This window comes from Anser brachyrhynchus, assembly GCF_964034855.1.
Source record: "Anser brachyrhynchus genome assembly, chromosome: 7".
Classification (NCBI taxonomy): domain Eukaryota; kingdom Metazoa; phylum Chordata; class Aves; order Anseriformes; family Anatidae; genus Anser; species Anser brachyrhynchus.
Genome location: NC_137701.1, coordinates 33954131 through 34026219, shown reverse-complemented (window position 1 = coordinate 34026219; position 72089 = coordinate 33954131). Strand labels below are relative to the sequence as shown.

General features: G+C 38.3%; 3 protein-coding genes and 1 long non-coding RNA gene across 6 annotated transcripts in view; 1 reads left to right on the top strand and 3 right to left on the bottom strand.

Moving 5' to 3' along the window:
• Positions 1-21201, bottom strand: part of GPR39 (G protein-coupled receptor 39) — a gene marked incomplete at its 3' end in the record, with an annotated part of 91969 nt that extends 70768 nt beyond the window's left edge. Inside the window, exons 1-3 of one of the 2 annotated variants that reach the window (XM_080599396.1) lie at positions 21078-21201; positions 16669-17964; positions 1609-3247 (exon numbers count right to left, since the gene is read on the bottom strand). In XM_080599396.1, the coding sequence (XP_080455522.1) occupies positions 1609-2476 (868 nt within the window). In that variant the 5' untranslated portion in view covers positions 2477-3247; positions 16669-17964; positions 21078-21201. Of the gene's footprint in view, positions 1-1608; positions 3248-16668; positions 17965-21077 lie in introns of those variants that run through there. The other variant, XM_080599397.1, reaches the window with a different exon arrangement.
• Positions 21202-35202: 14001 nt separating this feature from the next.
• SLC35F5 (solute carrier family 35 member F5) lies at positions 35203-64133 on the bottom strand. Of its 2 annotated transcripts, none has more exons than XM_080599394.1 (17): positions 63543-64133; positions 60993-61063; positions 58783-58859; positions 54831-54972; positions 53535-53678; positions 51309-51371; positions 49677-49758; positions 48163-48353; positions 46655-46736; positions 45794-45881; positions 45453-45517; positions 45014-45118; positions 44442-44601; positions 41898-41988; positions 37384-37538; positions 36846-36934; positions 35203-36148 (listed from the first exon to the last, which is right to left on the bottom strand). In XM_080599394.1, exons 4-16 carry the CDS (start codon positions 54963-54965, stop codon positions 36853-36855), a joined length of 1443 nt encoding a protein of 480 aa, XP_080455520.1. In that variant the 5' UTR covers positions 54966-54972; positions 58783-58859; positions 60993-61063; positions 63543-64133; the 3' UTR covers positions 35203-36148; positions 36846-36852. The 2 variants fall into 2 exon arrangements, with proteins under 2 accessions (XP_080455520.1, XP_080455521.1); XM_080599395.1 differs by having other exon boundaries at positions 53535-53643.
• Positions 39298-41891, bottom strand: LOC308197974. Its single transcript, XR_013953486.1, has 2 exons — positions 40573-41891; positions 39298-39795 (listed from the first exon to the last, which is right to left on the bottom strand). It is a non-coding gene; the product is annotated as an uncharacterized lncRNA (long non-coding RNA).
• LOC308197746 (uncharacterized protein) lies at positions 62016-64496 on the top strand (the record flags this gene model as incomplete). The annotated part of the gene is made up of 3 exons (XM_080598737.1): positions 62016-62023; positions 62845-63538; positions 64125-64496. 3 exons carry the CDS (start codon positions 62016-62018, stop codon positions 64494-64496), a joined length of 1074 nt encoding a protein of 357 aa, XP_080454863.1.
• Positions 64497-72089: the final 7593 nt, after the last annotated feature.

The following is a 72089-nucleotide window of genomic DNA, read 5'->3' as shown; positions in this document are numbered from 1 at the left end:
AATCAAGGAGGGGAAGAAAAGCCGCAGTAATTTACCTTCACCTCTCAACCTGACTAGAACTTGCTACAGGATTTGGATCTTAAACTGGACTTTAATGTAGCTGTGGGTGATAATTTACAAGGAGAGCGAGATCCACAGACATTTAAGGATCCCACAGTAGCACTTAACTTAAAGAGCAAAGCCTTATCCCTTTTTCAGCTCTGTGCAACATGCTGCATTTAGCTTCAGCTGTTAAGCTTCCAGCCCAAAAGTCAGTACTTTTGGTGGACTCAGGTATCAAGAGCCCTTTTAATCATCCTGATACGGGGGCTCTCGTCCCTGACTAATAGATGCCTTGTGTGAGGAGATGATTTCTTCTTCAGATGTGCACCCTGGGCATGCGGAAGAGCCGTGCGCAGCCTGCAGCGTCACGTCTCCCATCTGGAGGGTGACGGCAGGCACAGCTCACGGCTCCAGCCTGTCCCCACGCCTGAGTCACAGGCCTCGTCTGACAGGTTGCCACCACGCCTGCAGCAGAAAAGGTGCCGGTTGCACCCTGGACTCTTTGCCCTGCACCCTTCCCAGCCCCAGACCAGGGCAGAAGCAGGACTAGCTGAGGAAGCAAGGGATTCTCAAGTCATCACCATCTACATAAAGCTCTAGAAGTGGGCAGATCCACGAGTTTCAGCTCCCTCTCTGCAATATCAAGCAGAGCATCAAAAATCAACACAGGAATCCTAGGTCTGCTGTTCATTCCTACACAAGATGGTTCATTTATTATACCCAGTATCGTATTAAGCAACCCAACAAAACAAGAACTAGCTGTAATTCAGCCAGGACATGATTAAGGGTACCTCTAAGAGCATCAACAAATGTGGAGACTGCATGGATCACTGCCTGGAAAGAGTCCAAGTTGGTAAAATGACAGCTTGATTAGTTTTTGTCTGACAAATGTGGCGAGAGAGATCAGAATCAAACATAATTCCAAGGTTATAGGCCTTCAAATAAAACCAGGAAAAAAATCAAAAAGGGCAACAGCAATTTGCAAGACCAGATCAGCTGCCCAGCCCAGCTTCCTTAATGCTCGGATGCAACACAGCCACGGCAAAGCTAAATCAGTGCACTTCAGGGAGCATCCCGAGTTAACAGGGACATGCCTTCAGAGCGGGACAAGCTTTAGATCTTGCAAGACAGTCTGCCCTCTTATTAAGTGCCTTACTAAATATGCACGTATTTAATGGGAAGACATGCAAGTAGAGCTACTTTATATCCAGGCAGCTGTGGCTATTGCTACCACAAAGGTCAAGCAGTAACATCCTGTTACCACTATTGCTGCATGTAGACATGCAGTATAATCAGGCAACATAAATATTAGACAGTAAATGGATTTTTTCTTCTCTCTTCCCTCCCACCTGTTCTAACAACAAAAATAGTCAGAAACATGCAGAGAAATCAGGTTTCTTAAATATGTCATTGCAACCAGAAGTATGCCTCTCCATCTCAGACCAGTTTCAAACCACACATCCCCCATTCGGGGGAACTTGGTGAGGCAAGACGCAGGCCTCTGGTTTTCCTACCTTTGTGGGAAGGGGGCAGGGGAGGAGAGGCAGAGTAGAACAGGGCTCTTACCCAGGAATAGAGTGATCTGTCTCCTGGAGCTCTTGCCCTCTGAGCTCTCACTTTTCCTTAGGTACTGCTCCTGGTGTCCTAGTTCACCCTTCACCGCCACAGTTCCTTTCTTGTGGATCTTCAGGGTCTTCATCATGCTGCGGCACATGAAGGTGACAGACCCCAGCACTATGATGTACACAGCAAAGGCAGTGAAGATGCTGGCCTGAAAAACAGGCCACTTGGAGGAGAGGCTGGTACAGATGGTCATGTTGTCCTTCACATGCGGTAATAGGTGCCTGGGAGTCGGCTTCACGCAGCCCATCCTACTTTGGTAGCCCTCGATGATTTCCAGGGGATATTCTGTGCCCATGGCAAAGAGCAGGGGCAGAGCCACGATGACAGATGTCACCCAGACAAAGGCGATGAGCAGCTTCACTGTGCGGGGTCCGGAGAGTGCCTTGAACTTGAAGGGGTGGCAGATAGCCACATACCTCTCAAAGCTAAGGGTGGCCACATGCAGCACGGTGGCATAACTGCAGGCTTCAAAAAGAAAACAGTAGAGCTTGCAAGCCACATTGCCATTTGGGGTGGCAAAAGGGCTCCAGATGGCGCTGAAGAACTCCACGGGCATGCCAAGCAGGATGACCAGCAGGTCTGAGCAGGCCAAGCTCACCATGTGGTTCGTGACCTCCTTCTGCAGGTAGCCTTTCTTCTGCAGGATCTTGGTGGCCTTGATAGTGATGCTGTTGCCCAAGATGCCTGCTACAAAGATGCAGATGTCGAGAGAGGCCAAAGTGATCTTGATCCAATGAGACACCTCAAACTCTGGGATATGAGTGTGGTTAATGAGATGAAAACAGTCTGAAGAGGATGTCTGTCCTTCCATGAGCAGCCCCTGGGAGGAGGAAGAGGGAAGAAGAGCCTCCCTGATGTCCAAAATCACAGAAAATAGATCCTTTCTCGCTTTGCCCCCTTCACCAAGACGCAGAGGTCAGAGCAGTCAGGTACAATGAAAGTGGCTGAACTAGACACACCTGTGGGTTTTGTAAGCAGCAGCAGCTGAGTCAGTAATCTGAGTGGGAGAGAAAGTCTTAGCTCTTACCAATCTGTAGCAAAGCTGCCGTACTCCAGCCCTTTGTGCTGTGAACTGCACTCCTTTCAGCTCTTGCCTCTTCTGTGAGTGAAGGCAGTTTTCTGTCCTGACCACAGCAGGAGGAAGTCAGAGTTTCTATGTGGTTATCACTGGTCTGTTAACCATTAACCTAAATCTTGGTTATCCCTATGTACTGATAGCAAAGCACGTTTAGAGAGAAAAGAAAAAAGAAACTCCCAAGTCTGAAACACTTCCTGTAATAAGAGCTCCTTCTCAGGGACAAAAAGAGGTGTTTCCCCGAGACCTGTTAGGTTGGTGGGGTGAGGCTGAGTGTGTGCACAGGCGCTGAAGAGAAAGTATCTGCTCATGAGTTTAACATTAACCAGGGTTCATACTTTACTTCTCTATGTGGTGACACCAACATGCTTCACCACTTTACATTTCCTTTAGTGAAGATCTCAGCGTCTGGTGCAGCGGTGTTTGTTGTGCAGCTTCCGTGGCCATGGACCCATTTACGTCAACAGGAGGTTCTGGTTTTTCATGAATCTCTTCAGAAGTGATAAGCTGAACAAGATATAAACATATTGATTGTCTCCCTTTAGATTTCCATCTTCTCATGTTAGATAACAAAAATAGTGAAGTTAGCAGTCCCAATCATGCTCGTGCTTTCTAATAATCAGGAGTAGCAGGGGATGAAAATGTACTTCCCTCTCCTGTGTCTCACCCCAGGGAGAATGAATTTAATGCACTCTTTAGTTTTAGTTTCAAACCATAGCACTGAAGGCTCCCAAGGTAACCCCTGGAAACATTTAATTAGAGGGTGTGTATATGGATTAGGAAACCTTTAAATTACAATGCAAAACGGCAGAACAGCTTTTGCAGCTATAATCAAGAGAGAGACCCAATACAGTGATCTGTTCTAATACCAAATCTAAGAACAGTGGGTTCACAAAGTGATTTTTATTAACTAGACAAGCTCATGTGACACTTTCAGCTTGTGATAAAAGAGAAACATTAGAAAGCTGTTATTAAGCAGTCTGCTCACATTCACTGGTTATCACTGTACCTCAGCAGCCCAAGAACATAATGAACAAAAGATGCCCAAAACAGGATAATCAGCACCTGTTCCTATGCATTATTTATGCAGTCCTATTTCAGCAAAACCACCTCAAACCTTGCACAACTTCAAGCCTTGTAGTCCCAGTCATCTTTCCTTATGTTTGATAATTCACATTTGTTCTGCTCAGACAAGCTTTCTATTATTACCCAATTTCTTTCACTTAATTTTACTTTATAAAAGTGTGAACAAAGATTACATATGCATGACTGAATTGTGGAAATGAAGCTAATTAAAATTTGCTGCTTACCATCAAAGGGGAAAAAGGGAGAGAGAGCAAAAGAGAGCAAAGAAGACCCAATTGGATTAGATCTCCCCCTTTTTTCCACACCAATTATAAAATGCAGAACACAGTTTTGCAGTTTTCAATATTATCTTTAGAACATACACAAAGTTTATTAACTTTCTAATAAAAAGCTTGTGCCACAAAGGGGATAGGAAGGAAAGAGATGATTGTGGTTATTCATAAAGGGAGGCCATTACAAAAAAAAAAAAATCTTACTTAAGTTAGTGGAGTAGATAAACTAGTGGTGAGTATTCTAGAGATGGGTATAAAATCCCTATCATGGGTTATTATAAAATATATATCTTCCTTGAGGGAGACATTTCTACCCAACTAAATGTGCCTAATGTCTCTTTGTGGCACAGAGGTTGAGAGCTCATAGTCTTTATCCTGGTAGATATGATGCCAGGTTATAATCTTATGATTTGTGCAATGGCCTAATTTTAGGGATTTTTTTTAAGTTTTCCTTGATATCTCGTAGTCCTGAGTACCCACAAGCTCATTTTTTGTGGTGTTGTCTTTCCCTTAGCAGCTCTGAAAGTGCCCGTGGCCTGTGGAGCTGTACCTGAGCGAAGGCCCCGCGGTGCCCCTCCTGACCTGATCCGCCATGACTGGACACCAGGGCCTCAGCCCCTGCACCTGAGAAGTCAGGAGTACTGCGGACAGACATCACCATCAGTCTTTCTAAAATCAGCTCACATGGCTGCTGCACACTGCAGGGAGCGACTTGTCAGCCCCTGGATAAGCAAACGGTGTCCTAAAGATTTAGAGTATGTGGGCACGGGGCAGCAAGCGGCTCTGCCCTGTGCTCGCCCACATGCCTGCAGCAACATGGTTGCTGGTATGAGATGAAGAGCAGTGGGAGCCAGAGGAATGCAGAGAGGGAGCACAGATCGTTGTCACTATAGTATATAAGGTGATTTTTCACTTTCAGAGATAATAAAGCTGCTGTGATCAGCCACCCCGGTCTGTTTTCCAGCAGAGCCTATGAGGTTTCCTGAAGGCCTGTTTGCTTTCTTGCCTGCTTGTTGGATAACACCCCAATGATGGGGCAAAAACAAGCAGGGTTTTATGGCCCGCCCCTTAGGCCACTGTGCAAAGCTCACCTACACCTCGTACCCTGTGCCTGGCTGAGCTGAGGGATGGAGGACACTCAGGAGGACACTCAGGGCTCGGACACCTGCCACCTCATTAAAAGCCACGTCCCCCAGACTCCTGGTGAGGTTGGGCCCCCAAAAGTGGCAGCTAGCACAAGTTGTAGCTGGAAATAATCTTAGAAGAGCCAACTCATTTGACCGATGCCATTGCATTTTATGCAAATGGAGTGTAGATTAACCTTTTCCAGCGTGCAGGGGTATCGTACAGCGACTGCCTTGCAAATGCACTTTCTTCCCCAGCCGCGCAGTGCCAGCATGTGGATTGGCGCGGGGTGCCCAATCTGCAGGATCGCTCCATGGTTATTTCTCAATTACCATACAGCACGGGAGCCAGGGTGCTCTGATTGGCAGACAGGCGCTGCCACGCTTGCATTATCTCTGCAGAATTATTTCTCGATAGCCGTGTTGTGAATATGCAAATCCACCCTAATTGGCTACGCTAATCACAGTGCTCTGACTGGTTTCTGTTCTCAAACTGTTCGAGCTACTTGACAGCAACAAAGAAAATACCTCGGCTTCTTGCTTCCTTTGGATGAAAAACTCTAAAACTTAAATGAAAAAGGAGAGCTATCTCAAAAGCAAAGAAAATGAGGCTGCGCAAAGGATTAACTTTTTTTTTCAGATAAAAACACATTGACTTTTTTTCCTTGCCAGTCTTTACTGTTCTCCATCTCAACAAACCTCTTGTCCTTAGAATAGCTGCGATACCTTTGTCTTGCAAGTATTTGTTTAGAGGAGGTGAATCCTGGGCTTGTTCAATTCTCTTGGAAACACAAGGTAAACAAAATGAGATTGCTGTTCTGCAGAAGACAGCTACTCTGATCTGCACAGACAGAGGGGAAAGTGTTGCAGGAATAAAAGGAAGAAATAACACAGACAAAAGTGAGGAGCCCAAATGATATTAAATGTTTTAAAAAATCAATTTGCCAGAGACAGGTCATGTTGGCTTTTTAAATTATATTTCATTAAAAATATAAATAATTAAAGACTGCATTCAACTAACTCAAGGTTTCTTGCTGTTTTCTCAATATCTAACAAACCTCTCCTTTACTGTTAAGATCCCTTTGTATGCTTCTGGTAAGTTATTCTTGAATGCTATTCTCCTTCTTTGGAAGTCTATGGTGTACTTACTAATATAAGTAAGTACAAGTCATTTGTGAAATGCATTACTTTTTAATTTCCTTAAGAGTTCATTCTTGGGCAACACGGTCTTAACAATTGCCATGCTGTTAACTGCTCGGCTCCTTTTCTTCTGACAACTTTAGAGACTGGGTTATGCAATCAGGGCAATGGATGCGCTGTGTAACCTGCATATCCATAATTAATTCTAGTCTAATTAGATTACCTCTAGAAAGGTGACATATGGAAAGCTGCCATCTTTTATTTAGCTATGTACAGAGTTATCTGCTGCAGTGCCATCCTCTTGGAAGATCATATTGTGAGTGTTTGCTCATCTGGAGGAGAGAATGGGTTTGCAAATATGCTTCCAGGATACACTGTAAAAGTGATCTCTGCTCCAAATCACTCTATATAAATAAATAGATCAAAGCACTTCACTTCTTATGGTGTATTTTACAAATTGGCAAGCAACAAGAAAAGAAAGTGGTGACAGTGAGACTGAATGGTTTATGCAAGACACAGAAAATCTGTGCAATGCCTGAGCCTCCTCACCGATACCTGGATTTCAGCTAAATTTCTCACCTGACCTGCAGCTAACAGTCTACAAAGCAATAAATGTATTTACACAGCTGTTAACTAGTTGCCCTAATGGTTTTAACTGATGTTAATTCAAAATAATTAAAATACATTTACAGCACCAAAACACGTAATTATTGTACTTAGTCATATCTGAAATTGTTGAACAATACACCACCTGCTTTCCGATCACCTTGGTAAATCAAAGACATTCAAGATGTTCAAAGCCTTCCCTCAAATATGTCACTGTCTGAAGTAAACAAAATGCACTAGGATGTCTGTGGATTGCTGTGATTAGGTGGAAGTGCATTTCTCTGGCAAGAAAGTGAAAGGGTTAATTTTTCACTTTTGGAGTAAGGTAAGAGGTGTGCTCCTCTCCCTCCCTTGACACTGCTGTAGCTGTTAGAAGGAAAAAAAAAAAAAAAAAAAAAGGCCAGCAGCTGTGGCCCCATATGGAGAGAAGCTGATTAGAAGGGCTGGGAAAAGCAAGTCTCCTACTGCAGTTAGATGGTCCTTTTTGCATCCTTTGGGAATGAGGCACCGGAGGAACTGAGTTTATTTATATCCCAGCATTGACAAAAGAGCTGTAACTTAACAATAAACTACACGTATAGACTAAGCCCAGGTCTCAACAATCATGAATCGACCATATTGAACACATTTCCTGAAATAACCCATTCGGACTCCCCTTTGTCTGCAGCACAGTGGCACCACAACACAACATCTGGTTCAAGAAATTACCACTGTGAGCCTTGGGGCACAATCCCCAGCATGCTGAATGAAATCTCATTTTTCTCTGTGTAACTTCTGAAATGCCTTGTCCAAATAGGTCGCAATGACTTCCAAATACATGTCAAAGTTCCTTTTTAAGAGCGTACTTAGTTCCTCATGCCATATTTTTAAGCTGACAAATAAAAATTCTTATGCACAGTGCATTCTTCCAACCCATCTTTTAATAGAGGTTCATCCTTTTGGATCTTGTGCCATTGCACTAGAAAAAACTTCAGACCTCTCTCTGAATGTAGCTTGTTGCCTAAATGTACCAGATAGAAAGGACTTCTGCAGAAATGCACCTTCTGATAACCTGAATTCACCATAACTTTTGTTGTGAATCTGCAAGGTCAATAATCTATGGAGATGGCCATCACATGCAAATAAAAAACCTCTGCAACTCAGAGTACACTCTCTTCTTTGTTTGCTAACAAACCAACTAGGAATCTTCTAAAAAATGTTGATGGTTCACTCTTGGTCTCCTGAAAATTCTCTTTATAACCATATTAAGCTTTATTATTGCAAGGAGAAGCAAAAGAAATGGTTTCTTTCTCCCTTCTTGTGCTTGCCACCTTGTCATCATCAGCACTTGCACTCCTATGCCCAGCCGAGCTATTACAGAACCATTTTGCCTCTCTTCAAAACTCAGCTGATGGGGTTTAGCCTGAAGCAAGCTAATGACGGCTTTTTGACCTGCATCTAAAGAATCCTAGCAGCATGTCACCACGGCAAGAGTACTTCTGTCACCTTGTTCTTTCTCATTAACAACACATACGTGATGCCAAAGCTCAAAATAACCAACACCTCGCTTTAAGGAAATTGTGTTTTATCATTATATAGCTCCTTCTCTTGCAGGAATTTCAACCAAATCAATTTTAAATAGCTTGTAAGAAAAAGTGGACTGCTTCACCTATTGCTGAAATGATGCAGCTACCTCTGGGTAGAGCAGGCAATTAACATTACATAGCAGTTTATAGGTTTAGGGGATGCCACATCTGGGCTTCTAAGTAAAACACGCAGAATCCATCAGAGCTGCAATTTGGCCAGAACATGGGCTTCAGTTTTTGTTCTCAGAGAAAGCACTAAGTGAATTTCAGGAGTTTTAGCTCCCTGACTCACTGCAGAGTCTGTGAAGCACTGAGCCCCCATTTATCCAGCTGAAATGCCAGACTCCAGTTGCTTCTGCTCTCATCTGTGCCCTCCGCGTGCTGCTGTGTATCACCGGGGCTTCCTGGGGCAGGAGATCTGTGCTGCTGCATGCCGGGCTGCTCCTCCGCCGGGCTCACAGCAGCCAGGAAAATGTGAGAAAGCTTTGGAGGACAGCATGTGCTTGAATGTGGAGGCACTGGCCCAGGAGCAACAGGCAGTGAAGGCTCATCGAGGCTCACCGCCTCGTGTCGGGGCTGTGGGCACAGTGCCCTGCTTCCCGTTGGTCCCCAGCAGCTCAGCGCTGCTGCCACCCTCCACCAGCACTGAGCAGTGTCCCACATTAGCTCCGTGGCAGCGACACACTTCCACACCCGCCCGGTATTGACTCATGGGAGGATTGCACTTTTTCTTCACTGTGCTTTAGCTGTCATTGAGATGCAGAAGCAAATATAAACAGTGTAACGGGACTGTTTGGCAATTTAGCACTATATTGGTAGCTCTAAGTCAAGCAAAGATCTAAAACAAACAAATGTGAAAGTGAGCTGTTCTAAATTTAGAGCACAGACTTTACATAGGAGTAGGCATTTGTGTTGCTTGCCATGCTTATTTACTGTATCCCTGCACGGTGGCTGTGAGGGGTGTTCCTCACTTGCTTTGGACATGTTGGCAGTGTTATTTCATCTGTGTAACCTCCTTGACTTCTGAAATTCTTCTACTAAAGACTGACACTGGAAGTGGCTGGTCACTGTCCTACAGACCTAAATCCTGAAACTGAGCATGGAAATAAATAGGAAACGGGATCCCAAAGTGTTTTTTTTTAATGGTGTTTTCACCTGTGTTTATGTGGTACCATATTCTGTCCAAGTGATTGTCCAGGTACAACCAGAACTACCTCGCAGTACAAATATATGATCAATAAATTGTGGTGACTTCCCATACTGGGTAAGCAGAGCTCTTCTATTTTGGAAAAATACAGAAACTCCTTTGTCTGGAGCAAACCAAGTGCTATTATGCAGTTTTTGAAGCATGAATTATATAAAGTTAATGTGAAAATATTTTAGTTATCACTTTTTTCTCTTTGCTTTCTGGATCTGTAATTCTCTCCCCCTCATTTCCTCCCCTCTCGACAATATATTTTATTCTTGTTCTTTGGTGTACTATTCCTACTAGGGAAATACGTGCTTCCAACAGCTGTAAATGCCAACCTGCTGCCACAAGGCCCACTCTGACATCCAACACTGTCACCCCAGGATTGCCTCGTTTCAATGAAGATCTTCCTCAGAGGAACCACAACCTGATTAATGCCATCCTTAGGAAGATGTGCAAAATATTCCTGCAGCCCTACGAGTACCTATTTCCCTCTGTCAACAAAAGGGCTCCCTGTGAGTCCCTGCCCATGGCAGGGGGTTGGGACTACGTGACCTTTAAGGTCCCTTCCAACCAAAACCATTCTGTGATGCTACAACACAAATAACAGCTGCAATATCCAGAGCCCTCTGTAGAGAGAGCGTGTGAAGGGAAGTGAGACAAATACTATCTTTGTGTATACATCAGCTGATAAATTCCACATTTTGTGAACATTACTTCGATTGCCCAACTGTTGGGTGACATTTATTTGTAATTGTGGCATGCTGTCTCAACTTCAATTTGACCTAAGAGCTATCAGGAAGAATCATTGAATGCAGAAAAGAGCTAGCAATACAGACTGCTTAAGAGTCATTAGTTTTACAGGACATCCATTCAAACAGATAAAAGATTTGGCTCCAGACCAAAGGAAATAATTCTTCCAGGGTGGACTTTGCCTGGTTTGGTCCTAAATAAACATTTGATAAGGAGCAGAAATTATCAGAAGACACTAGCCTAGAAACAGTCTCTCCAGATGTTAGCTCCAGATAGTACCTAGATAGAAGGAACTGGAGTTTGTAAAAATACAAAGTCTTTACTCAGATTTCTGTGCCACCTAGAGGGAGAAAAGACAGTCTAGGAAGAAAGATTCCTGGGGCTGCAAAACATGAATCAAAACCCTAAAAGGGTGCTAAGTCAGGAAGGTCTCCTAGGAAGTGTTTTATATGTAGGTGGTTGCAAGTTTTAGTGTCTGTCTAGGGTTTTGTCTATGTGTAAGTTATATTTAAAAATGCATTTGCAAAATCTGCGTGAAACTTGTACAGAAGTCTCCAAATGAATGGTTGACTCGGGAATTTTGCAGCTGCAGTGCAGCTCTGGAGGCCATGCAGGATTTAAAACAAACTGCACTCCGATTTTCTCCAGGAGAAATGCTTGGTAGAGGATCTGTACACAAGACTGCTTAGAGAGACAGAGCCAAAGACTGCTTTTTCACACAGAAAACCTGAAGGATCCCTGCCCACGGAGGCGGGTTGGAACTAGATGGTCTTTAAGGTCCCTTCCAACCCAAACCATTGTACGACTCCATGGTTCCGTCAGTGGGAAGGATGCTGCATTTCATGAACCTTCTCCTCTCCTGGGTGAGGTGTACATACTCACAATCTCAAAAAGAAATAAGCAAAACAAGAAAGAAACAGGGTTCTCTGGTGGGTGTCAGAGAATAATTGGTATCTTCCATTTTAGACCATGCTCAACAGACTTGCAGTAAGAGACTCCTAAACATGGCCCTTACCTCTCTGGCTGTAGGCCTGACAACCTTGGCAGGCAATGCTGAGGTTTCTCTCCTGCTTTGGGCTGATGGCAGGGGTTGTGGAAGCCCCAGACTGAACGCTGCTGCTCTGCAAGTGCATTAAATGTAAGTATTTTGTCTTTAGCACCACTATGGGATGAACCCAGTGAGAAGGAGCTGAGGAAGTGCTAAATGTGGTCAAAACAACCATTTCCTTTTGTTAAGTGAAAATACAAGCTCTTTTATTTGTTCATTTTGCTGTTACTGACTGAGATAATTTGCCTCCCACACTGAAACATTTTGGAGTATAGTATCACGCCTGTACCCTTTTTCTGATTGTGCTGTGTAAAGCACCATTGTTTCATTTCCACTTTGACTGCAGCATCGCTCATGGAGACTGCTGTTTCCAAGGCATTACATCTCTTCCTTCTAAGCTGTGAGAGATGACAGATCCAGCTTCTCAAATGGAGGGGAGGCATGTCCTTCCCTGGGGACCTGGGATGCGTCCTTGAGAAATGCGCTCTCCACAATCCCTACCAGAAATGTAGAAAATGACTCATATGGGCAAGAGGGATTTCCCTCTCTCCCTGAGCCATAAAGCTCTTTGTCTTTCTCCTGGTACATGCTATGGGGTGGACAGCGGGGTTGGCTCAGTTTTTAAATGCTGAGAAGTGGGGAAGAAAGCCCTGCCTCTGCAGCATCAGCACCATACTGATGTGACCCTGTACTTCTCCGCGGTGAGTCTGGCTCAGTCAGTACAAACTTGAGGGTTTTTGTTAAGAGCACTCCTGTCTGATACGGCCACGAGCTGACCAGGAGCGACAACCCCACTTGATCCCAGTTCGCACAGCTGAAGGCACTGCTCTTTGCAAGGACTGCTGTCTGAGCAGGGCTGCTCCTGTTCCACAGCGAAGAGCGGGCCATTGCACGAGATGGCAACGTTTATCTCAGCAGAGAGATCCTCAAAAATCCAGATGGATAATTTCAAAATATTCTAACCTTCCAAATACTTTTCATTAATTCTAACCTTTGGGAAACAAGTTATTACAGAGTTTTACAAATATGGGAATTCTAGCAAGTTGTTGCTGTTTTTTGTTGTTGTTGTCATTCTTCCTTCTGTCATAAGCTTTTTGAGACCATTTATGTGTCTACTATATTACAAATTGCTTAATAATTATTTTTGACAGGTTAAACTGCTAGTAAGCATAAAAGAAAATAATCCCAAGACAGTGAGCTGAACAGTTCAGTGATTCTCTAACATGTTACAGTTTTACAAAGACTTACGGAACGGAAAAGACAAAAATCGCATAGACCAGGTTAGATACCATACAAGTTAAAAATCAAAATTACTCCCTAACCCTATAGCACCCATTGGAAATCGAAACTCTCCTGCGGAGTTCTGTATTTGCAACATTAAAAAATAACTGCGTTAGAATGCCATTTGTCTTACTAGTCTACCAAAAGACTGCAATTCCTTTTTATCTCCTGTGAGATCCTTCCTGTAAGGATTTCTCTAAATTACACCTCCTGTCCTTCAGTGCTGTCGATTAATAATGCCGTGCTAATGAGGATTAAATAACTCCAGAATTTGTGATGTGTGTGAACAGCAGGACTGTAAGGCAGGATTTGTATTCAGAACCAAGAACTTTGTTCAATTTTCCAAAAACGGGAATTACGCTGCACTACTTCTGTAGGCAAAATTTAACCGTCTTCAATGAAAGTTCTGCTTTTTCATTCATAGGTTCATTAAATTTAAGATCAGAAGTGAACAGGTTAGTTGAATCCCATGACAATCACCAGTTCCCCTGCAGTAAGTACATTAGCTTCTCTTTGGCTAAAATATATATTCCCATCTTAACCTGCAGACCTCAAGAGATGAAGACACCAACATTTCTCTTTGTAGTTTCTTAAAAATGGATGTCCGGTTTCACATTTGAACTCGTTTGATTTTGCCTCCAGACACTAGTTCTTGTTGTGACTCTAATTGAAGTTAAACAGCAGACAAAAAAAAAACTACCTATCATCTATTCCAGTCATCTATATAAATCAATCATCTGTGTGTGGTCTTTCTGATTATTTTTTCCATTTATATCAAGGTGCTACCTCCATCCCTCTAGTCACATTTATTTGCTTGTTTGTTTGTTTACTTGTTTCATGGTGTTCAACTTTTTACATCTTTTAAGTCAGGGCCTCACCTTCTTAGTCCTGTCAGCTGTTCCTCAGTTCGTGTGCCTTTCTTCCTCCTCTTTTCTGCTGCAGCATCCTGTCAACAAGTTGCCTTGAATTTCATTTGACCTCCTAAAACATCTTTAGAGTTTTCCAGAAAATTATTTCTGCTGCAGATGTGGACTTTACGCCTTGTCCTTTTGCATTGGTTGCATTTGTGAGTGGGCCCAGATTATTAAATGACCTATACAGCAAACCGGGGTACCCCACCCCCATCCTACATCATGCCCCTGCCTTTATTTCATGTATTTGCAGCTGGATTAGTGATGAAAATGTCCAGTAGTTTTGGATGTTGTTTGAAATACATCAAAGCTTTTCTGATTCCCATCTGGGATGCCTGACTCCAGACCTTTGATTAGCCCTAGCTGTTCAGTCTCTCTGCCACATTTTGTATGATTTCCTGAACCAACCTCCCTAGAGCACTGTAAGAGTTCTGTAATAATTGCCATTGATATCTCATTTTTGATCCATTAGCTTACTTTTAATGCACGTTTCACTGAAGCTGTATAACGTACAATTTTTCATCAGGATATGAAGAAAATATTATCAACATTACACAGCCACTATTATCAACACATTTATAATCTCATTTGAAATCAGGTTTGCTAGATAAGCTGTATTTTTCAGAAAAACTATGCTGATTAGCATTTGTTATATTTCTGTCCTTTGAATCTCTCTCATTTTAATCCCTTATTAACTTTCCCATTATTTTGCCCAGGAATGACAGAAGGCTAAGAGTATGGTTCCTTACCCATGTCAGTTTTTTTAAGCTTTTGAAATATGCTATTACATTAGCTACTCTACCCCACGCTTCATGGTTTAAAACAAAACAAAACAATCAACCAATCAAAACAGAACAAAACAAAAAACAAACAAATAGAAAAAAAAACAGCATCACAAGATGACATTTAAAAAAACTTCTAAACAGTTTTGTGGAGCGCAAGACATCCAAATCTGCCAGTTTAAACTTGTTTTAGTCATCCTTCTGTGGTATCAAACAAGAAACTGTGTTGAATATTTTTGGATCACTACAAAAAATTTTGCTTGAGCAGCGTCTGAAGGATTTGGCTATAATTTGACTGGGATATGCTATTGCACTGAGTGGCTGTATATCGTTTCTATGCTCTTCTTTTCTCTGCACGTGTAGTACAGGGATGGATATTACAATCCTATTGCAATCAACTGCAATAATTCTTTGACAGGTTTGGGTCCAACCCCAACTGAATTATGAATGAAAAAAGCCACTGTAATGAGCTTTTCCAGCTCCCCCACACCTCTTCACTGTTTCTGAATTAATAGGAGGAAGTCAGTATCTGAAAGAGATGAATCACTTCCATTTGCAATTTTAGCAAATTGATGTGTCAGGTTTGGTGTAGGCTTTTTTGTACTTTTGGGAGGTATGTGTGGTTTTTTTTACTTTTTTTTTTCTTCCTTTTTTATTTTTTTTTTGTAGAAATGAAGAGAAAGGCAGGCTGAGGAGGCCAAATTTCTACTTTATGTTGCTGAACATCTTGTAGTTTGACATAACTAAATAATTGTATTTTGAGTTACAAATAGGTTACTTACTACCCAAGAACTGCAGTGACTGTGTGGAAGGACTCTGTGTTGTCCTGTTTCAGGCTGCTTATAAGTACAGATGTCTGCTTTTGCAACAGGAAAGAATTAAGCCTTTGGGATTCAGCTGAAATAAACCTGCAGTCTTCACGCTGTAATTCCAGAGCACAGATGTAGCAAAACACACAATAAATGTGTTACCAGTTTTACCTTGTCTGAATAGCCAACACAAACACCCTGCTAGAAAAAGTCTGTCTGTTTTTAATGATACACAGGCTGTGTTTTCTGCACCAGTTTTGATCCTGAAGTACTCAGATTGGACCGGAATGCCCAAAGGATGACTTTAAGTGTCTCATTTATGATAAAGAAGTTGTCAGTGTACATTCTCAAGCAAAAATTGCAGAAGTAGATTTCATGTCCTACAATAGATTTCCAAACAATATACTTTGTACCATGGTCATGTTTCAATGCTGAGCTGTATAACTTATCCTACAGCTGTCTTTGCACGCTCTTAGATTACTGTGAACTTCAATCATTGCCATAAACATTTCATTAAGTTGCTCCACTACATTGCTGCCATGACAAAGCTCTGGAAGTATAATTGATTTGGCTTGAACGTTCAAGATATCTCACAATGACCTCCACTATATATCCACAGTAAAAATGCTGGTACATGAAGATGACTTTCAAAACGCAGATTTTAAAGGGAAAGGGGACGTGTTGTAGTGGGGAGAGCTTAAACTCAAAGCTGGTCAAAGAACAGAAACTCACTGCCACTCTGGGACTCTCAGGGTGTGAAACACGGTGGTGGTCTCAGGGAGCTCCCCGCTGGCAGGGCTGCACAACTGCTGCCCTGGTGCTAAGCATCAGAGAGAGGCAGTCATTAGAGATCGCTCTGAGGCAGGTGATCTGCCTTTTGGACTCGCCACAGCAAGATGCAGACCAAAAACTTCTCTCTCTTGGGCTGCATCAACAACTTTTGAGACCCATAATGATCCTGCTCCCCAAACTGCAGTCCCAGCTTGGCCTCTTCTGCCCCTGCCCACAGTCAGGGCTGGGGGGCTTTAGTTACATGGGATTACAGCTAAAATTAACTGCATCCTCTCAGCGATGCCTTTATAGGACAGTAATTAAGCATGTTTGTCTTATATTGGATTAGATCCATAAAAGAAGGGAGCTAACTAAGAGGTAACTGAGCCATAGTCTTGCAGATGGCTGAGACACTGGCAGACTCCTGGCCGAGCTCTGTTTGGGGCACTCTGCATTCCTTTCAGCTCAGCGGGTGAATCTGCATCATCCACAGCACAGAGCTCCTTCTTCTAAGATGAAGGCAGAAGAAGAGCTGCCCTTGTCCTCTGTGGACATTTGGCTGGTCATGATAACACAGACAATTTTATTTACCTTATCTTTTTGATCCCTCTCTTCCACACTGCAGAAACCCCAACCAACTTGGTGAAGAAGCAAAAGTGGACTGGGAGCAGCACACACCCGGTTTCCTGGAGGAGATGAAGAATATGATTTACCTGTTGAACAGCAATGTGACTTTAAGTAAGAATACACAAACTGAATTTAATAATCAACTAGGAAAATACATGCTGTCTGTACTTGAAATTGGATCCATGCAGCCACTGAAGAGTTTAGCAAATTGCTTCTTTTACTTTTGTGTGCGCGCATAGCAGTGGTCAGCTCCGTAGGCATTTGCTTAGACTACTGCTCATTTCAGATAGCCCTTGCCATTTCAGCTCTGAAAAAATCTCACTTTTTGTACCTGTATAAACTATTATTTAAAAGTCAAAGACTTCTGGTTCCCTGGCAACCTGTAAATGAAGTCTTTTGGAAAAGGAACCTGAAAGGAGGGACTTGTTGAATATCAGTGTTCTTTCGACATTGTAAATGCAGCTATTTCACAAAAGATCTTTCCACTCTGTAACTAGTTTATAGTTAGAAATATTAGAAAAATACAAAAAAATAAATATAAATATATTTATATGAATAAATAAAGATGGTTTCACTATCCTGCCCCTGCCTGCCCCTTCAGCCAAACTACAAAAAAGTTTCACTTCTCTTTCAAAGGCTGCAAATGTGTAAGTAAATTTAATTAATTTATCAGAACTGGCTAAGAACGTTTAGAGGAGTAAGCCTGAGTAGCTGGTGCATGGCAGACAATTGCTTTTTTCTCCGTTTCAAGCTTCAATTCTGTATGGAAAGACTGCCCTGATCACCTATCACCTTGGTGCCGGCTTCTGTCCAGTTAGCGATATGCTGAGAAACCCATTTTATTTTAATTGCTTTTGTAATTCTGAAGCATAACCTGACTGCAGACATGAACTACAGAATATTATGGCTGTCAGAGCAAGAAGGATGAAAAACGAAGAGTGAAATGCCAAACAGACCTTTCTGAATCAGGCAGCGAGCCCGAGCATGGAAGCTGCTCTATCCTCTCGCCATTCCTTGCTAAGCACCGGAGGAAGCTCAGGCTGTTCTCTGCAGATGCAGCAGCACCACCACACATGGAAGCAGCTGAACACATCTAGTGCACAGATGTCTGATTTGATATTAATATTATTTGAGATGTACATTAGAGGGGCAGATGTATAATCTGGGACTGCATCCAGATTCTCTTCTAAGGCAATAAGATAATCAGTAAGATTTTCTTCCTTTTCTTTTCTTGCTCATTCCTCCTCCTGCCACTAAAAACTAAAGCAAGAAAAATAAAAGTAAAACAAGAACCTATTAAAAAAAAAAAAAAGATCTGACTGAAGCATTACAATTGATGCAGTTCTATGGCACATTGTCAAAGACTTGATTATCTCGACTAGATTATCATTGCACTTGATTGAAGTGCAATGGCTTTTGAAGTAAATAAATATTTAAACCTGCCATATTGTAAAATGACCTTATTTAACTGCGGATCGTACCCCACTTAACAGTTAGTGCCTATAAAAAAAGAAGGGTCTTAAAAAGTGTTTAAATGTTTCCTTTCACAGTTCCTGTGAGCAGCTATCCCTCCTCACCCTCCCACAGAGGTGTCTGTTCTCTCTGCGCTCCTGCCTGAGAGCACCACAGAAGGCAGGCGTCAGACAGGACGTGGTGTTTGCACAGTTACTTCCCATTGATACAAGCAGCAAAGCAGAAATAATAAAAGCTAGGAGCACAGCTCATCTCCCTGGTAAAATTCAACAATTTGGAGTAGGGTGGGGTGCCAACAACCCTGCAATGTTCCTGAATGCACACATTCTTAGGGAAAGAACGGTAAAGTAATTAGGGAATTTTGCACTTGTTCCCTTTGAATTACAGGAACCACCAGGTATAATGTGTAACTAGGCTGGAAGGGGAAAAAAAAGTCCTGTCTAGCTTACCCCCATCTGTAACAATATTCTTCTGAATGTCTTGGAGGAATACAAAATAGATTATTAAAAAAAAAAAAAAAAAGCCTCTTCCTGCTTCTTCATTTTTACAAGAAGAACAAAAAAGGCTTTGCAGCAGTGCAATCAAAATTCATTCTTCCTGTGGCTTGTTCTTTGAGACCAGCTACAGAAGTTGCCATGCTGGAAGATGCTAACAAGAAAGAGGACTATTGTAAGATTTGTTATCTACATTATAACAACAGCTCCTTCATCAATACAGATAGGAAAAAGATCCGCAAGAGCTACTGTTTGTTATACAGTACTTTCATCCCTGGCAGGGAAAGAGAACTACAGAATCTTTTGGTTGAGTAATTACAATAAATGTCAGACTATTTTTCCATCCCCCCAAAAAACTCAAGCCCCAAATCCAAAGCTGTTTTGTCACAGAAATGTCACATCCCACAAGCATCATAATTAGGCCTCCTGATGAATGAGAGCTGTAATACTAAATTCATGACAACAACAGAGTACTGGTCTGGGCTCTGTTTTTGGTGAAAAGATGGGGAAAAAACAGATCAGTCCCCATGACTTGAAAGCTTAGCAGGAGGAAGAAAAAAACAGTACAACAGGATTTTGTAATCACTGTGATTTGTAACCACAGTGATGAAAATGTTTTACTTATAGAGGAGGTAATAAAAGTTTCCTAATTCTGAACCACAGGCTGTGTTCTAGCTGGATGCACTGGTCAGATCCAGCAAATGGATCAGGAATGAAAAATAATTGAATTGGAAAAGGCTACAGATTACTGAAGTAACAAGCTGAAAGTCCACCAAGTATCACTCAGCCTGAAGAATGCACAGATGAATGTAAAACAAAACAAAAACAGCCCTTCCCTCCCTACCCCCCAAGCATTGTATTATTTAAAGTTATGCTCCTAAACCCCAAAGACCTCTTATAAGATTCTTGCAGCTGAAATCAGAAATAAAACTCCAGTTAACTTTAGCAGAAGCTCACAGGTAGCCCATGCAGTATAATTAGTCATCTGAAAACTGGGAAAAAAATATATCTATTATAACTATTTTCATTTTCCTAAGACAAAAACATGAGCAGATTAAACAAGGGCGTATCAAATACCATCAGGTATACTTCTTCACAGAGTTCAATAAAAAATTTAACAGAATGCAGTTGAATGCCTGCAATATAGCACTATGCACCATGCAGTGCAATAATTATGCACAATTAAAGCCTACTGTGCAATTTTGTTACCATAAAAGCTCACTGACTCACACCAATTGAAAAATCTGAAACGACCTGTTACAGAATCACTTTCCACAATTAAATGCCAATTCACAATTTCTTCTCGATGGCCCAAATGCATTTCTCAATTTGGTCCAATCTTTTCACGGTTGTGGTGCTTAAAGCTCAAGCTCCGAAAAAGTGTAAAGAATTAGCATTAAAATAGCCTAGAGAATCCTTGCATGTTTCATTTGTAGGAAATGTACTTCCCGTTCATCTTGGTGGCTCGTAATAGCTACTGAACAATTAAGACCATCGTGACATTTAGTACAAAAACTTAAAAATACAGAAAAGCTGTGTTCACGCTGTATGAGAATGAACATGCTTATGCCCATTACTTGATGCCTGACAATTCATTTGGCTCACACATTTACCTGGAGTAACATTACCACAGAGACCAGCTGAGTAAGGTTCCTTTGCAGAACACATTACAGTTTCTAGGAGTAAGAAATTTACCCAGATTCCAAAATTTTCTAATAGGCACTGTAATGGGAGCTAGGAGGGGATAAATCCCATGAGGACTTAACAGGTATGGTAGCCTTGTTTAATAGATAACATCTTAGTTCTGAAGGTGATGTATAAAAAGACATTATACACTTATATTTATGGATGTCCAGCATTTCCCAAAATACTGTTATTTTATCCCTGCCTTTGAAGAAAGTGTTTTCTCAGTAGCTTCAATCAGGTTATAATTCCTTGCTTTGTACACTTTCACAGCTGGGGCCTATGGGGTCCTAAGCTTTATCTGGTTCACAGATAAAGGCCCATAAAGCACCAGTTACCAGTCATGAATGTTGTCAAAACATTTAGTACAGAAAGATTACTATGACTAAATTTATCCAAAGAAGTACCAAGAACTGTGTTCTGATTATAAGTAGAAAGCAAAAGAATAATGAAAATCAGTGGAACAAAGGTGATGTGCCAAGGTTAAAGATAAATTCTTCAAAAAATACAGCAGAGGTAGTTATTTGCTAGTCCTTTTGGAGTAGCTACACAAGATTTCTATTGGGCACACCTGTAAAGATGAACTCAAAAAAATTTTGCTCCTTCTCCTGACTTCCCAACCTGACGAGCTCCTCAGATGGTATGACGCCATGTCACAGCCCTGGTATTTGAAGAAGCCCGGACCAGGCATGGAAGGAAAGATGAAACCATCAGAAATATTACCTCCAGCAGCCTGAGCAACCCACAAACAACCAGGAAAGTGGACTTTGAATTTCTGGTATTGTCCTGTCCCTGATGTGTATCCTTCTCTTTCTGGAGACTACTCCTCTTACTGTTACCCCTTTTCTCTAATGAGAGCCCAGCTTAAGCTGCTAAGCCGGTGCCTTTGGCAGCTGTGGGCCGGGAGAGAAGCTTTAAAAAGCAGCTGTTTAAGGCAGCCTGGCTCTCTCACAAACTTGCAGTCTCTGAGAGGCTGGTAAAGCTGTGTGCTGCCCTGTAATTCTCCAGCTGTGAGATTGCAAGCAAGAATTAACTCTAGACAAGATATTTCTTTTTTGCTCTTCCATTCTGTATGTGTGTTTTATTTAGCTTTGAAGAAAGATCATTTCTGGAGCAACAGCAGGTTTGGTCCATTTGAATTCACTTCCATTTTTTATGCAGAACATTTTATATTGTTTACACCAATGCTAATACTACCATATGTGACGGACTCATTCTTTCTTTGAAAAAAGGACTACAGAAATAAAGAAAAAAAAATGTATGCTATTGCTAGATTATTTTGTATATAATACTTTATATCTGTGATCCTTTAGCTCCTCCTTTTATAACTTTAAAACCTTTTACTAAAGTAGCTGTTGTTGCTTTTGGACAAGGAAGTCAAGGTCTCTCCTCAGAAAAAAAAAAAATATCCATATTTAATTGGAGCCATTAGCTTTCTTTCAGAGTCTACTTATTTATTTGATCAAAATTTACAAAATGCAGTCAGGTTCAGTCACCTCAGGTCTGGCTTGCAAGACAACATCACGTCCTGCAGAAAGAGGTTTTGAATTTTAAAATTGAATATACATTTATAAATTAAATTTCACACCAGAGAACACAACAGATGACGTGACTGAACCCAGGTTCAGACTCACAGGTTTGGGCACAGCGGCAGCCTCTCTACCTTCAACTTTCAGCCTGAGCTTTAAAATCCTTCAGCACGGAGCCAAGCTGGACTTGGGGAACATCTCTCAGCCAGCTGAGCACCCGAGCAAAGCCGTGGTGCCCCAGACCCGGCAGTGGGTGCAGACCTTGCAAGGAGGGCACGTACCTGCGGCCATGAGGGCACAAGGCCGAGCCAGGCCACAGGCCTGTGAGATCACACACGCACTGGGTATGAGCTAGCCATTTCAGAAAGGTTTTTCCAGTTATATCTGCTTATTTCCACAGTCACGTTGATGATCACAGCATGTCTGCTCTGTGGGATGGTATTATGCTAAAGCCAGTGGTAAAATAAATTTAGTAGGCATTATGTAGGCCATGCTGTAACGTCCAGATGAGACAAAGGCAATGTCAAAGCAAGTCTGTAGAGACGTGTAAGTAGATCAAATGAAACACCACAAATACAAGCTTCTGTTAATAAGATTACAATTTCAAGGTCATGTTTTGACCAGTCCTTGAGAACCACTTTAATGTCAACAAGCAAAACATGTCGTCTGCAAGAGCCCGTGGGCGTGCAGCTGCGACAAGGCCAGAGAAGGACACCCTTGTGGAGCGGCATGGGGAAGGCCATTTCCTCACGGGGAAAGAATAAACTCTCAAAGGCAGCCTCCTGCTGGGCAGCTTTACCAGTTCATTCGTCATGGCACTGTAACAGCCCCGTACCCACACGTGTGGGTCTGTGACAGGAGCCCTCAGAGCCTGCCCAACCCTCCCAGCATCATGAAGCCCAGGTGCAGCTCCTGTTAGACAGATACTTACCCACTGTGGGACTCAGCTGCAGGTTATCCTTCAAAATCAGTTTTTTATTTGACGTAAATTAGCACAGCTCCATTGAAAAAAATGGGGCAATGCTTTTTTGTCCCAGCTGATGATCTAACCTATAACATTCTTGGAAAAAGTGGGATTTTGTTCACCTGAACAGAGACTCAGGGGGATGCTGCTCAGCTCAAAGTTGTAAGCCAATGTTCACAGCAAGCGTAGTTTCACACCGCACCTGCTGAGATATTTCAGCTATCCTGAATTCTCCAAAAGCCCACTTTGTCTGCAAAAGAAAGTTTTTTTAAAAAAAATTTAAAAATCTCCCAATACAGCAGCAAATTAAGAACAGAAGGAGGAACACCCTATTTTTAAAGCCCATAAAGTGCAGAGAAATCTCAGCTCAGTGGGAAGGTGAGTACATGGGCAAGGGTTTATTTTTGAGATGTATCTTCAGAGAACTACAATTTACATGTTGGCAATTATCCCTTCTGTAACAGGCACACATTTCAGACTTCTGGAAGCTAGACCATCTCCAAGGGGTATGTTTGTGCATACAAAGATGAGGAGAAGAAAAATGCAGTAGGTTTGTGGGACTAACACGTGATTAAAAAACAGACAAAAACCACACCAGGGTGCTACTATAATCAGTCCATTTACCAGCGGAGGAATTTCTCCTACCTAACCTGAGCTTGCTGATTTGCAGAGTGCAGCAGAAGCATTTTTAGAGGCACATGAATGGGTTTAGAGGCAGTGAGGTGGCTCAGAGGAAGCAAAAATCTCATCTCAGTAGATTGTGGGTGTAGAATGATGAAATAATATTGCTATCAGGATTTTTTTTTTAATTATTATTATATGCAGATTTTTCTAGGACAGAAAAATACGCAGACATTGTTGAGTGTTTTGCTGCTGCAAGTTGTGTCTGGACTAAGGGACAGTGAACATAAAAATTATTTCAGTACTTTAAAAAAAATAGCTCACAGTATAATTATGTATAGACAGGCCCAGTTTTGTCATGTTCTTTGTGAGTTCTCTCCTGGTTATGAAAATCCCTAAGTAGGTGGACTCCTACTAGGATAACGCCATTGGTACAGCAACACCATTGCAGCAACGGCGTTGCATGGTACAGGTACAACATTGCATGGTACAGGTACACAATCAGCAGGGCTGATTAAGGACTTTTGGAAGTGGACTGATTGCCCAAGTAGCAGAGGCAAGGCAAGGCAAGAGGAATTGAGGAGATTTAAGGGAATATGAGAGTGAGCATAGCAATGCTGCTGCTGGCCTTGGGCTGAAAGCTGTAGTTCTTACTTCCTTAAGAATGCCTCATGATAACACCCTGTTACCATGTTCTCACCTCACAGAGAAGAAAACTATAATCACCAACATTTAAGGGAAGGGAAACTGAAGAAAATGAAACCACAGAAAAGCAAAGGGACTTTCCCAAGTATGACCCGCAATGATGAGGAAGAAGTAGTACCGTGTCCACCCTCAATATTCAAAGCATCCCACTGTAAGGTCCAGCCTTTGGTACATGCCAAATCAGAGGGAACGCCAAGAAGTTTACTTTAAGATTATAAAGTTTCCTTGGAGTCCATTTTGTGTTGCATTTACACAGAACCTCTACGTCAAAACTATTACCCCCTGAAAACAAAGCTATGCAAAAAGTTCTTTAAATGTAAAACAACGAGCTCCAACTATTATGTGAAAACAAGAGGCTTTGTTCAGAGCTTTCCTGAAGATACAGTTCAAGGCTAACGTATGCCTTGTACGGTTATGTTGTCAGTAGAAATAGTCAAAGCTAGTATTCTCAAATCCTCTGTACTTGTGCTTCTGTATTATGCTGCTACCATGCCTCTGGTGCCAATCTTGCAAATAATTTAGCATTCTTTTTTTTTTTTTTTTTTAAGCTATGAGGGAAAAGAAAAGGAAAAATGAAGAATTTATAAAGGGAGACATAAATGTGGCAATTTTAAAAATCATCTGCAAAGGGAGGATATGGATTGGCAGACCAGAACCAGAAAGCACAGACACATCATTAAAAGCATTGACGAGGCATTTTGAGGAATTACTTTGGCAAAGAACCAATACAATATTAGCATTATTTCCTGACTGAATCCGTGTCATCAAACTTCTGTAGCAGTTAGACTGCTCAAAGCAATTTAAATAAAATTTTAGTTTCAATATGAATTATTTCTGCCATTGAAGTTTTTTGGTGTTTTGAAATTTTTCATCCATAAGAATTTGAAGCATATTTATTCGCTATTCATGTAACAGCCAAGATTCTCACAAAACTGTGTTGTCTTAGAGCTTTACCGTGAGCTCCAGTCCTTAGCCTACCCTCAAGTACAAGAGGAATGGATAAGGATAGAAATAACTTTATCTCAGGCTGCCTCCTTCTGCGAGAGCTCAGCTGTACCCCACATACTGGAACTCTTCTTGGTTCTAAAGGAGTCTTTTTTCCCTTCCCACATCTCTCCATCAGCTCGTGGTAGATCATTGCTTTTATTCTTTTTCTTCTCCATCTTAGGCTGGTCCCAACGGCACATTAGTATCTCAGACTGGAGCCTGGCTTAGTCCATGACCACTTCCTCACAAAAAATACTTTGAGACTTTTTCTTTTACCCTCCTCTATGAACACATTATTCAGAAAGTTCCTTTCCTACACGTGAAATTCACTGTGGGTGACACACTCCTGTATGAGGAAGAATGATTCCAGCCTCATTTTTAAGCAGTTTTGCATACAAGAATGAGCCACTTGTAATTAAATAGGACTACCTATAGAAGTTGAGGCACATTTCCATTCACTGGTGGTTGATTATATGCAAATTCTGGGAAAAAGTCATATGCAGAAGAGTGACAGATGTATCAGCTTTTACCCAACAATGAAGAAGGGAGGCAAAGTCAGCACTTGTGTCAAAATGTTTTTTAACAAAATACATTTGTTAAATTAGTAATACACCGTCATAATATTTTATATGTGTGTTATAAACTAATGATGTCATCTCAGTTGGTGAAAAGCGTGTTCCGTACATTACTTTGTGAGTAAGGAAACGCATAAAAAGGCAAGGACTTAGGGAAAGGTGTGCATAAGAAAACTCCATTTTTGTGTGGTTCTTGCATCAAACCTCCTCGTCTTCCCTTCCTCTCAGGCCACAAGTCCCATGGCCAGAAACCTGCCTTGGGGCACCACCACAGCTTGCCTGTACCACCACAAACTGCCGTTCACAGCTACAGAAGCTATCTGCACATAATTTGAAGTCTTTCGCTTCCAAACTGGATTAAGAAATAAAAAAAAAAATCTACTGGCATATGAGCTTCTGGGAATACTTTCTGAATGTGAACACTGTTACAGACAGAATACGTCTTTACCTTGCCTTGTGTAAACACCCACTTGTAGTGGAAGCGTGGGGTTATCATTATTGGCAGCATGATCCTAGTAGTTAAATCAAAGCCTAGTAAATGATACAGCACTGTAAGGTTCCACAAAGAATAGCCAATTTCGGTAATTACGGAATCTTTATGATATGAATGCCTTCATGTTGCAGTGAATTCTAAGACAGTGCATAAACCTACCAAAAATAAGTCCTGAGAGCCTGCAACCCCACGAACTAGAAATGGGTTTTCTTTTGCATAAGCTTGCACTAGGGATAGGAAGGAGGGTGAAGGAGGAGAAGAAAGGAAGGAGAGTTCACATTGAGATAATAAACCATGGGTTCTTTGGAAAACTTACATTCTGGCCTTTCTTCTTTTTTTTTTTTTTTTTAAATCAATATAAATGGGATATACTTGGTTTACAGACATAAATAAAAACCAAGAAAAATGTCTTCCACATACATACTACTGATAGTAGAAGAAAAAAACTTTGAAGTAGGGTATAAAACATCTCAGAAGCTTTAAACCTCCCCTAGCAGTGACATTAAGCTTCTGGCAAAAGGCTGCTTCATGAAATGCATCTCCTAAAACTGAAGAGAATATAGAGTAGATTAAGAGAATATGCCCACAGGTTATGTCCCAGAGAGTGAAAAGCAACCCAGTGAGCCTGTGCTAGCTTATCCCAGTGTACACAGAAAAGTACGAGGTGCCAAGACACCACAGAAAACAGTTTAGATCTTGCTAGCCTAGTGGGATAAAAATACATTGATTCATCAGTTAGGACACTAGTAAGAACAAGGCATAGAATTGCAAAGTTCCCCTTGCAAGTATATAGAAAATTTTAATACAAATTCGCTTCAGGTTCTTAACCTGAGCTCCAGAATTCCTGTGGTTTGCCAGGCATCAATCAGATGAACTACATTAATTAGCTTAAAAAAAAAAAAATCAAAAAACGCCACCAACCTGAAGTACTGAAGTGCACTAAGTCCCGACTAAGAAATTTTGCTACATTTGCTGTCTCTCAAAGTTGTTTGCCAAATGCTGAAAGACACGAGACTTCCCTCCCCACCCCCCCCAAAAAAAAAGACGTATTATACTTGTCCTTTTGATATCAAGGATAAATTGTTGCATAAGTGAAAATGCCAATCGATTTTTATAAGCCCTTTTTAAAGTAGAGATGTTTCTCACCACAATTCATTAGTCTATTAAAAAAAAAAGAAAGAAAAGAAAGGAAAAAAAGGCCAACTATTCTTCAATGTTAATAGTTCTTCCTGGTAATGAAACACTCACAAGACAGTGCAGTCACTGTAATTGCAGCTTCCATAAAATAATTGTTTTGATTACATCATGCTTGCTTATTACAGGTAATTAGATTTTAGAAATCAGTACACAGCAGTGACACTCTTCCTTCTCCACATCGTGAGTTGTATTTGGCGTGTGTTTGTACCTACATTCACCATTTTTCTAAGAAACACTGGTATAAAACTTGGAATCATTTATTTGGTATCTGCATTGTCAGTAGCGTCATATTAAATTTTTGCAGATTTTGATATGGCACAGTAAGTATCCTCTTGTTTTAATGTCAAAACCTTTTTCTTGCTACACCTGTGCAGCAACACTGATTGTATCAGTGCACAGAATTCAGCTAAATTTCAGAAAACTCAGAAAAGCTTATGGTAGCAAAATATTTTCTCTAAGTTTTCTAGTGAGTATTTAGGTGTCTATGATCCCCAAGAGTTTTGTAATAATTAAAGACACTGAAAGTTCAACTGCGTGAAAGCAAGCCGGTATCTAGTCCTGGTTAACTCTAACCGGTTAAGGATCAAGGATGACAAGCAGCTATGTTAAGCATATTTTACTGTTTATGGCATTTCTGTCACTGGAGTTCAGGAACGCAATGGATAGCTACTACAGTAGCTCCCCCTGCTGATGAAACGCAGTCTTCCAGAGTATTTTATAATTCATATATTAGCACGCAAAGCCACCTACAGTCATGAAAATTGATTAAAAATGGATATTCCACTGCTTAATTACCAGACCGATCTGAGACCAAACTGTAACCTTTTGGCATCCTAGCTGACTTCAGGTAAGATAAGACATCCTGAGCCTCACCTCTAGCAGTGGAAGAGGGGAATTAAGGGGGCCAATTCAAGACCTTTTCACCACTATGTTGCTCTCTCAAGGTAGCAACCCTTAGCAACCATTCAGGCTTTAACTGACGTTATAAAGTACATTAAGCATTAACCCCAACCAAATACTAACTCCTGTTAAGAAAATATGATTTATAATCTTTATTGTTTACTTACACATAATAAATATAATACAGAACAAAAACATCACACCCATCGATTGTATTACACAGGCTGTTTATCAGAATACATTACATTTTCTTTTCACTAGCCCTTTCATAGGGTTTTGGTATTGGATATTAAGAATTTCAATTTATAAATCTGTCAACACAAGAATGATTTTCCCATTTTCACCTTTATACATGTTTCAAATAATCACATATATACTGATTTTGTTAAAAATATATAAGCAGTATTTGGTATTTGCAGTATAGGCCTATAATTTCCATTCATTAGATCTCTATTCATATTGAGAATTTCAAAATAATTAATAGCTTAAATCTGATTTTAATAAAAAATACTTATTCTATACTTCTCATTTAACTGAATCCCCTCAGAAAATGAAGTGATTGGACAAAGACACTCCAGGCAAAAGTCAACGTTCACTTTTAAAAAACAAAGGGTAAAAGTTCTGGTCCTTGCTTCAGCTGTACAAATCGGGAATAATGGAGACACCTGTTTAGAACAGAGGGAAGCAAAGAACAAGAAGCTAGAGTTTCTCTTAAGAGATGTGCATCTTCATTTCAGAGTTACTACTGCTATCCTGCTGTTTTCTTGGCATAAATCACTGCATCAAGCCATGATTATATGTTTTTCTCTGCATGAATATACTTATCATTAAATGGAAATTAGATGAAAATGCTATGTTTTTTGTCAGAAATAGACAAGGTTTAACACACTCTGAAATCAGGTATTTAAGTGCAAATGCAATACTCATCAGCAATTCATGTTCTGATCTCACTAAGGAAAATGGTTAAACTGTTATGCATAAGGTATTTCACAAAGGAAGTATACCTGGAAGTATCTGTGCTCTCAGAACATCTGAATTATCAGCAAACCGTACAAACTTCATGCAAAAAGAAGTTTTTGTCAGTTTAAAGTTCTTCAGTTAAAGCAGCTTCTGCTTTAAAAATATTCAGAATTCTCTTCAAATTACAGAGAGCTGAAATTTAGTACAGAATTTAATGCCAAAAAGACCAAAGCTACTAACTATTGGGTTTGTGCATCTTTTAATGCAGAAGTTTTAGATGTTTAACAAATCAATCAGTATAAACATCTAAACAAAAAGTTTCAGGTACAGTTTTGTTTTACTGATATTCATTCCTAGACAATCTGAGTAAGTTTTAAATCATTACAAGGATTCGATCAATTGTACAATGCTGAAGTCCATAGTGCACACCTCTTGCACTACTCTAATTCCATTGAGATAACATCAACTTGAACAAGGGGATAAGCATTCACAATAGCTTTGTGTGAACAGTTTCAAGATTTTTGATTAACAGGCAGATCATTCATTTGTAACTGGTTCGTGAGACTTTTAACACCTCACACACACACACAAAAAACTTAAGAACCCCAAAATGCAACCAAGAAAATCCTTATCATTTACACTACCTCTCTAAATATTTTTTCCATGATTCTTATAGTCACAGGGCTTAAACATTCAGCTTCCATACAAATTTAATAAACTTAAAATATGTACATTCTATAGTAAATCAAGATCAGAGAGATCAATCTAATGCACAATTATTGCCTAAACAGATCCTGTACATAGTTGTGCTATGTAAGCAATTACCTCGATGGTTTTACAGCTGATCCCATAGCTGCCCAGTAAGTTTTATTTCTTTTCAATGAAAATTACTATTTTTACTCTTTTTTTCTTTTCCTTGTCCCATAGGAAAGGGACACTGGAAAGCCCCTGTTGTTCTTCTAGCTAAAGGCTAAAAGGGGGAGATTCTAAAATATTTCAGAAATCACTCATTGTGATAAGGGATCTAGTTTAATTGACTTGCAAAAGGTCAGATTTATATAGAAGAGAAGCATCATCTGTAACAGACAAGAAAGAGCAGACTTGTGGGCTGACAACATCAGTAATACACTGAAGGATATTTAATGAAAGCACGGTAATTTGCATATCATAAATTTAGCTCTTTGCTATATGGCTACTTTCCCCTCAGCTTGATTTTTTTTTTCCTAAAATAAACTACGGAAAAACTTCAGAAACATATATCAAGAACCATACAAATATCCCCACACAATTATTTCTGAGGCCATTCCGATGTATCTTTTGTGGAACACGTGAAAAAATTGTGCACCTTTCCTGACAAAACAGTCAAAAGTTCATTAAAAAAAATCAGATGCAACTTTTTTAACTATTAACTGTAGCTCAACTAAAGAGCTGCTTTCTACCGAACCCTCAGAGAAAAGCCTTTTAGGCTTTTAAAAGTAGGAAGTGACAACTAGATAAAAGCCTGGATGCACTCCTCATCATGGCAGGCATTCCCGAAAAAGTCCAGTTACCTGCAAACACCAGATGTAATGATGCAATACCTCAACTGGGAGGGAGCGAGAAGACAGAAAGCTGACCAGTTAGATTTCTGTTAGAATTACGCATTTTATGTTAGGTTTATAGCAGTAGAGAGAATCATGATGATCAAAATATAATTACAGAAGTTTCAACTAGCTGGGAAATGTCCTGTTATATTCTTTGCAAAGTAAATGGAAATGTCAAATCAGAAATCATCAAGGGGAAGCTGATCCTCAAGGCTATGATCACTATGCTCACATTCTCACTATTGACAAAAAATATTCTCCTGGAAGTATACGACTAAGTGAAGTGGTTAACATCTCTTATACTGATGATTTTAAAAAAAATCAGGTAGCAAGACAAATTCACCTTCTAAATAATTAAGCTGCATGTCAGCCATACAGAAATATAGTCTGTGATCAGTTACAGTATGTTTACCATTTTTCCCAGCACAAAATCCCTCAATTTTATATTACTGAAGTCCTAGAGCAAACTACTTCAGATGTATGCTGCAGACTGAAATACTGCAAAGGCATAAAAGGTCAACCTGACTGCAGAGTATTTCAATAAAGTTTTAGTTTATTAATGCTGCCTATGATACTGGTGGGCTTTGGATCAAATCCCAGCCTAGCCAAAGTAACTTTACTGGAAAAGCAAACAAAAAATCCCCAAAGTGAACACTCTTTGTAAAAAATTAATGATAAAAATAAATATATTTATGTTAGAAGACTTATACTGGTACTCTACCCCATAATCAGACCTTGTAGTACCACAGCATTGTCTAACCCTGAAAGTTAATGTCACTCTCATGCCTCAGGTGCAGCTCTGAAATCAACAGTGCAACTCTTGCATGGTGCAATAAAATAGGAAAAAAAAAAAACATAAATTGCAAAATCAATTTAGAATGGATGTGTGTCCAAAAGCTAACGAAGTATTGTGCACTGTGCATTTTACAGACACCTTTAGATGCTAATAACACCCTCACTGTGATTCACCTAACAAACAAGAAGAAATTCAACATGAAAGTCATGTGATGTGAAATGTCTGAGTGAAATCTGAAAATTTGGAACAATTTTAAAAGCAGGAATTAGTTATCAGCTCATACGATGCATGGTATCATCCATATTTCCCTGAGAAGTCATGCCATGCAATAACCATATAAAACAAAACACACCATTAATGCAATCCTAGATTCAAAAGAAAAAAAAATCATGCATAGCAACTGTCAGTGAGCCATCAACACTTCCATGCTATTGCAGATAGCTATTAAATTGCAGACACTACATATTACAAGCCTAACAGAAACTAACTCAAAACTTAGACCAAATACAGAAAACTGATTAAAAATCACTACCCTATAGTTAGCCATATAACTCAACATTGCTTTTAAACACTAGTTCGTTTCTTGAATTTTGAGCACGCCACTTCCTACAACTTCATTTACAAACACACAATCTGCCTTCATGAGGCCCATCTTCACGTGAAATTTGAAAGTATGACCATAAATTTTAGACACTGAGTTTAACTACTTTTCCCCTCCTCCGATTGCCTTAGTTTAAGTTCAGTAAGTTAGTTTCCTTAAACTAGAAGGATCTTTTAGTAGGGAATAGGAATGACTTTCACCCCAAGGAGAGACGGTATGAAAAATTACAAAAAAAAAAGTCACCACCTTATTTAAGGCAATTGTATTAGTAAATAGGAGTACCTAGGCACAATGGGGATAGTGAAAGAGAATAATTCCAACGGCACACAGCAAGAAAAGCAACTCACAGGCTCTTTTATGATACATGGCAGCACGCAATGCGTAGAGCAGCATACTGGCTCAGCTCTCATGCGCAGCACCATGGTTTCTCAGTTCAAGAATACCACTGCTTAACACCCTGCTGTGGCAAAATACTTCAGCCTTTGCTCCCCCCCAGTAAGATAACCAGGCTGTGCCTTAGCCTTGCAGCTTCTCAGCTGAATCAGTCACATCCCCCACAGCGATTTTCCATGGGCAAAAAGGCAATGCCTAAGCCAGATGCAGCGCACGCTTGACAACAGAAATATGGGGCCTCTGGTGACTTCAGTGGCATTCTTGTGCCCCATACTTTCTAATTAACTGCTGAGTAGTGATGTCACATGTATTTCATACCTTTGCTGAATTAGTATTACATCTACAGCGTAGAAGTGAAAGTAGCTAGAAAAAAAGTGATCTCTATAGAATGTTTTTCTCCTTTTTTCTGGGTTGCAGTACACAGTACACTGAACTATGCAAGACTCACCAGAACCCTAAAAGCTAAGACATGCTACATGGCATTTGGCAAATTATCGTCATTTCCTCCTCCAGAAATAAAAACAACTCAAAAGCTCAAATCACACACGGAAGAAATTCTTGGTTATCTCATAGGACTGTAGAAATTACTTAAGCTGTTTGACGGAACAATACAAGCAGTACCCATTTTCCGTTTTGTAGGCATGGGAAATCATCATTCTTTAAGCATCTGAAGTATGTACTTCCTATGAGAAATAAGTCAGATTAAAGACATTCCCAAATGAAACAGTAGGAACAATGACAATTTATGCTAGCGCACAGTGTTAAAGCATTTAGGGGAGCGCCTTCACATTCCAGTTGTCATGAGGAAAAAAAAAAAAACAGCATGTCACCATTACATCAGAGGTACCTGAGAATCAAAGCTAAATCTCTTGTGCATTTACCAAGCACCCATTAGAGAACTATGCAATTTACATTTCAAATAAGACGATATATTTATAAAATATTATCGTACTAAAAATCACAAGATTTTATAGAAAAATCTCATCACATTCTATTAAATGCAGGAACAATGTTACATGTCATAACTTCAGTAAATAAAACTGCAGTATATTTCTTGTAACCACAGGGGCACCACTGTTTAAAAATCCATGGCATTTCAGGAAGGATAATTTGCCCTTTTTTTTTTTTTATTCTGTAAAGAACTGTAATTTAATGCAAAAAGACTGCTCAAGCTACTTAGTGACATAAGATTAAAATATTAAGTATCTTTAAAAAAAGATTAATACATCTCTTGTTAAAAACAGAAGCAGTGGGCAGCAGGCCCTAACGTTGAGTCTGCTGAACAGAAAGATGACTGGGTCAGAGATAGAAGAACTCTCTCCTAGTACTTAGTTTCTAAACCTCTCTAACATAATAAAGCCACTTAACAGAAGTCATATACATATGAGACCATGACGATCTTTCACTTTTAAGCCATGAACAAATATGAATAGCAATTGCCCACCATGCGTTATCACTCCAATGCTATCAGTGACCAATTTCAGAAGACATTATTAAAATACCCTGCTAAAAATACTGTAATTGCCCATTTGAAAGCAAACTCAGTTTTCCTAAGGTTAGTTTGCTAAAGCTGTAACTGATTAGATGTTGTAAAGGAACAGACCTAAATTTGTAGTTAATGGCTGGTATTGAGTATATGGCATGATCTCATTGAAATGTTAAAATCGGAAGAAAACGGACATTAGCTTTTTATTGCCACTAAGCCTTAACAACACTTATTGAAAAAGCTGAAAGTAACATTCTCTAATTTGTCCTAATTTAGAAAAAAAAATCCTACTGTAAACTCCTCTTACCAAAGAAATCTCTGAAAATTCTAACTAAGTAAAATATAAAATTAGTTTTACATACTGTATTTGCAACCCCTCTACTACTGGGCTTTGGAATTGAAATAGAAAGTTTCTGAAAATGCCACGGAAAATTTAATAATCTTATTAACTTATTAAAATAATATTAAAAAAGAAATCCTTTCTCAGGTATCCAAAGACTTATTACATCATCTTAAAGAGATGCCTCAGATAATTGCAACTTTTAATGACATCCAATATTAAGAACCGGAAGGGAAAACTTTATTAAGGTGCAATACTCAACAAGAACAATCCCCAGATTCACTCATTTCTCCCCAGTATCTTTTCCGTTCTCTACATAAAGAATTCTGCATTCTAGCTGCTGGTTGAGTCAATCCTTCTAACTGTATCACTAAACATGTCACTTTCTTGCATTCCCTCTAGTCTAGTAGTGGTGTCACCAAATCACCAAAACTGCTCTTGGAAGGATCACGGGAATACCCTATGTTATTAACAGACTTCTTATGTGGAAAACAGTACTATTGGCTAAAAATCTGTCCTATATTCATTATAAGAAAATAAAATCATACAAAAGCCAAAATTATTATTATTTTTTAAAATATAAGTGTCTTATAACCAGAAGTTGGAAAAAGTTACTGATTTTTGTCAAATATCCCTGAACTTAATTATTCCTAACTTCTCAGAATCAAATAGGAAAAATGCCGCAGTAGAAGGAAGATACAGGTTATAAGGAAAACGATCAATTTTAGAATAAATTTATTAATGCAATTGGAAAAAAAAAGAAATCAATATAATTATCTTTATCTTTCATAGTGCAACCCACTGACTGAAAACTTTAACAATTAATTTGATCTGTTTCTTAGCTGGCAGCTGTACTAATGAAAATTTTCAAATTCAGTTTTCTGTATGAGATCATTCAGAATGACAGGTTACAGAATCGGTCTGTTTAAAACAAACATTGATTTTGAGAATGCACACCCAAATGTACTGTCATTAGAAATATTTTATCATTCACTAAAATTGTAAACATTCCAGAACATTAGGTAATACAAGATTTTTAAACATCGGCACCCGTTGCCATTACAAGGCTTCTCAAAATGGGATAAGACAATATATATGTAGTGTTCCAGGACCGTACAAAGATCCTGCCTCAATAATTACAAGAATTCACTTAATAAATTACTTTACTATTTTCTTCTATTAATATGCAAATAGTCTATACAACATAAAAAAGTTAATTTGTACCTACTACAGGTAACATATCTATTTAGCTTTTCATCAAAAAGCCTGTAAGACGTGATAACCTGCAAACTTATTTACATAACGCATTTGAAAGTGTTTTTAAAAACAATGTTGTCCAGCATTTAACAAAACTGTGAGTTAAAAAGAGAAAGAAATCACTTAACAGCATTCATTTTCTTGATTTTGTCAAGTAACTTCACCAGCTCAGTGTTGTAAGGCAGGTTTGGTTGCTCAGATGGACTAAGACTCCCTACAGTGATATGCATGTAGTAAATTTGTTCATTTATAAAACCAGATGAAAGCAAGAAAGAGGAAAACATTAACGTTTCACAAGAACCAAAACTTCTTATTTTTACTAAAAATTCAGAATAGGCACTGAAACATGATTCCTTAGGGACTTTTCCAGAGATTGTCTCTTCGCTAGGCATCATTCCGTTTTTAAACTAAGAAGGAAAAGAAAAAAAAACGTTACTAGTGCTACATAATTAAAGATCCAAAGTCCAAAACTAAGTCCATCTCCATGCTCCAAGACAGTATCAGCAAACCATCTGTAATAATCCTGTTAGAGATTTGTGTAACCCGTTCTTAGAGGGTTATTTTGCAAACTCCATAGTTATTCCTCGTTGTAATATACTGCATCTGTGCCCGCTGAAGGCAGTTTTCTTTTTTCCCCATCATTATGAATACTTTTTTTTTTTTATTTAAAGTTTCAAGTAAAATTTATTCATTAAGGTTACAGTACTGGGAAGAAAATTAACGTCTACTGAGTAATTAAGTTTCTATGAGACTTTTCAAAGGTACAGGTGCTTTCTTTTTACATTACCTAAGTCCTCCCACCTCTTCCTGCTCCTGTCCCCACTGTCTGTCTTACCCCACACCCCAAACCCGCGTTAAGAAAATGTAAACATTAAAGTAAAATCTACTTTCCATTTCAAAACCATTGGCCAAGAAGTACATTAAGGTAAGAATAATGTTTGGTATAGAATAATATGGATTTTGAAGATATTCTTTAAAACTCTATACATTAACTCAAAACAAGATTAACTGTATGCTCTGTAAAAATGTGTACTTATGTAACAAATGCCATCATGAAATAGAATCCTCACCCTTCACCATATTGTTTCAAGTTTATTAGCATACCTTTTGTCTATGAACAGCAACTATCTCCATCTTGTGAAACACTATGCATAGGAATGAGACTTTCACACTGCTCGCTTTCTTCTGGCATTCTTAAAAGAAACAGATTTATTTATTTAAATTACACAGTAATATGTTGGCATCAAAGCAACTCATTTCATAAGTACTAAATGTGCTATAGAGGTTTGAACTACACCATCAAAAATATACAAAACCTCCCTCGCTTCAAAAAGTTAGCACTTTTTCACTGCATGCTTTGGATACAGTAACTATTATAATAGCATTAAGAAAAAAATAAACAAGTGTGATAGCCAGTAGGAAACTTATTTAAAAAAAATAAACAGACTTAAAATCTTTCCCTTTTCTGAACATTACATAGGTTAATAAATGGATTGCCAACTACTACAATTAAAAAGTCAGCCATGGAGGTGATCTTGACACAAAATTAGATGAAAATTAATACAGCATGCGTACTGTGGCTCACAAAAGATTACAGGATACCAGAAAGGAGACATAGGATTATATTTTGTGACTGCCCTACCTCTGAATTCGATGTTTTCTACAAATAAAGGCAAAAACTCTTCTGATTCCCACCATCACTGGATCCCAGTTGTTATAGTGACATAAAAGAGTTGCAATGAAAAAAGAAAAAAATACAGGGATTGCCCCTGCAAAAAATAACCAGGAAAACTGCACCTGGAATTAAAACACAGACATCAATCACTCAAAACACGGTTTTTTTTTTGTTGTTGTTTTGTTTTTTAAGTATACTGTATATTAGAAGCAGTTATTATAAAACTATTTACAATTTTAAGATGCACAATTCTTTTGAATGGGGTGAAATATTACAAATATTTCTGCAAGTGATTTGGTACAATTTCTACAGTCACCACTACTTCTAGTAAGTGAATAACACTTCTGTTCTGTACAACAAAGCATTTTGTTTGTGCCGTGGTGTAGATGAAATCGGCTATTTACAGATGCTCTCATTTTTAGGTTGTAGTTATCTGTTGGTTATAAATGAGGAAGTCCTCATAACACTTCCAAAACACTGGACAAAAAAAACCTCACCTGAAAGATCTGTACACCTGATTATCCACTCTGAACATCCTGTCACTGAGCAGTCACTGATGAAATCAATGTGCAGAGATAAGACTACCCCACTGGAAACTTACAGTAATTTTTTTCATTAAAAAAAAAAAAGCATGGCACAATACTTGCCCAATTTAAACTAAATTCTACTTGTACCTATACTACTATTAGTACTCAGAATTGATCATCTAAAACAGTTTTAAACTTAAAATTGTAGAAAGTTACATAAATCAAGGGTGCAAGAATTATAATCTTGTTTGAAACATCTTTAAGGATTACAGAGCAATGAAACATAAGCACAGCTCCCCCTTGTGGAAAAAAAAGTCCAAAATTGAAGATTTCAGAGGAAAGAAAAAAAGGTACAGTTTTGATAGCAAGTACTGACGCTCACTCTCAAAACCTAACAAATTGCAATTGTTAGATGAAGAGAGAGGCATCACCGGATGGAAAAATGCCTAAAAATAGTCAGGTTTTGTATCTACCCCAAGGAAGACAAAGCAGCCTTTTTACACAAGGCAAGTAAAATTAAGAAAAACGGAAGGTAGCAAATATCTGAATCAGAACCTCCAGAAAGAACCAGGTGTAGGCAAATGAAAACAATGGTGGAGGGAATGAAAAAGGCATGAATATTCAGATTATGAAAGATATTGCCAGCACATAAACTGAGACAATACAGGAAGGTGAAGATTTAAGATAAGGAATGTGAAAAGAGCAAATGAGAACAAGGTATACCAGAAGTCAGATTAAGAGTTAACTACCTTTTTTTTTTTTTTAAATAAATACCAAATACATATCACATGGAGCAACTCTAGCAGTGAAAACAGTGATAACTATAAAAATGAGTTTAAAAAATTTAGTTGCCCTTGTGCTACCAATATCAACTGAAAGACATCCAACAGAGCTTTAAAGATGATTCTGCTACTTCAGCTAACTCAATATTGCATGTGTACACGACAAAGAAATTTGTTTTAAAGATCCGGACTCTGTGTTTACTCAGATTAAATAGCTTAGAGAAGAAATTATTTACAAAGAGTTAGAAAAACCACATTCCAGTTTTCACTGTACTCCAGAAGAAAGTTTAGATGAATCACTTCAGCCTAAGACAGCCTAAGCTTTTCATATATCAATATGTAACTATTGTATATATATGTGTATATATGTAACTATATGATCTAAAAATTTATCTGCACACACAGCTAGATAAAAAATAAGTATAAATGAACACTTTTTTAAAAAAATTTTTGCTATTAAAACTAGTTCACATATAAACCTAATTCCACCTCACTGAAGTAATTTTTTTTGTAAGAAATTTATTGTTTTTTTCTCCTTGTTTCCTTAATACCTACCATGAAGTATTTACATTCTTGCTACAAGTTATGTCCTGAGTGTATATTGCAGACACTTGAACAGCAAAAGGAATGCAGTTATCTTACCAGTGACTGCTTTATTATAGGTGGAATCGCTGCAAAGTTTTGCTGTATGTCCAAGTTGAAAGACTCAGGTAATACTAATATGAAACATACTTTATCTCACATTTGTTACAAGACTATTTATTCCGGGCCTGTCTCCCCTTTTATTTTCCAATTTGAATTTCCTTTCATTTTTATCCTTTTATTTTTCTGCTTTATTTCCCCCAAATCCCCCCTGACATTAAGCAAGGGTGAAATACAAGTTCTGTGGTGTTCCTCTCCCACAATTTTACTTGTCTGCCAGAAAATTTCAGAAGTCAGAAAGTTTTCATTAGAATTGACACTTTGCTTGTAGAAACATTTCTCAGTATAGCTTCTTTTTGGCAGGAACCATTCTAAGTGCAAGACTTATCGCCTCATTTCTTGTAAGTCTTGTACAAACAAACACAAACCTCAAAAGAAACAGAAGAAAATTCAAATGTAGTGAGTGAATACAAGTCACAGATTGTACCACCACAGATACTGCATGAACCACATCTGCTTCAAGGAAGACACTACTCAGAAAATGCTCAGTTTAAGTTACATTCCAGGCATAGGCAGATTTTTTTTAGAAATAGAATCACAGAATCATCTAGGTTGGAAGAGACCTCCAAGATCACCTAGTCCAACCTCTGACCTAACACTAACAAGTCCTCCACTAAACCATATCACTAAGCTCTACATCTAAATGTCTCTTAAAGACCTCCAGGGATGGTGACTCAACTGCTTCCCTGGGCAGCCCATTCCAATGCCTGACAACCCCTTCAGTAAAGAAGTTCTTCCACATTTCTATGTGTACAGAGCTTACAAACTCAACATAGGTGTATTTGCTAAAGAACTCAAGAGAGCATCAAAGCAGAATAAGCAAGCAGTAGTTGGCAGAGTGTGACCACCAGTCTACTCTGAACTTTCAGTGGCAGTATTCTGTGGTTAGAATTACTGAATTGTTAAGGTTGGAAAAGACCTTCAAGATCATCTGGTCCAACCATCCCCCTACTACCAATGTCACCCACTAAACCATTCTAAGTTTGGACAGTTTTGCCATTTTAATTTCTATCACCTTCAGCTAAGCTATTCCATGACTAATCTGCTTCCTAATTCACAAAATTTAGCATCCCAGTTCTTTAACTCCATGCATTTCAGTTATAAATTGTAGCTAGGCCAAGTTGCTCAAAGGCTGACCAATTCACCCTTTTCATCCCAGAAAGCACATACTAGGCACCAACTCCTGCAGCCTCTCCATACCACTCAACTATATGAGCATCTAACATTGGTGTAATGCAGGTTACCAATGGTCAAAATGCAAACAAGCATGTGATGGCAAATGCTTACAGTTTAGCCATGTTACAGATACGCTTGTGTCTATAACGAGAAACACCAAAAGTTATAGCCATACTGGACTAGGTAGGGGATGCCCTGTCCCCAAAAAAAGGCATTATCACTGTAAGAAAGATTAAACTCACACAGATGCGTGAGAAAATTGGGCCTAAAGTCGCTCAGAAAAAAAAAAAAGTTAAACAGGTGGTTTAACTTTCAAATTAAAACTTAACTTCTCGAATAAAAATTTTCACACCAGGGATTACTTAAATCCAAAATAAAGATCAGGAAAAAAGTGATCTTGCCTTCAGAAAACAGAAACAGTTGCATGACTTCAACTTAAACAAAAAAGACAGTAACTGTATGCTTGCAGAATATGCTAAATAATCGTAATTCACATTAAATTAAGAATTTGATATTCCTTGCCACTGATTAAATATTAAATTCAAATAAATATTCAAAGTCAGAGTTGAAATTCATGCATAAATAAAATCTGGAAGTTCTACCCGATCAGCATGAGAAGAGAAGTAGCTATACAGCTTGACAAGTAACACAAACTAACTTCATATAGTTTCTGTTCTAAACTGATTGCCTGCTTCTTTTTTCTTTCCTTATATGCAGGGTTTTTCCCACAGTTATTAGCTCAGTGACAATGAAACTAGACTAACTTATAGCAGGACAGTTAAATGGAAGCCTAATATCCACATTAACCTCATAATGTGTAATTAAGCCTTGTAGCTTCTACATGCCTATGTCATAAACCCATACAATTTTCATTTCGTTACTAATTGGGCATTTGGAAGATAGGCAGTCTACAGCAATTCTGTAATCGTAAAGGTTGTAACTTAAGATGGGCTGCACTTGCAGCTGTTCTTTAATTCTGAAAAGTGCCTGTTAAGGTAAAGCATTTGACAGGCGTTATTGATGACTTGGGGTACTTTTCATCCAAGCAGCATCTCAATCAGATCTAAATTAAAGTACACAAGTGATCACCTGCAAGTACAAAATTACTATAACTGTCAATATAAAAGAGAGGATTAATTACAATGCAGTTCAATAATTAAAATAAGTGAATACTATTCAATACATACATTGTGAAAAATAACACTGCCACTGATTTGAGGTGGGGAAGGAAAAAGAAAAAAGGAACCATCAGCTCCACTCTGTTAACAATGCTCAAACCTTAGTAGTACATTACCTTTTGCATGCACATGTCAGCTATTATGGACAGAGGTATTGTAAGGCTTAGCGCAAGTGTGCCTATCAGTGATGAGGTAAGAAAGCAGCCCCTAAAAAATAATAATAATTAAAAAAGAAGTCTTATATAAAAGTTTAAAGACAACTAAAGTAATACATCAAACTGCAGGAGGTATATGATTAAGCTCAACTTTCAGTCATCTTTAATAAAATGTTCTAATATCCACAGTCACTGATTTGTAAAACAGCTCCTGAGATCTTCTGCACTTTGATATAAACCAAAGGCTCTATAAATAAAATTTGACTAGTCTGAGCCATTTTGATAAAGTGAACATCATAAAATCCAAAATAAAAACTGCAACTACCATATTATGATTGACCAAGTCAAAAATTCCCAAGCATAAAGTGAGTCTCGTTAGCAATGAAATGGTCTATTCTACCATATGAAGAAAATAACAACAAAATGGTATTTACCCAATCCAAATCAATAATGTTTATTAGTGAGTTGTTATCTCTTATTTAAAAGACATCTGGATTTTATTTATTTATTTATTTAAATAAAGACATTTTTCCTCATCTTTGAGAAGTACTGAAAACAGTGCTAGCTGTGCTTTTTTTTTTTTTTTGTGGAACTGCAATCCGTTCTGGCAATAACTAATTTTAAAGAAAAATCTTTAGTTGTAATTTTTATTTTTTTTAAAACTTACACAATCTTTACTCTGGCTTCTGTAATATTAAACAGATGCATCACCACTGAAACTATAATCATTAAATGTGATTCACTAAAGAAAATACTATTTTCACCTCACAGAAGTGGTTGAATTTATTAACAGCTTTTAAACACAAAGAACTGAACAAATATGTGGAAAACATTTTCCAGAACATGATTTCATGCACACGTTTCTCCAATTAAACTAAAAGACTACTCCTATACCAAGCCATTAGGTCCTTCCATAAGACTGACTTTTAAACAAACACAAGTGACCAGTTTTAATATTTATAATCACTTTTGGTTTGTTCTGTGTCTTTAAAAGAAAGAAAAATGTATGCAGATGAGAAAGAAACAGAACTGAAACAGAGCATTTTGCATGCTCTGAACTTTTGCAAGTTTCCGTCCTGATATTCTAAATCCCCTTCTGCATCATCACAGAGTACTTCTTTAATGCAGCACTGACTGCTGGTACTGAATTAGAACGAACCTTACCACTACAACATCATAAATGAATAAACAGCATAGAATCCAATCCAAATTTATCAGCAGGTTAAAAAAAAAAAAAAAGAACGGAAGGGTCACATCTATCACAACATTATTTACTTGGCAGCATGTGGTTGGGTAGAGTGAAGAAGTGCATTAAATGGTATTATTTACATCCAAAGAAAGATTAAAGGGCCGTACTAGCTCCACACTATACATGGAAAAGATGAAGTCAGCATGAACTGAGGTTAGTCCTAGTCCAAAAGTCCAAAGAATCGTCTGTGCCCACCGAGGTACTTACTTCTATGCTGGTTCTTGATTTTGGGACAAGAGCTGAGTTTATTTTTTTTGTTGTTGTTTGTTTGTTTTTATTTTGCCTATGGTGAAATTGCATTTAACCTTTTTACCCACCAACACTGAACTATTCTTACAGAATGCCATTAGCATAACAAAAGTATTCAATGGATATATAAACTAAATTAAATTACAAAAGCACATTTTGAAATAGATTTATGCCCAGGACTAGCTAAAAGTTTGCCAATAAACAAACAAAAAAAATGATTAAATTTCCTAAACGTTAAACTTCACCTGAACATACACACACAGAAAGGGGGGTTCTGTTGAGTTTTTTTGTTGTAGGACTGTCCAAGAACTTAGGATCCTAGGATCAGAAATATGTCAGTATAAGACTGACTAACCCATGAGTTCTTCCACCCTCTCTACCACAAAGAGAAGCAACTGAAAGCCAAGGGTTGTCAGGCAACAGAAACTGCCGTACATATTGCAAACATAGCATTGAAACAGACTTCTAGCTCGCTGAGCAACTGTATGGCATAGGACACATCTCTCTTTTTGGAAACTCTTTCTTAGTGTTTCCAGAATAAAATACGACTTTCCAACTTGTAGAATTGTCTATTTTAACCTAATGCTGGTCTAGAAGAAACCTTGGCTGCCTGAATTCTTGCAGGCTGCAAGCTCCAACTTATTAACCACTGCTCTAAGAACACTGTCCTTTTGACAGTTATACACAAGTTTTCAACCCTGCTACAGCTTTTGAGCTGTTTTGCTAGTAACCTCCTGTTTGATCCTCTGTGGCCAACCTATCCAGACTATCATATCATTAAATTAACAAAAGTTAGGCTAATGTATGAATTGCCATACCTTGGTGATTAACACATTCTAATGAGATATGGTGCAGTATGTCTCTGAAGACTTGAACATAAACTGTAGAATACTTTTTTGCTGGATTCTGACTCCCATTATTTCTACAATTTCTACTATTTTCAACGTTTGATAACGCATATAAGACAGCTTATATTGTGAAATATATGTGAAGCAAGTAGTACATACCACAACCAGAGGAACTCTGACAGAACTGTTCCAATAAGGCCATTAATGACAATGCACATCCATATCAGTTTGCTGGGAAACTCAAATGCTTCAAAGCCAGTATAGTGAAGCAGGAAAAACCCTGGCCATAGCAGCAACAGATTGAACAGCCCTACAAAACCTGAGTATAAAAACAATATTAAGTAAATCACAATAAATGTTCTTCAGCTTCAACATAATTAAAATCTCAAACTCTGCTATTCTGAAAATATGCATACACAGAGGAAAGGACACTGACAAACTGTTATGTCATATATTTACAGGTTTAGAAATGGAAAAAAAAATCCACTGAATCAAAAGGGGCTGTCCACATTCCTTCAGGTAGTAGGACAACAATCCTTCCTTGTTGAGACTATAAAAAAGAAACATCTCATACAACTAGTCTCTGAAGTACTGATAATTACGGGAACAATAAGCTCTCTCTTTGGCTCTTCTAAGCCCCTTAACCACTCACATACAGTTAAGTTCGTGAAAGCAAACAACTGAGTCACACATTGAATTAAAACTTTCAATAGCATTGTTTTTATTCTTACCAAAGAACATTGGTATATCGAGTTTATCTTCCCTATCTACTTTCCTTTTGATCATCACTATGTACACAGCATACAGCATTGCTCCTACAAGAGACCAAAGGGAGCCTGTAAAGATGAAAAACACTGATTTAAGTCATGCCAAGTGTTGCTAGGATCAGCTCTTCAAAACACACACCTATTATAAAGCTGTCAAACAGAGATAGAAATTGTTTATTACGGAATCCATTACTATGTGAAAAGTAGGGAAAATGTAGAAAGCTCAATAATGTAAATACTGACTCAATTAAGCTATAAACTAGTTTCAGAAGTTGAAACTACAAAGCCAGGCTTTTAGTTGTGTTACACAAAGAAACATAACTCGCTGTACAATGTACTGATAATTGACAAAAGATGGTACTCATCACTGCATATTCTAAGGTTAAAAAAAGTAAATGAATACCTATTGTATCTCTTCCAGGAGATTTTTCAGATCCAGAAAGGTTAACGAGTACCACACCACCAATGCTAAGAAAAAAGAAGTAATACAAAATGCTGCTTAAAACACAAAAACGTTAAACAAAAAGAAAATAAACCCACATATTTCCAACTGAAATTGGATTAATCTTATTTTCTATATGAGCATGAGATTTGGTAAAAAGACTTCTTAATTTGTTTCCTCAATTTATTCATGAAGCAAGGATTTAGAAGCATATCAATATATCATCACAGATACCATAATTGTATTTGTCCTCACACTGCATCAGGGAGTTTTTGATCAAATGTTCCATTCCACTATCTTACCTTAAAATAACAGCTAATAATTTGGAAAGAGTAAATCTATCTCCACTGTTACTGGGAAAGACCGCAGCTAAGATTAAAGTAAAAAGCCCTGCAAGAGAAAATAAGAACAGTTTATACAATTAAGTTTTGCTACTAGTTTGCTCAGAAAGCTGCACTGACATTTTATTCTTTGCATTTCACACACGTGTGTCAACTATGGGATTTTAGCATCCATATTTTTAAAACAGAACTGTTATAAAACTAAAACATCATGGTCTGAATCCTCAGATGAACAAATACACACTCAACTCTGAGAAGGGCTGAATTACTAACAAAAACTGCAGTAAGCTTAAAAAGTCAGTCAAAAATGCGTAATTGTGCCTTTAAAACTGACTTCATAAAGCAAAAGTTACACCTCAAAACATGAGCATAATTTGCTGGTTTTAAAGCTCATATTTGAGCCTTTCAAAAAAACAAGTGATATGTACAATATCTAGGCGGTTTAAGTTCTATACACTCAAACCCCATTTTTTTAAACTAATAATTAGCAAGAGGACTTTACTCTGAATTGCACCTGTTTTGACAAAAAGTTATACCACCCTTCCTTCAAACATATTCCACTAGTTATTTAAGCATACTAACTAAGCATAGTTATTTAATATACGGACTTTATATTTACACACACTCCTTGAAATGCAAAAAGCAAGGGAATCATAAAGAAAGCCTAAAACCTTGCAATTACATAGTGACATTTTTAAATACATGCATTCGATGGTTTGAATCCCCCAAAACCACAGCTAAAACATTACACAAGCATACTGTAACCAAAAAGAATTTTAAACAGCCTTATAACACAAGTATGATCTTAAAAATAAAACCTACCAGAGGTTGAAGACAAGATATTAACTATAGCAACTTGAGTATCTGATAGGGCTTCTTGGTAAGAGAAATTTGCCAAGAACCACTGGAGGACAAGAAAAATAATTCAGTGGTTACATTACATGGCAGGCAAGAGTAGAACACAGTTAAACTGACCACATTCAACATGTGCGTGACACTGAAATAGCATACTTCAAAAATTAAGCATAATTGAATAATTCAAATGAAATGATAACAGTTATTCTGTGGTATCTAAAAATACATTTATCATGTTTTGTAAGTGCTTCGAGATGATTAGCACACAAGGGCTGTGAAGAAATTTCTGGTGATACATGGGACTTTAGTCAGCCTAATCTCCAGTATAAAAAATAAGCATCACATTTAATACAAAAACACTTTGGAAAGATTCATGTCTGTCAATTCCTTCATAAATATAAGTAGCAGCAAGTTTGCTTGTTTAAAAAATAAAATTCTTGATTAATATCTTATTAAGAAAATTTCAGGTATATTCTCAGAGAAGTTACCACTCTCTAAAGTCTTGGAGAGGAATATTTATACTGTCCAATAAATACATACATATTCTAGTAATAGCAGCATCCATGAATGGCATAAAAAGATTGTTTTGAACATAATGACTTTACTCTAGAAAATTCTGCATGTGTGTATATATGGAAATTTATTCAGACACATAATTCTAAATAACTTCTAAGAAAAAGTATTTCAACCATCCAAAAAATCATTCACAAGAGACTAATTTTTCTCTTGCTGCTGTAAGCAAGTTTTATCACTGTTTTCTGGTCCATGCATCAACAGTACTAATTACTGGGTTTTAATGTTTACTTAGTACCACTCGCTGAAGAAAAGCTCTGGCAGGTCCACGCTATGTGTAACCTTCAGTGAAGCTACTCACTCCTAGAAAAGCTCACTGCTCTTCCCTATACATTTTTACTGTCTCTTAAAAATCCTGCCACCATTAGCTCTCTCCCTCTGGCACTGAGGCATGATGCAGAGACACCAATGACCAACAGTCTCCTAAGAAAAACCTGCAGCCCTCAGTGGAGCTGAAGTACAGTTAACTATCTTCTCTTCATGCTATCAAAGAGCACAATGCCACGTAAGATGGCACTCTTTCTGTGATGGTCCACGGAAAGAAGCCACAGTAACATTTAACCATTTCATGCAGTCTCACTGGAAGTACGACCAACCCTTATACATAGCCCCAGATTTTGCTGTATCAAACGTGTCCAGTGTTGGACAACAGGGCACGACAGCATGGTGTATCTTACAACCAACCTTACAGTTAACTACACACCCTAGATCTCTTTTTGTTACCCATCCTTTAAGAAGTTCCACCTTTATGTCTAGCAAAAGACAGGTTTTACTAGTTACAGTATTTTTACAAAAAAAGACAGAAAGAATACAAGTCATCTCAATACCGTACAGATAATTTTCACTATTATTATATAAGCTTTAATTACATTTGTAGTTTTCTAAAAGAATGGAGCACGTACCACGAAGCAAAAGAAAAAGCTAATTTTTGCTACTTGAGTTGCAGTGAGCTTTCCTACAGTTTTTAATATTGATTCCTGCTCCTTAACCGTTGGATATGACATGCGAGATAACTTTGCTTCCAGTGCATGGCTTGATGGGAGTTGTCGAATCTCCATAATATTACTGAACCTTACACGAGGCTTTTTGGGAGCTTAAGGACAAAAAGAAAAAAAGTTGTACATGATCATTAAACCGTTCAAAAAAAACCACAACAAGCAATAAAAATTATGATTCTAAATAATTCACAAATAATAACAATTTTTTATCCAAATAGAAGACTTGCCACTGTTTTCATTTCTTACAGTAGTATTTTGCTATTTGGCAGGCTGCTACCAAGACAAAGCACATTTTTTGTTTTAAATCAGCACAGTTGTCCATCCATCCACAAAAAAAAAAAGCATTCCTTCTCCCTTTCAAAAAAAAAAAATCCCAGAAGGCAACAATGAATTTTTGGGTAGGAACTATTCTGTATTGGTAAATATTACATATAAGATTGATTAATAAGATAAGATTAATCAGCTAAAAAAAATTAACCAAAAACTCTACGTACATCTATACCTAACTGCAAGGACAGTGTTCTATTCAGAGGATGACAGCGTCCAGCAGACCTCAAAGTTTAGCAGAGATCATAAGGTCGCTTTCTCATTTGAAATTCACCCCCTAACTAATCCGAGTATCAGGACTAGACAGTTTCAGATTTTACTTGTAAGATTATTGTAGTATTATTTTCCTATGGAAAGAAAACGGTATGTGCTACATACAAATATTAACTTGATTTGATATGAAACAATACCTCATTTCCTAAATTAGAAAAAAAAAAAAAAAAAGGGGGTAAAAGCTCTAGCTCAACCACCATGGGATTGGTGCCTGTTGTCACCGGACAGTAGAACCTACTAAAGTGGTTCCAAACATCTCTCATCTAGAAATTAAAAGAGACTTTCCCCTTTATAAGCAGGGACTTTTGCTGAGGATCAGATAACTGGACTCTGGACAGCCAACCTTTCTTTAATTATCTGGGCGAGTTAGGCCCATTTCAGCTACTATCACAAGATAGTGAGGCTTAAATAAAATCAGAACGCACATAGACTTAAAATTCTTACTTTGACTGCTTTGCTCCTGCTCTAAAAAGGACAATAGCTTGTTTTTCCAGAGGCTGACTCATTGCTGCTGGTCATACAAGCCCAGAAGGAAAGAATCACAAGTACTGAACCCAGCTGGTCCCTTGAGATAAACATAGGCTGGATCTGTAGTGACCAAGAAAGGTAAACTGAACGATAGGCCTATGTTTTCTCTACCTGAAAGCAAATATGAGACTGCAATTCATGCAACATGAGATTTAAGGGGAGGGGATGGGGAGGAAAAAAAAAGTCAATCCTGCAACATGACAGCAGTTATACCAACAAATGGGGGAAAAAAAAAAAAAAAAAAAAATCAAAGAACTAGCATTTCAGCATTCCAAAGAATCTTTACTCACTTTTCTCTGCATCACTATTATTACTGCCACTTTTTTCAGTTGGCAAATCATGAAACTTTACAGGAACATATAAAGGTTCACTCTGAAATGAATCAGTATACGTAAAATAAAGTTAAGCAGGATATTTAAATTATAAGCAATAGAATTAATTTATTAGAAAATAAATACAAAATAAAAGTTTGGTTAATATTGAGAATCAAATTTAATTGAATGTTTTTACACAGAGCAGATAGGCTTGTCAAGAATGCTCATGTTTTCTGTATTTTACATTAAACATACTGGTAAAATGCAGCATGCAAATAACTGTGTGCGTTTGTGTAAATCCTCATGAACACAAAGGTCACCAAGGTCGTTCCCCCACAATCCAAACCTACTGATTTAAAATTTAAAAAAAATCATTAAAAAATCACATAAGTGTCAGTAGATCTATAGGCTCTGTCCAAATGCTAAACTAGAAACATAAAATACAGAATACCCATACATTGAATACATTGAAAATTGAATACATACTCATTTCCCAAAAACTGATGAACTAGAACTAAACGTCAAAAAAAAAAATGGGAAAAGACCTCCAGTATACAAGACACTTTGCCGAAGTTTTAATTGTTTAAAATATTTCCAACAAGGCAAGAGTTAAGCTGCTTATTTAAATTAAATTAATAAGCTGTAAGAGTGAAATAATAAAAAAAAAGAAAATCTGGTAGCTGCATTTTTATTAGGCTCCTTCCTTAGGACTAGAATTTTTGTGGGTGTTTATATTAATGCAAAATTGTTCAAGGTTGACAGTGAATCTTTCTTCTAAGGTCAGATGATCTTTACGCACCAAGTAGACTAACATGATTATTTTTAAATGAGATAAATTAAGTTGAAAAAGAAATATTGAAGAATACTTCTGAAAAAAAAACTCTCCAACTTCTCATTCAGTAGAAAATATAAGTTACGTATCACAGTTTGTCAACACTCAATTGTCTTCCCCTACTTTATTACAGTAGCAGTGCAAGCTTTAATGATGTTCTGTGTTTTGGATCCATTTCTGGATGTTGTCTCCAATTTAAACATGCAGATTAGCCAGCAGTCTGTGAGCAACGGGGGCATAAAAAAAAACATCATTTGTGGATGATGAAAATCATTGCAAAAATGACATCTGGCTTATCAGCAGAATTATCAGCAATGACATTTGATTTAGTAAACTGTAATCACTTCATCCACTGGATGGAAGAAGGCAGTCCATTTCTCTTCCAAACTGCAATGCAGGATCACAGCACACAAGATACTCAACCAAATGAATGATGCTCTTGTGTGTTTGTCTTGGAAGATGTTCGGCTTTACCACTAGCTCTCCACATTTTGCTTTGGTAGCTACTAAGCTGAATACAGTAAGGTTTCCTTTTTACGACAAATACTTCTTTCACGAACTACTACAGAAACATTTAAGTAAATGTTTTATCAAGTTGAGAACCTCTATTTCTCATAATAAGTAACAGCATTATTTGCAGTGCTTAAAAAATACTTGAGCTACCAAGCCCCTTTGCCAAGAACTATTACATGTACATAGATATTTTAAAGGCAAGAAGTCAGGATAATGGTGTCATGTTACTACAAAGCATTGAGCTTCAAAACTTATGGAACTTACCAGAGAACTGTTTACAGCATTATCTGTTGTGCAAGCAGCAAAGTAACCTTCAGCATCTGCAAACTAATTAAAAGAACCTTAAATGTAACAATTATGAAGACAATCTGTGGGTGGTTTTTTTTTGAGAACATGTTTTTTAATGCCTTTTTCCATATTTCTGTCACAGTTCTCCCCACACACACACCCCCACCCCAAAACCAAGAGGGCTTAGAAGTTGAGTAAGGAACTCCATTTTGGTAATTCCCTTTACCTCTTGGAGAACCCCACTGAATTCAACTACCCAGGTGTCACTGCAAGATCAGCCTGTTAGAAAGCCAAAACCTACAAAGTTCAGTCAGTGAGATGTTGCACTAAGTTATTGTGCAGACATTACAATAGTCCTCTTGTTTCGCCTTTTATTTGGGCAAAGTTCCTCTGCGTAAAAACAGAGAACTCTGCCTCAGTTTTAACAAGACTTAAGTCAGGATAAGGTCAGCTATCCTTTTTCCTCTTCCTTTCTACATCCTTACAAGCACGGCTACCCCCTGTTCCCTGACTTGCAGCTGAGCTGTTCTACCACTTTGGTAATAAATCTACAAAGCCTCTAATGTGCAAAAGGGCTTAAAGTAAACCGTGTTTGCCTAAACAATCACTGTTGAAATAAAAATTCATAAATACATCATTTTTGTTCCAGGCTGATAAACACACGGCATTTTAAAGGCACTTACAGTAATTATGCAGTTGAATATCTAACTAATTTCTTCAAAAGTCTCTGAAAAAAAAAAATCTTACTTCTCACTGCACTCTACAGTCCTTTGTGTTGTTCTTTCAAAGTATCTAAACATCAAAAGCAACGGTTACTTCCTACAAGTTATTAAAAATTAACGTTAGAGGGTAAAATAAAAGGAAAATTACAGGATTCCAGAAGCAGTCCCATGAGTGCCACACACAAAACGTGACAGAATCAGCGATCTTACTCGTTGCTGCCCAGTTCATATGAGAATTAAGTATTATTTCTTTCTTTGACATAGCACTGCACTGGCTTCAGGTGGTCAATATAACCACTACTAGTCATTATAGGAGAGAGACACTCATTCTACTCATCTGCTCAGATTAGTAAACCTGATCAGTTCAACTGCTCTGTACAACTAATCATCCTTCAGTGCTTTCATCACATCCTTGTCATTTCTGTCAGCAAAGAACCTGTAAATTCTGTTTATTTCCCAGTTATCTTGTGAAGATTCTAAACAGCATAAGGCCTACCAAAAAATACTTCAAGATATCACTCAACTCTAAATGATTTCCATTTGTTTAACACAAGTTTTTAAAACAAGTTTGTTTTAACTGCAATGTTTTACATGACATTAAGCCCAGTGACTTTTAAGTATGTTACACCTAAAATATCACTATCAGTGACGCTCAATATATCCATATATATCCAACATATTCCTTTCATCCAAGCTCTTTTCTAATCGAGACATGTTGATTAACAGCATTTTCTTGGATCACCTTTTCTGTTATTTTAATGTGAGATTAGGATAAGGCTAAATGTCTTACTGCTTCCTGAGTCCTGCTGCTCAGCATTCTGAAACACTGGCACAGAACAAGAGCTCTTCCCAACATCTCTCAATTCCTTGGAAAATGCCTCTATTTCTGTCATAATTTTAGACTCTAGAACAAACTGTGCCCAGTTCTAAGATGGGCAACAGAAGGCCATTCACATGGATAAAAGGTTGCCAATACTTACTTTTGGTGAGCATTAACAGCAAAAAAGTCACAATTCTACTACCTTTCCTATATATGATGCCAAAAACCTCAAAACCTCTTTGAAAAAGTCAAAAAATCAACTACTACGTTCAAATACTAATTCTATTGGTTATAAATGTTGGGGAAGTAAAAGGAAACCAACAACAGTGAAACAGGTAAGCTCTTCTTGAAAAGAATCATCCTCTGCAACTGCCCAAGGTAAAACACCAGGATAAATGGGCACATGGCCTGGCTTAGTAGAGGATTTCTTATGATTCCCCACATATTTCATACTGCTTTTTCCTTCATTTTCTTTTCCTCACAAGACTATTACTGTAATGATTGCCACCTCAGCCTGTGCCGTGATTCAGTTTATAACTGCTTTTGTTAAAGCACTATTTAGCAAGTATATAAATTCCACCTTTTTTTATTCCTTATTTTAAATAATTCTGTACAAATTTCTACAGACACCGAAACGGTTATGTAAGTTAAAGTACTTACAAAAGCTGCATGCCTTCCACGAAACCCACGAGTACACTGTTGCCTCCACGGTTTCCAAACAATAAATCCCAAGAGATATAGAACAAACATAGATGTTTTTGCAAACGTACTGAAAAAAGGTTTGTTGTACTTTGTAAAAACATACTGTGGAAAGAAAATAATTGCAGTATCCAAAATTACCAGTTAGGTACGAATTCATAAAAATGAATGAACAGTTATATAGTCCAGGATAGTCTGGTTTCCAAAGTCATAACGTTGCAAGTATTGGCAACTATAACCAAAAGACAAGTGGTCCCACCTATTCTGGAGATATCCTCTCTCAAAGCATCTTAAATGCCATCTTTTAAGACACTATGCCAGCAGAGGAAAGCTACTTTCTACTTTTTTTTTTTTTACTTATCAAGCAACATAGTGATATATGCTATACAACTCAAATAGGACCAAAGATACACTCATATACAAACATTTCCTAAACGAAAAATGACTTTTATAACCAATAACATAGTATTCACAAACTAGAGAACATTATTTAAGTAATATTTCAGAATCAACAGTGTTTCCACCAGGTGATTGGAAAAAAAGTTACATTAATAATAGCACATTAAGGCACAAATATTTGTAAATGCTTAGTTTCAGAACTGTCACAAAACATAATAACTATTCAGAAACCTGAATTTAAGAAGAATTTATTAAAAAAATCAATTTCCATTGCTAAAGCTCTGCTTTAGGTCCTAAAACTTAACATGAAGTAAATACCAGACCAGTTTTAAGATGGTGAATATATCAACTAGAATACGACAAGCTTGTCTGCAATTACAGGGCTTAACTCCGTGACCCATGAGTGCTTTAATCCAAGGCTTCTAGATGGTCCATACCAAAATCTACCATACTACCTAACTTGTAATGCTACAACTCTTTTACTACTTCTCAGGAAAAGCTGAGGCGTTATTTTAATCAATATGGCAATAAACAAAATGAATTCCCAAGTTACTGTGCACATTTATGAATTTATGTTATTTCATTTTAAAATTGCCAATAATACCTTCTATATTGAAAGCAGTAGTCACTGAGTTGTGCGTGCTCATAACGTTTAATGTATACAGGTTATTTCAGTAATCCAGTAAAGTAATTCCAGTAAAAGTAATTCAGTTAAGGAGGACACTCTCTTCCCCGTACTGAAAACAATGTCAGACCTTACACTAGAATGCCTACTGAGCCTAAGTGACCATGTTCCCCCTGGATTTTTCTCTTAAATAGGCTTTTATTTTCTTTTAAGGTTCACAGAACAATACTTACAGAAGTGAGTTCCGAAGAGGCAACCCATATCACATCAACAAGGAGAAGAATGACGATTCCTAGAGCCATTCGCCTGCGCTGAGAGGATGAACTGCTCTGGGAGCTCATTCGATTCATGATAAAAACCCACACCATTTGTAACCTGTTCAGTATTAATAAAGAAATAAAACCCAAAATATTACAAACAGGAATGTAAAAACATACAAAAAAAATCACAGTGAGGGTAGGAAAGACCAAATGCTGCATATATAAAATAGATCCAGTATGCCAGGAAGCAGATGCGTATGCTTGTTAGAAAGGGTATCTTTGACATATCCGGTGTGAGACTTTCAGTGAAAGAGAATTAAAATGTCAGTCTAGGCTTTTCAAGAATTTATTTACCATTCTACCGCTGAAACAAGCAAAAGTAAGTAAAGCATAAAATGTCTGGAATTTTTATGCTGAGAGATCTGCAAAATTTCAAACCACTGCACTTCTGTAAATTCAGATACTCTAAGCTTACAGTAGGAATTAGTTTGGCATGTTATGTCAAATACAATTCAACTAACAGTAGTCAGAAACTTTAGGATTCTTCAAGCATTTCTGAAGATATGGCAACACATTTTAGTAAATTATGATCCCTCCACATGTAAAATGTGAAAAAAATACCTACTTTTAAGCTTAAAAAAAACAGATTACACATGTACTTGAACTGTTTTTATATATTATCTTATAACTTTTTTTAATATATATATACATAATTCATGAGGTACAGGCATGCACCAATTCTAGCGAAAAACTTTCAAACTAACAGTAAGCATGTACACAACAGAAAGATTTGCCTGGTTAAGATAAAAAAGCACAAACATTTTGATTATGATTTTGACTGTGCCCCTGCTATGTTACACATAGGAATAATCACTTATAAACACTTCATATGCTGAGAAGTCAAAACTACAGCCACAAAGTTTAGGCTTGTCATCTAGTACAGCTTTATGAAAGCCATACAGACTTCCCTGAAATCACAACATAAAAAGTTCAGATTTTGACAGACACAAGCCTATTAGCCTTTTCATGGACCTTAGAAATCTTTGTCCAAGGTATTAATAGAAAGGTCTCAATTAAAGCAATTCTAGTGAGTTACCAGAAAAGCCCAGCTCAGTTTAAATGTTTTACTCAACTGCTTTTGTTTTTTTTTTTGTACTGAAAGATTAGGAGTATACTCCTACTCCTGCTCAACAGAAAATTCTGAAGAGAAAAATGTATGCAGGAGATGAGCACTATAGCAGTGCGTAGACCAACCTGCTCTCCTTTTCTCTCAGTAGGCAGAGTACTTCTGTTTTATTCAAATCACAGAGTAAACATGAGAACAGAAGTGCTTTTGTTTGGGTTGGCCAAAGAAGTGGCACATCCTGACTTTAGAGGGCTTGACTTTGCACAACTTGCATTAAATTAAGTATTAATTTCAGTATTTTCAGTAAACATTAGGAGATCAATAAAGTACTTTCAAAAAAATAATACAGGGAAGCTTTTAAAAATAATGGTTGTGTTGTAACTCAAGTGCTAATCACGAACGTGCCAGACCTACATGCACTTATATTCACTAACGCTAGTAGAAGATTCAGATTTGAGATACAGCTTAATGACTGCTGATTATAAGACCCAAACTTAGGAAAACTTTCAACTTTATGATTAAAAGCTTCAAACAAAAGTTTAGGTATGTGTCAGAGATGGACATCTCATACCTCTGTCCACTCATAGTAGACTCTTTCAAATACTTCCTAATGAAACTCTGTGAGATACGCACATGGTAGTCCTATGATTAACATTATCTTATTTTGGGTCTATTTTAAGAAAATGCATTAAGAGTTGATTCGCTACAGAATATATAGCATACCCTGCTATTTATCAACATAAAAACATAACTCACTATCTTTGAAAAAACTCAAGGAACTGAGAACTAATTCACCTTTATGGAGCAAATCCTGAGTCTTCCAATAAAGAGAGGTGAACTGCTTTGCTAATAAAGTTATACAACTTCAAACTACACTACACTTTGTTTATTCCACACGTCAACATATCCTTACTCACTGCCTTTTCATTACTTGAACATTTTTTTATGAAGGAGACAGTGCCACAACATCTTCAGCAAGGAAGCTACAGGATTTTTCCTTCAGACTAGCCTATTCTTCAGATTAATTATTTACATGTTTACATGTGCACAAGTGCTTTTCAGACCGCTACACTGTTTCTCACCTTTGTTTGCCTCATGCCTCTCCTTTGCTATATACTCTCTGCCACATTCAAATCTAGACACTTTTTCTTTCTCCATTTCTCAAAGGGCTTCTTTCCAAAGAAAAAAAAGTCATCAGAGTTCCTGAAGTATAATTACACCACTAGTTCTATGCTCGTATATTCCATGTGTGGGCATTACTTCTGGATAATTATTCTGCTTTTCTGATAAAATGGTGGGATTGACAAAAGAAAACAAAAGTCTGTAAGTAGATAGGAGCAACGTTATGAAAGATTCAGCAAGGAACTGCAGTTTTTATGCAATACAGAATAAAGAAGAAAACATTTGTTTTCAGAGAGAAAATAAACAGGTATATTATTTTAAACCCAAGTAACCGAACAGAAACATTTTGGTACCTGAAAGCTCGCGAGTTTTTTGAGTTGTTAAGAATTAGTTTAATAGATACTATGTACTAAGCTCTACCAACTTTGCCTCCATTTTATTATGACTAATAGCCTACAAGGCATTGTATTACATTTTATTATATGCAGCCTACAGATCACCCACGTTTTCATAACATGCAGCCAAAATGGAAGGGGAGCATAAAGAAGTTCCAAAGGAGCTAGAAGAAAAGTCTCACTCCTTGTCAGGCTGCCAGGTGACAAAATAACAGTGGTAAGGTATAACAGAAGTGGAAACTACTCCAGCCTTTCACCACTTATGTGCTGTGGGTAGGAAGGGGAGATGTAGCTGGAAACAGGAAGGAACAGCAGTTGCCTAGTGGATTTGAAATCTCTACATGACATGCTTACACAACTAGCTCTTCTGTTTGCACCACAAACCGTGTCAAAGCATACAGCACGTATAGTCTGTGCGGAGACTGTGTGCACAGTGTAGCTGCCGAACATCGTATCCAACCTGGCTGCGTTAGGCTCCTACAAATTCCTAGCATGAGGATCCTTCAGTGGGAGTGAAGTAAAGGACAATAAAATTCCTTGTACTCTGAAGACTAGAGGTTACATATGAAGCTATTCGGAGCATAAGTACATGTTACACATTTTCTTTTCTACCTATACGTAGATTTTAAAATTCAAATTAAAAAGCACATATTTACACCTCAAAATTGAGGGGTTTAATATGTTACAGCAATAGCAGCTACTGCCTGCTCATCTGATTTGCAAGGTATCTGTTTAACATTTTTGGGTGCCTAATAAATCTCTCTTTGCATCATTCTCCCATAACAAGAAAAAAAGTTTAACAAGAAAAGGTGACTACCAACTCTTGATCATGTAGCAAGATGCATCTTCAAGCTACTAGATGACTAAAAAATGGTTAAGTGACAATACTAAAGTGTCTATAACATTGTTTTTTAATTTGCCTTTCTTTCATTAGGACAATGTCCTTTTTAGTACCTGATTTTTCATACCTCACCCACAATTTATCAAAAGACAAATAAAAAAGAACAGCAGAACCCTACTGAATGTTACATAAAAAGTTTTAGGATAGAATTAAAACCTGTAAAACGTCACACAGAATGCAAAGACAGACAGAAACTAGTATTTTGGGAATTTTTAGACAGCCACATTATCCAACTTATTGACAAATCACTGGTATTTCCAAACTTGCAATGAAATAACAATTCCACACATTTCTTTATATTTGGCTTCTGCACATTGACAGCAATAAACTACAATAAAAAAAGAACATAGAAAGAATAAGCTTTACTTTTCGCATACATACCTTCCACAATAAGTGTAAAAAACAAACAAAAAAATGCTAACAAACTTCACACATCACGTCACAGTGAAGATAGTCTCCTAAAAAGAAAGACAACATTTTGAAAAATGTGTGCATATATTATACAATTAGCTTCACAAAATATTTTCTAAAATTGCAAGTTCAACAAGCATCTACTGCAGCTCAAGTCCTAGATGTTAGAGATATACAAATATAGAACCTCAACAATTGGTCCACATAAAAAATGCTGGGAGGACAACACTGAATTGCATGAAAACAGGATCATTTACTATCTTTATTTCAAAGAACATTGTCCCTTCCTTATTAACTGAATGCAAGAGGCTCACATGAGAAGGAAGAAGATGACAATATTTAGTTCTAATTTTATAAGCAATGCAGTGAAAGATCTTGTTTCTCAAGCCTACGTTCCTAAGCAAAAATTGAAGTGTTAGAATTAGGAAAGCAGTGGAAGAGCATATAGGCTTTTCAGCCTTTTAAAAAACCTAGACAGATGGCACACTTCCACATTATTTCTGGTGTAAGTGCATCATCTTTCCTTGCTTTGATACAGTATTATTATTAACACTTTTTTTTTTAATTGTTATATAGAAAAAGAACCATAATATGTTATGGATTGAGGAAAAGCGTTATACTATACAAACCAGGAGCCCATCTAATATCTAACCATATGCAAATCCAGACATTAGCAAATATATGATGCACAACAAAAGGATGCACAACCAAACTGGAACTGACAAACAAGAATAATAAAGCTGCAAGTTTTATTGCTCAGAAGTGCTGGAAGGTTTTTTCTTTTCTTACTCATGGAAACATGATTTTACATGTTGCTCATCATTATATAGGGATGCTCGGTATCATACACCCTATATATATATATATGTGCACCCCATATCAGTAAGTAACAAATTACTGTGTATAAGAAGATGTAGCAGTAAGGGCAGCACTAAATGTTTAGCTGAAATTTTGCCTGTGATTACCTCTCACGCTTGCCTAAAAGTTTATTAACTTTTACCTCCTACAAGAGTTTAACTGATGCTTCTCATTTATTTTAAATTAGATTAAGAGGGAGACTATAAAGATAGATCACGTAAGTTTATAATTCAGCCCCCACTGAACTCATCAAGATTTACACACTGCTTAGCATACAGCAAATTCAATCCCTTCACCATACAGTCTTCTGAATGACTAAAACAAGTCAAAACAGTTTTGAAGATGCACTTTGAAGACACAGGCATGTGCTTATCCGTTTCACATACCACATACACAATGTACACACTGTACTTTCTGATGCTTGTCTAGTTCAGTGCCCTCACATGCAAACAGCTGCTGGTCATATTTTCCTTATGCTATCAATGTAACTGGAGATTACAATCAGCATCTCAGATAATCAGGACCTAAACCAGAAAATATTTATCCAGACAAAGTTCAAGCAGTTTGTTCAGGCCTAATTTATCTCCCAAAAGAAGTAATTGTATATAACATTAACAGAAATAAACAGAAAGAAAAAAAGATGCTCAAAAATTCTTTTCTCCATGCACACTAAACGAAATATCACTAAGCTAAAGATACCATTCAGCTGCATATTTTCCATCCCTACTTAATCCATATTAGCTGTACTCAAGTAACCACATTCAGAATTTACACCCAAATTTAGTTATCATGCAAGAACTGTATGTTACCCCCTACCAGTCCTCAAAATGTGCTGTGGGCTGTAGACCTTGTGGAGCTGGTCGCACAGAACTCCCTTCAATGATTATTAGCAAGAATAAGTTCATTTCAGGATAATAGTTTAGCATATTAATATTACATCTGAGACCTAAACTGAGAACCATGCAAGAGAAGGGTCTTTCTCTTGAAAGATTATGGCTTCCCCATTATAAAACACTTAAATTCATGAAGTGCATAAACCCATGATAAATTTAAGCTACCAGATGACACATAGGATGAAACAGAAATGATGGTTTAGAAGTAAATAAAATATTCCACCCTATTAAATCTAGTAGACACTTTAGTCTACGTTTGCCTTCTGTTTCCGTTATAGGAAAATGTCATTTCCACACGGTATAATTTTAAAGATACTGGTTGAAATGAGAAATTTGAGGGAATATTCATTTCAAATGCATTTCTTGATACCATTATAATTTTCAGCAAACAGCACGGCTATCTTTTAAAGTCTTTTAAATTTTATTTACCATTTCAACAGTGTTAGAGTTGGGGTTGTCATCTTGTAGAACCATTTTTCAGCCAGTTACATGAAGGTCTTCTGCAGAAGAAAAAAGAAAGTACTTAACATTCCTTGTCACGTCGCTGTATTTTGTTTTTTAACATACTGTATCTTAGATCACTTGAGTCACCACCACTTTATGATGCTCAAAAGATTTTTTTTTAAATGGTCTCTCAAATATAATCCACAACGTATGTACACAACAGGCCTGTCCAACTCTTACTACGTTAAAAATGCAAGTAGTGATGTCTAGGACAGCACGTATAACTCCACTACTGGTACTTAATGTGCAATCTTGTTTCTATAGCACTGAGTATTTCCTTGGGCACACTATCATGTTTTTTCCACATCAAGAGTTCAACCCTAAAAAGGAAAACTACATGAAGTTTACAAAATATGAAATCACTCTTGATTTACTGATGATTAGGGAAGAGGTCATTACAAGAACTGAAAAAATCATTGCAGCACAAGATTATTGCCCCAAGCTGTTTTACAAAGCAAACAAAACCTCTGAAGAAGTACTTGATAACAAGAATAACAAGAGACCCAGAAGAGAAGCTCAGTCACAAGCTATAGTGCGGACAAGTCAACTTGAAATTCCTCCTTGTATTTACTCAAGATTATTTCACATACAATATAAGAGACAACATACCAAGATAGGGCTTGCACACAGAAGAAACAGTTTTAGTTTTTCCAGTTATACTGGCTGCTCCAATCATACAAGTTCTGGGATACAACCCCCCTCCTTGAATATGTACTGTCACCGTCAGGTGATTCTCACTTTGTGCTCGATTACTTTCAAGATAAGACAAACAGAGACACTGCTTTGACTAATCAGAAAAAAAAAACTGAAGGTAAAGTGGCTGACATTCCCTCCTTCTAAATCTGGAAATATACATTAAAGCAATGTTCAACTAACACAAGTTTGACCTCCACTGAACTTTCAAGAGGTATCACTGGATGATAGTAAAAGCAAAAATCTTCAAAAGAGATGGTAAGGTGAGACATGCAATATGACAATCGTGCTCCCTTAAAGCCCTGTAATCTTCACGCAGGGCAAGTTTCCTGCAGAATATAATGAAGCAAAGTACTGAAAAACAGGAAACTGAACCAAGTTTTTCATGCCAGTATCGGGTACTGCAGGTAAAGATCACCATTCTTAGCTAAATGAAAAGTTATACAAGCCCAAAATAGGCACAGAGAACACAACAAGTTTGCTACCAAAAAAAAAAAAAGAGAGAGTTTAACTTCACATAAAGAGATACTTTGGGAATCTGCTAGTGGACCATACTGGAAAATATATGTAATATTTCAAACTGTTATGGTACAGCTGGATCCTGGTACCTAAGGTATAATGTGAACACTTCAAAATGTTTCCTAATTCTGTACTTACTATTCCTGTATATGAAAACTAAGCTTATGCAAACTTTTTTCATGACTTTTGAATAATGCATTATACTAATCTATTGCCTACGTAGCAGTGCCTATCAGCTGTTCCAGCATGTAACCGCAGAGCTCCAGTCCGCCAGCATCCCTGCATGACTGTACCCCGTTGGACACACGCCCCCAGTACCGCAGGAATTAGCGAGTAGCTTCAGGTTGGCAGTGAAAGCTGACAAGTGAAACTGACATTGCCTTGCTTCTTCCTTCCTTCCAATAAAAAAGAGATGAAAAAAATAATGTCAAGCTGCCAGAGCTCTTTAACTGTTATCATGTACAGAGCGGCACACATCTGTTAAACACCTGTAGTTATACATTTAGTAACAGCTAAGAATTACAAGTGACATCTACTTCACAGGTTACCCGTGTAATCCTGCCAGATCTAAACATATCGCACTTTGTCACGGGATAAACAGCCGCAGACCTCTGATAAGAACAAGCACAGCAGCCTTCAGAATCGCATGTCACCGCCACCTGAAAGCTGAGCCTTCCAGGCAAGCGGGGAAAACCACCAAAACCAGACACAGGCGTGCACAGCCCGGACGGGGGCTTCTCCTCCCTTCCTTCCCGCTTATCTCCGGCGAAAGCCGCAGGAACGAGGAGCGGGAAGCGAGTCAGCCCCAGAACAAGGAGACGGCCGAGGGGAAAGAAACACAGCCTGGGGCTCACGGAGGAGGAAGGACGGGCTCTTCCTGCCCTCCCAAAGCAAACACCGCACACCGCGGGGACACCGGCAGCAGGGGCCGGGCCGGGCCGAGCAGGGGCCGCACGACCCAGGGAGGGAGGCGGCCCTACGGCCCACCGGGGGGGGCCTCTCCCGCCGGGCCGACCCCCGCCGGACGCCCCCAGCAGCCCCGGGGCGAGGAACGGCGGCTCCCGGCGGGGCACGGCCGCGCACCGCCCGCTCGGCCCCCTCGGCTCGGGCACGGGGCGGGCGAGGCCTCCGGCCCGCGGCACCCCCCCGGCGGCAGGGCCGAGCGGGCGGGGGGGCTCCCCTGCCCGCCTCCCCTCACCACCCACCGCCCGCAGCCGCTCGGGGGGGCTCGCCGCAGCCCCCTGCCCGCCTCGGCGGAGGTACCTGAGCGCCGCCGGGGGGCCCGCAGCTACGACCGGCGGCGGCGGCGCCGCCCGCTGCCCTCCCCCTGCCCTCCCTCTCAAGATGGAGGCGCGGAGAGAGCCCAGCCCCGAGCACGGGAGCGACCGCCCCGTCCCGCCCCATCGAGCTTCCCGGTCCCATCGAGCTTCTCGGCCCCGTCCAGCCGCCCGGCCCCATCGAGCCTCCCGGCCCCGTCCAGCCGCCCGCCAGCCCTGCCCGGGCGCCCCTCGGCGGGAGCAGCGCCCTTCAACCCGAGATGGCGGCGCTGGGGCTCCCCCTCGCACCCCGCAGCCCGAGGGGGTTTGTCGCCTCTCGGTACGGCCCTCTGCGGGCCTTTTCTCCCCACTGCCGCCCTCGGGCTGCATTAGGCCTTCAGCAGGCGTCCGGAGGAGGAAGGGGCTGCGAGGTGCTCGGCAGAGCCCTGCCTCGCCGGCCGGGCTAGCTGCGTTAGCATGCTAAATAATTATAAATAAACAGCTTTGAAACCTTGCCGTTTCACTACACCCAGATTTCTTGGGCTTGGGAGAAGGGGTGGTAAAACGGGGCTTTTGGTTGTTTCTTCAGAAGCATCGGTCACCCCCCTGTGGCTGGGAAGCGCCGTGCCAGGTTGTGCAGAGCAGGGCGGCTGCGGGCTTCAGCAGAACCATACAGCCTGCTCCCAGAACAGAAATGGGACAGAACAGCCTCGATGGAAGAGAATTTCCTTCGGTTAGAAGTCATCGTCCAGCATTTATGCGGTCTCTTCCAAACAGCGAGATACCGGAGGGAGATAAGCAGGTCAAAACCAAAGCAACGCACGGAGGAACAGCACAAGCTAAAGAACTAGATTGGAGAAGTGGGAGGGAGCTTGAAACTAGTACGTCAAAAAGAGGAAAGAAAGAAAGAAAAAAAAAAACAGTGAGTGAGGCCCTTGAGAAATGTCCTGAAATACACTGAGGTGGCAGAAGCTTTGTTTCATGAAGACATAGATCTCTGCAGCCTGCGATACAAAATCTCAGAGGACCAGGAAGTAGCGGCAACTAATTAAATTCTCAAAATAGATTGCTACTTTGCTATCAACACAGTTTTAACAGAATAAAAAAGTGAAACTGGATAGACAAAGTGGTGCGTTACATTTGAGATGCATAAGCTGTTGACGATACAAAGAAAAGCTGCTTCTTAATAGGAAAAGAACTAAGAAATTATAGTCCTAATTAAACTTTTTTTTTTCTTTTAGTGAGTCTTCATTTCTTAATATAGCTGTATTTTTATTTGCATGTGGTAGCACTAAGAGACATCCAACAAGTTTGATGCCACATAAAACTGTTAGAAGTAGTATGATAAACAGTACCTGCCTTGAAGCATTTACAGCTTAAACAATACAGGGAATGCAGTGAATTATGCTCTTGGTTTAAACTTTTTATTTCAAAAAAAAAATTGAATATATAACTGATACTGTATTGATATGTTGTGCTTCGGTCCTTACTGTCTTCTGCCTTCAAGACAAAATATGCAGAATGGTGCTTTTATTATTAAATTTTGACTTCACAACTTTCAAAAGAGATTATAGATAAAATTAATTAGTTAAAGCTGTAGGGAAAAAAAAAACAGTTCTCTAGAAATAGTGCTTTCTGTGGAATTTGGAGGAGCTGAAAATAATATAAAATGTAATTATGAAAGTGTGTACGCATCTCACAGCATCTAATTTTATTTTGATCTTGCACATCCTTCCTCTAAGTATTTATACTGGAACTTGGTAAACTTCCATGGCTTATCCAAGGTCACCTAGTTAATATGTGGCAAAACCTGAGAAGACGGCCAAAAAGTTATGACTACAGCACTGACAGAGAGACTACACATAACAACTTTTTATAACTAATGGTGCTTTCACTAAAAAAATTTTTGAAATTTTTATGCACAACATATTAAAATGAACTGATTGTTCTATAATTTACTAAAATCAAGCTGCATACGTTGGTGTGAACAGAAAGAGCACCCACAGCAACACAAAAAGTGCAGATTCCCAATGTTTTCTGTCCTACCTGATCATGCAGTGGAAGAAAAACTCTGGAAAAAGTGACCTCACCTTTGAAGGCCTAGCATAATAAAGCTCAGCTCAGTTTGTTGTACCTGGAAAGTGGAGGGACTGGTGAAAGGGACGGCAAAATATCTGGAGATGCACCAATTTTATGTATTTTCTTCTCAGTCTCTTAGTGGAAAGGATATGAAATCCCAATGATGAATTGAAACTGTCTTTCTGAGCGTAGCTTCATATGTCCTCCCTCGTATGCAAGTTTTCTTCTTTATGAGGCTATGGAGTTCGCACCTCAGGGCAGCAACACAGCTAAATCCAAGCCGGTATTGTTTTAGTTTTAAACATTTTGACTGAGGCAAGCAAACTGCAGATCTTAAGGTGGAGTGCCAGACATTTCTTCATCACATGATGAGGCACTTAGGCTGTGGTTCTTGAGGCATTTGAATAAAAATGGGTCAACATTGTAAGAAACCCACAGGCCTGCATTTTTTACACTTAGAAATATCACAGGACTCATATTTTTAGCTCTTGACTAAGTAATTTGCTTCCTATTGTACAAGTACACATGATGATCTTGTGTCTTCTCCGAAAGAAACTACTATGATTTCCCCTTTTTTTACTGTTCCTTTTAGAATTAGTTTGAGTAATCCCATGTAATAAAACTCTAAGTATATTGCCAGTATACATATATTGCATATTTATATCTGTTGTGGTGAATATTTTACAGTTACATAAATAGCACATTTATAGGCAAGGCAAAATTATATCTACTTCCCAGCTGCACTGTAATATTTTCATAAGAGAAAATATCCTCGATTTTATTTTACAGACCTGCTAAATTGCATTTATAAAGAGAATTAGAATTTAGTTTCTGCTCTTGCATGTTCTACTTACAAGAACGTAATAGCTGATTTGGATGAAATGGATCAGATCCCAAAAAGGAAATAAAATACTTCAGTAAGTCTCACATTAGAACTTTACAAAAGAAATTTTATCTGTTTATTTTAGATAAATGCTTTCTTCAGAAGGATTTGGATCAGATCTTTGATGAATAAGATGTAAAGGACTAAGCAGCAGAAGAAATTATACTAAAATTTAAACTGAAAAACTCAGTTTCGATCAATTTCTTTTCTCCTTGGGGGAAGGATGCAGTCCAGGTGTGCAGGGCTAGACTTGGTAGAGAACACAGCAGAGTGTTTGCATTATTCTGTTGGGTTACACCAAAAATCCATCTACCTCAGAATCAGGTCTCTATGACAACTGGTAATGGATACCTGGGAAAAGCGTATTGGAAATGGGGCAATTACACAGGAGTTGTTTCTATGGAACATCCTTGTGGGTTTTAGAAATAAATGGTTTACAGCATCCTTATCTGGAAGTCTGTAATTCAGCCAACATATTTAATAGCCCCTGATGGACCTATGAACTTGTCTAATTCCTTTGTTAAACCCAGTTGTACTGTAAAACATTAACTGCTAAGGATTTATTTAGGTAGTTTCTCAGTGTAAAAGAAAACGCTTTGTTTTGCTTTCTTAGCCCACTGGTTAATAATCTTATTGCATAGCTTCTACTAGCTGTTCCACTTCACCTTCTTTGCACCATTTGTGTTTTAAAGTCATCATAGTCATCCTCAGCTGTCCTTGATGTGTCCTCGCATCCCAAGTCCCGCTTTGCGTGAAACCACCTCTGCTTGAGGCAATGGTTCTATTGCTCAACTACCTTTGCTGCCTTCCCAGACTTCTGATCCAATTTCTGAGATACTGAAATTAAAACATCAAATTCAGGACATATTTTGAGTCAGACTATGATAATTATGATTTCCACGTTGCTCTCAGTCTTCTTTTATATATTTACTAACGTTTCGTATTTTCGACCCTTGCTGAGCTGTTATATGGTTACTATTACCTGTTTCATCATATGACAAAGCTGTAAGACTTCAGTGCTTAGAAATGTATTATTTGCAATAAAATGTATGCTCATTAGTATGAAAACTACCAGTACTTAAAGGAAAAATGTTATGCTGCAGATGTCTTAGAAGCAAAACCCACAAATATTTTTGCAATGTAGCTTTTTATCAGGTATTGCTTTTAATAGCTTTAGAAAATGAACTGGACTCCAGAGCCTTTTCTGCTTCCTACTGAACATTACTTGCAAATATTATCTACTAATGAGATTACAGACTAGTAAAACAACTTATCTGGCATAGCTGTTGTCACTTACTTGAGTCTCTTTACTCTTACAGGCTTATTATTATTGTTATTATTTTTGGTAATGGGATTTCCCAAACTGGAAATACTACTAAATTGCTATTACTCAATTATTTTCAGTTGATAAATTGTGATCATAATTAATTTGTTAGAAAAGGCAATTTAAAAGACCATTTGGAAGCCTGTCCAAGCAAAACAAAAAGTAAATGGAAAGTAAGCCTTCAGAAGTGCTCTGAATCCCACATTCACCATGCTATTGAGAAAAATAATAAGCGTAGGAAGGGACTGCATGCGTAACCTTCACACGTGTTGGCAAGAATACCAAAAGCGAGCTGAAGTGCATGTGTGGGTACCTGCTCTGTCTGGAGATTCAATCAGAAAAAAGAAATGTTTCTTGATGGGGAGTTGAATGTGATTTTTACTTACACTGAATATTCCCAGAAAAGCAACTTTCTAAACGTCAAGCCAGGCAGTTTCCTTAGCACAATGCTATGTGGTTTGCATATAATCTGACCCTGTATGTTCAAGAGAACATAGAACAGATTTTGATATTTGTGTTTTTGTACATTCCTGTATGAATAATCACAGTGATTCACTGAGGCTAATTGCAACATAAGGTACGATTGAAAGTGAATTGAAGTATTGCCCAATATGCTAATAGTTAACTGATCCCTTGCTGGGCATGCACGATATTCAAGATAAGTCAGGCGTTCTCATAAAAAGGGCCTAAAGCAAAGGAACAAATGTTCTGTACTGATTCTCGCAGTATTGCCATGGGAGGCATACTGTGTATGTAGGTTCTATATGTAGAACATGCAAAGGGATTAAACTGGAAGTTATTCCACAGGGAAATCCAGGACAGTTTCTGTTTTTCACATCCTATAAAGTAAAAAGTAGCTATAGTCTCTTCAGTGCAGACTCTTAAGTTACACCAAAACCAAAAGTTTATCAGAGGAAAAACTGCACTGACAGTGCTATGGATTTTGGGCTTTGCCAGTGCATTGTCTTCAGATAGTAAGGTTTCAAAACATTTTGTCATTAAAGGTTAAGCTAGCTGGCTTTCAAGTTGTCAGGCTTTCAAGCTAGCACACCAACTTGAGAAAGCATGTAGTGCTCCAAATAAGTGTTCTAATGTCCTCATTCTTGCAGTAAGGGCTAACACAATTCGTCTTACCTGTTTGTCTATAAAATGTTGCCCAACTTAACACATTCATTATAATTTCACATTCACTTAACACATTCATTAATAACATTTGCCACAGTATTTGCGTAGTACAGTTTTTCAAAAGCAGCAGAGTGAGTGAAACACTTGGATAAAATGCTTGTTGGTTTTGTTATGTTTAAGATACTACACACAAGCACATTCTCACAAATTTTCTGTGGTCTTCTTCAAAGACATCCTTAAAATCCTGATGATGTCTAACACAACAATGTAGAACTGCAAATCAACTTTTATTATTTTTTATGTTTGATTAAAGTATTATTTTTGGAAAATTTCCTGCAGTCTTTCAGCAGGACAAGCAAGAAATGTCAAGTTCACAGAAATGTGTTAAGAGTTTCTTTCTCTACGTATTACCAAATAGACTGAATAAACCTATTGTAGAAGTACTGAGCATTCAGAAATAGTGCCTTGAAATTTTTTCCACTTTTACGCATGCAGCATTGTCACTAGAAATAGATTTATTTTGTAAGGAACACAGTGTTTTTGAAGGGTTTCCACTGTTGACCCACTTGACTAATAGTCAAACTTGGGCTCCACATAGTTGTGATAATTGAAAAAGATGCTGCATGCCCCCAGCTCTGTTGGAGAGAGCATTCCTTATTCTGCTAGAGAGGAAGCAGACACATTATTTAACCCATCAGAGAGGATATTTTTAGTTACTTCTCATTTCGTCTAAAGCAAATTAGGGAGTACTTATTCATAGCTTAGCCAATAGAACTGTGGATGCTGTAATATCCAGCCGATTGGAAAGGCTGGTACCATTTTTCACTAGCACTCTGCTTGATCCAGAGAAGGGCATCTGTCTATGTGAGCTCCAAAGTCTCCTCCCCTAATTTCTTGAACTAAATACAAAATGAATAATAACATGACACTACAAGGATATTTGTGGTCTTTAATTTTTTTTTCTTCTAAAAGCTAATCTGACGAGTCAGTAGTTTGAATCAACTGAAGATCATATTTTTTTCCAAAAGCCACAAAACAAGGAAAAATGCCCAAAAGGTACAATGTGAGTGTTTCTAAAGCATCCTCTTATGAAAAGCACTTTAGAATGGGAGGTCAAATATTGGCAGCAAAACCTTTTCAAAAGTTGGTGAACATCTGTTAAAGCCTGAACAAGTGTTTCAGAACAGAGACTAACTTGTTTACCTATCATAGATTCAATTGCTTGCAGCTTCAAATGTTTGAGTAACTCTAAAGGCTTGTCACAGCAGGGCTTTTGCTCAAAAAGCTATGGCATCATTGCATGCTCTATGAATCATCATGCTCCTGCATTTCTGAGGTGGCCCTCTTGGATATTTATTTCCCGTGTTCTAAGAATCTGTGATCTGGCACTTCTCTTGCAATTGTACTTGTCACTTCTTCAAGGCTTGGTTTTACTCCAGTGAGCTTCTTTGCTTTGCTGGAAATCTCAGTGGTTACAGATACCTGCAGTGCCTGCTAAACTTCAGACTTAGTGGTGTGATTTAGCACGACTGACATTTTTAAATAATAAGAAAAAACACTAAGATAAAAAAGGTGTTTTACATGTTTGCAAGTTATGAGTTTTAGTTGAATCAATTTTTCATGACATGGTGAACATGGAAGTTGATGCCTTCCATGCATCCACTAAGGCAAGTGGATTCTTCAACTGTGATTGCTTGAAGTTTTCACTCCTCTTAAGTGTGTATTATCTAGAAGTCTTATGAAGAAGGTAGTAATGCAAATTTGTTCCAGCCAAGAAAGTAGGTACAACTCGGAACATGTAAGAACAGCTCTATTACATAAGAAAGCACAGATTTCCTGACCGTGGCCAAGTTACGTGCTTTTATTCCTCATCTCCCAGGTGTGAGCGTGTGGAGTCTGTGCAGTACGGGTACAATACAAAGTCAGAGAATCAGACGGCATTTGGCTGGGCTGGGAATACTGCTGCATCACTCCGCTAATGCCCTCACACAAACTTTTATAAAGGAACAAGACATACTTGTTACGAGAAATCACAGAATAGTAGCATACAGACAAGTATTTCTGAATGCAAAAGCAAGCTTTAACAGGAATTCAGTGTTTCTCCAGACAGCGTGACTTTTGCAGATTTTGGCTCTGTCCAGAAAACCGAGTTTCTATTTAAGTCATCACTTTTTCAGTCTACTTCTTCCTTTGTATTTTCTGGTTTATTTTTTGATGCACATTTTGTTGCTATTCCTAGCAAATATAATAGGCAGTAGTGGTGTCATCACCATAATAATCAAAGGTATAAACAGGCTCCTGTTTGTAAGTTTCTCTCACTCCTTACTTGTTTCAGTGTATAAAGGACCATAGGCTTTTTTTCCTGTTCATTATTCTGAAAAAATATCATTGGACTAAATATATTTTGAAAGTTAATGTTTTTAGTTCATCTAAGTCAGAAATCTTGGAGAGCAGCCACATCAAATGAGATCCTGATAATTTGCCATGACTTCACCATGTGCAGCTCCATGAAATTACATGTCTCCCATATGGCTGCTACTATAGCTATGCCAAAATCAACCAGTAACATTGTAATTTTGCTTGTGGCCCTTCCTGGTAGAGATCTACATATGTCAAATATCACGGTAAAAAGTTTTCTTGTTTAGCTCTCTGTATTTGTTCACCAACAATTGGTAAAACTTCCTTATATTAAAATATTCAGAACATGATGGATAAATTATTAAGCAATGTACTTCATAAGAAACGCATGCAATAAAGTGAATATTGTCTAATGAACAACTGAGACCTGATTTACCTTGGTTGTTTCTCTAGCTTTTATTGTCAGTCGTTCCTGGCCTTAAGGTATGTTCAGTGTGATGTACTGGAAATGAACCCACCTTTTAAGTTCAATTTATACGAGTTTAAGTGGCAACACGCTGATGAGGGCAAGCTCAGATTCTCAGCTTGTTTTAATCATACTCTCCTGGGCATTTCCAAAATTGCTGCACCCCTGTGACTTTAGTTCCTTTTGTTTCTTCTTGTTCCTTGCACTTCAGTGTGCTTCCTGGGCCTTAATCTATATGTGAAATCACAGAGTTCCTCTTTCTGCATGCACAAGGGCAGGCCATTACCTGCGTGAAAATGATCCAGAATGAGCAGGATGC

Excerpts from the sequence above, each read along its gene's own strand:
- SLC35F5 (XM_080599394.1), bottom strand. The coding sequence starts at position 54,965 with ATGGTGTGGGTTTTTATCATGAATCGAATGAGCTCCCAGAGCAGTTCA. Across the intron at positions 46,737-48,162 it reads GCTTTTTCTTTTGCTTCGTG|TGGTTCTTGGCAAATTTCTC; the intron begins GTACGTGCTCCA and ends CTTGTCCTCCAG. Across the intron at positions 45,882-46,654 it reads TATCTTGTCTTCAACCTCTG|GGCTTTTTACTTTAATCTTA; the intron begins GTAGGTTTTATT and ends TTTCTCTTGCAG.